At 46.8% G+C, this 71,569-nt stretch overlaps 1 protein-coding gene across 2 annotated transcripts; it reads right to left on the reverse strand.

Moving 5' to 3' along the window:
* Positions 1 to 20,783: 20,783 nt before the first annotated feature.
* ATP1A1 (ATPase Na+/K+ transporting subunit alpha 1) lies at positions 20,784 to 50,126 on the reverse strand. Of its 2 annotated transcripts, none has more exons than XM_036113355.2 (23): positions 49,866 to 50,126; positions 39,855 to 39,959; positions 39,116 to 39,175; positions 37,134 to 37,337; positions 36,005 to 36,118; positions 35,585 to 35,719; positions 35,363 to 35,480; positions 34,670 to 34,938; positions 33,921 to 34,119; positions 33,549 to 33,658; positions 31,548 to 31,682; positions 30,851 to 31,043; positions 29,325 to 29,500; positions 28,195 to 28,331; positions 27,223 to 27,373; positions 26,464 to 26,632; positions 26,197 to 26,351; positions 25,744 to 25,867; positions 24,416 to 24,561; positions 24,170 to 24,300; positions 23,782 to 23,883; positions 21,781 to 21,872; positions 20,784 to 21,143 (listed from the first exon to the last, which is right to left on the reverse strand). In XM_036113355.2, exons 1-23 carry the CDS (start codon positions 49,875 to 49,877, stop codon positions 21,115 to 21,117), a joined length of 3,066 nt encoding a protein of 1,021 aa, XP_035969248.1. In that variant the 5' UTR covers positions 49,878 to 50,126; the 3' UTR covers positions 20,784 to 21,114. The 2 variants fall into 2 exon arrangements, with proteins under 2 accessions (XP_035969248.1, XP_035969249.1); XM_036113356.2 differs by lacking the exon at positions 49,866 to 50,126 and adding an exon at positions 49,127 to 49,272.
* Positions 50,127 to 71,569: the final 21,443 nt, after the last annotated feature.

The following is a 71,569-nucleotide window of genomic DNA, read 5'->3' on the forward strand; positions in this document are numbered from 1 at the left end:
ACCACAGAGCCATAAATCCGCCTATTTTGAGTTATGGCTTATCCCCTATTATTGCTTGATAATGTTTATTACACAAGGGACCTAGAGAGTAGCAAGCGAGTATTTCATATGGGATTGAGGTCACAGGTTGGATTCCCCCAGATGACAGAGATTTCTATGCAGGTCATTTATTCCGGAGTGCTTTTGGGATCAACACCTTTAGAAGGGAAGGGAAGTGAGAAAGATGTTTTGGGCAGAGAGAGAAGTTGGTTTGCAAAGCAGTCTCAACAAAGGCTTCAGCTAATCTTCTGGGGAGCTTTGAAACTGGGGTGACCAGCTTTTATACTCATGCTGACCAGTCATTGGATGCCCCGGAGAAGGGGGTGTGACCTTGGTGAGGCCTCTCACTACCCAGAGGGACTGATAGCCTAGGGCTATCCGCAGCAGCTGGGAAGAAGTCCATTACTTCTGGAGGGGAATTGGGGTGGTGCCTCACAATGCCCCCTACAATTGGACTGAGGACTCTAGTGTGGGATGGTTATCAGTGAACTGGAAGAGACTCTCCAAGGCTTGGGTGTAGGGGAGGGTCCCGGAATAGGGAGAGTGTATGTAGGAAGAGATGTAGGGATTTGCCCAGCCAGGCAGAGTCGATTCAGAAGGGATGTTTCTCAATTGCCTTTCTGCACCCTTATCCCTGCGAGAACCTTAGGCTCCCTGCCCACTGAGGGCCAGCTTGTCTGCTAGTCACCTCCAGCTCCACTGGAAATGACAGATAGAACAAGTGGTGGTGATAATTGGTCTGAAGATTCTGGACAGTGAGTAGATTTATACAGAGTAAACAAGAAGCTGGCCTGGGCTTTGGCTTGATTTCTCACTCCAGAAACCCACACACTGACAGCAGAGTCAACTCAGCGATATTTCTGTGCCTTGGCAGCTGGTGCACATGGTGGCTGTTTGGGAGCATTATCCCAGGATCGCAGGTTATTACTCTTTGTTACCTTGTCATCTGTAAGAGGAGGGATATGGTTATTGATAGTGTGTGGATTTTTGAATTATTTCACTTCTCCTAGAGTGAACTGTTTCTCCTGTAGGCCTTGTGACTCTTGGCCTCCGTTAGAACTCTCTGCAGTGGCTGGGAGTCAAGATTAACCTTAGGCATAGGCGGGATAGGAGGTCACCCACTCAAGGTCACCAGAAAAACTCTCCTACCCCCAAAGAATTTGCCAAACTTGCCTTTGGATGCCTGAAGGCCCACCATTAGGCTTTTTGATTTCAAGCTCTAGTGCTGGGTTAAGTGTAGATGCTCTCAGAAAGGGTAACAACATCTCAATGGAAGTACATTTTAGAAGTTTTCCTGAAAGAAAATCCTGGAATGTAAGTGGTAGCATTCCAAGTGCCAAAGGCTCCCATGTAAAGCCATTTGGCAATAATACTGAGAGCCCTTACAAACGTTCATACCCTTTGACCTAGTAATTCTACTACTCTGCATTTAACCTAAAGAAACTGGTCTAAATACTGAGAGGACTTTGTACACAAGAACGTTTATCTGGAATAATTTATAATGATGTAACTTTGGGAATGTTAACTTTAAAAGTCAGTTATTTTACCAGCAAAAATGGACTTGTTCAGGAATAAGAGAGAATTGCAATTCAGGACATGCATGCTATGACAAAACCATAGGCAAGCCCAACAAAGCAAAGGAACAGTTATTTTATGGAGAAGAAGGAGGAGGTTGGGAGGGGTTGTTTTGAAGGAAAGCCCACTGGAGGAAGCCCAAGTCCAGGGTGATGACAGTGTCTCATTGGCTGAGTTTCAGGGTAGTCCAACTCTTGTGGGAGATGCAACCTACACCTTTCCCTGTTGGAACCTGTAATTGATGACTCTTTACTGCAGAGGATTCTTCTGTGGGAGTTTATAATTGACAAGTCTTCCTGTAATTGACCTGAATGGTCCCAGCTCTCCCCGCTTGTGCTCTCTCTCTCTCACTGACAAATAAATAAAAATCTTAAAAAATAATAATAAAGTGGAGTGGGGAGGGCAGAAGGGGAAGCTAGAAGGGGGAGTGGCAGGCAGAGAGAGAGAAGCAGGGTCCCGGCTGAGCAGGACAGTGAGTAGCCCAATCCCAGGACCCTGGGATCATGACCCGAGCCAAAGGCACACGCTTAACGGACTGAGCAACCCAGGGGCCCCTCCCCACTCCACTTTAATGAAGTTTCCTTTCATTCAATTTCATAGGAACCACTTGAATGTTGAACATTTGAAAATGCTCTGGTAAATACTAGCATATATACCCAATGAAAAAATAGCCTGTCATTAGAAATGATAGGGAGTCTGTAATAACATGAAGGAAATACTTGTGTTATAAAAGTGAAAATGACCCTGCATTCACATTTGTATGTGCATTTTATCACAGCTATGTAAAAATAAATCCGTATACATACAAAAGGAATGAAACCAAATATATGCAAATAGCAACAGTGATTTGCTTGGTGGTGAAACTAGAGGAGTTCTTAAAATCACTTTATCATCCTCAGGATTTTCAAAACGTGTGGCGGCTCTGTAATACTTCGGTAAGGCGCTGGGATTTTATTAAGCACCGTGCATGCAGGTGGCCTGAACTCTCGGCACCTGCGCCATCCCAGCAAGACTACCGGGCCCGGGCCCGAGACTCTTTAGCTTTAGGACCGGAGACCACGGCCTGGTGGCGGACCCGAGTGCCCGGAGCAGAGACTGCTCCCTCCACCCGGAAGATCCCTGGCTTTCCCTGAATCCGGAGGCTTGCGTTGATCTGAAGGCCTGGCTAGGCTTCCCGCCGCCGCAGCAGCCCGAGCACCCGCCGCGAAGCGCCTGGCTCTGCGGTAGGACCCTCCGCGGCCGCCGTAGCGCGGAGCCGAAGGCGCGCGTTCCCGTGCGCGGCGCGAGCTGCGCGGTGGCATCCACGCGAGGCGCTCGCGAGCGTCCTGAGAGCCTCACCTGTAAGACGGGCTCCTGGCCCAGGGGGCGCGTGAGGCCCGAATGAGGTGTCCGTATGCAGTGATAGAGTGCTTCTCACGGTGCGCAGTCCCGGTGTGGGCAGCCAGCCCGAGGAGGCGTTCTTAGCTGTATGGTGGGAATTAAGTGAGACAGTAACCCCAGAGAACCTGCACTTAACTGGGACTTGGGAAGCGGTAGCCATGCCTTCTCAACTACGACGCTCGAGCAGCTGCGCCTTCGGAAACACACACCCTTAGCGCCTGCTGCTTCTGAGGGCAGGTGGGCAGGGAGAAGGCGTTTGCATGATCCCACACCCGGGCTCTGAGGCCACGAGCACAAGTACGGCTCGTCCCGACCGAGCAAAGCGAGTGCAGCACACACTCCTAGCAGTAACCCTAACAGCCAGCAGGTGAAGGCCCTGCAACCTCCAGGTGAGTGAGGCGCTCCGAGGTAGCTGCTTGCAAAATGGCCAGGTCAGGGGCCTGCCTAGGTCCGTGCGCCCCCCGCTCTCCGGTTAACCAGGCCCTCTACAGCACTACAGAAAAGCCAGTTGACGTGGCTTTATTCCGTCGTTCAAATGAAGGTGTGTTTCAACTTGCCCTGGAAGTGAATTGTACCAGCTGCGTTTAGGCTTTTCTCTTTACACCCATTGTACTAAATGCTCTGTAATCTCACTTAATCCGGGCAGCCAACCTCACAGCGTTCTGTCCACTTTACATTTTGGAAAGCCAAGACTCAAAAGTTTGAGAGGCATGTTGAAGGTCACAGCTAGAAAGTAGCAGAGCCAGAATGTGAATCTGGGCTGATCTTGACTCTAAACCGTGTGCTCTTAACAGCTCCACTGCTCTAGATATCCACCCGTATTTTCTGCTTTAAATAAAATGCTTTCTGAATCTTAATTTTCAGGGCCTGTAATGAAGCATTTTTCAGAGCACGTTTTCTAGGTTCTCCTCCCCTCCCCACTCCCAACCAGGCTTCCTTCACTAACCTTTTATTCATTGCAAGCACATAATAAATGTGGGCTGAATTTGTGAGTTCAGCACTGGGCTTAGCAGACTTGACTTACGGAATTCAGCTGCAAGCCACTTGCTGCCCAGCCAGACCCTCAGAGCGAAATCCAGGGGTGCAAGGACCTTGGCTCTGCAGTGGCAGTTGCACGATGATAGGGCCTCCTTGGGTCCTGCCTCAGAGGCCTTTCGATCCACCTGTTCTAAGGAATGCACTTGCCCTTCCCCACAAGTTCTTGGGGACAAAACGTCCTATGCTTTCACCTTTATGTGGCTTCAGATGTTGGATTTAATTAATAAAAATTTTGCAGCCGAACTGTGGTTATGAGTCAGGGATGTGTACGTGTGTGCTTGCCTGTGTGTGAAGCCAGTCCCTCAGCACCAGCTAAAAATGTGAAGCTGCCTGTTAGTGCCGGGAATCGAGGACACCATATGCTTGCATTTCTAGGTCTTCCTAAGAGTTATATAACTGCCCCCAAAGCCAGGGGGCAGGAGCAGGGCCAGCCGTGGGAGATGTTTCCAAAGAGGAATGCTGAGGAAGGACTGACCTTGAGAAGACAGGGAGTTCGCCAGGCCATGGAATGTTCCCAGCCTCGGGGCTCAAACAAAAACTGTATTCAGAGAGTGAGCGCTCTGTTGAGAACAAGCCCTGTCTGTCTCCCTGCTTTGTCTTGGGGGTTTATCAAGGTGAGCCCTTACTCTGTGGGCCACTGGCTATTGAACTTAGAGCTGGGCACAGCTGCCAGACCAGGGCCCTGGTAATCCTCCCAGCCATCTCTAATTAGCAGGCTTTGGGGCCCGAGCATCTTGAGGGCCAGGCAGAGGTGAGATAAGAGCTCTAGCCTCATCTGTTCACAGAATATGGCTCCAGAAAGGCATGGTTGGGAGAGGAGAGCTGTGGGAAGGGACAGCCAGTCAGCAAGAGCTTATCAGAGGCTCATTCTGTGGTCATCTTTGGGGGAGGGAGGTATCTGATTGGCCCCTTCCCTTGTAGAGAACTCTCCTCACCACCCTCCCTTCCCCCTGTCTTGCTTGACTAGAGCTTATTTTTCTTTCAGGCTTCAGTTCTGAGGGCTGAGACCTAGAGCAGCATTTTTCAGACTCTGGGTCATGACCATTAGTTGCTTGTGTCATCAACGTAGTGGCTCACACCCTGCATTAAAAAAAAAAATGAACAATAGAGTAGGCTATCCAAGCACATCAGACATAATAAAGGTCTGTGTTATTTCAGTTATATATATGAAATTAATTCTTACTGCTGATGGTAGTAAAAAAAAAAAGGAAAGCCTCTGGTTTAGAAGCTATCTCTGTCCATATCCTTCTTACTACAACATCAGAAACTCTTGCTCAATCTAGTTGAGACAAGAGGGCGTTTATTATACCACTTAAAAGGAAGTTTAGAGATGGAGCAGGCCCCAGGGTCATTCATACAGCCTCCACCATGTGACCAAGGATGCCAAGCCTTCATGGTGGGTTTTAGCCTCAGGCTGGTAGCAAGATGGTTGCAGAAGCTCCATGTCTGGCTGTCCTTGTGTTTCTGAAGAGTGAGGACATCCTTCCTGGAAGCCCTTTGGCTGCCTTCTCTCTGTCAGTGGAGAATCAGTCACAACTCTGGGCTTAGACCCATCACCGGCAAGGAGGGTATGACTCCCATGAATAGATAAGCCTGAGCAGGATGCCCCCTGGATCCGGAACTGGGAGGGAAGGGGGCATATCTGATCAGAAAGAGGGTTCTGACCATGCACTAGAAGGCAGAATGGGAGAAGATGCTTTCAGTATCTAAAACTGACACGTGACTGATGGCTAGAATACACAAGAAATTCCTCCAAGTCAGGAAAAAGAGAGCAATCCCAGGAGAAAAATAGGCAAAAGATAGGCAATTTTCATAGAAGAGTTAACCCTAAAAGGTAACAAACATGAAAAGATACCCAGTCATTATTAATCACCAAAGAAATATGTATTTAAATGAGGTTGTACACCCATTAGATTAACAGTTAGAAAGCTGGGTAATTCCAGTTGTTGGCAACCCACAATTCCAGTTGTTGGAGTGTGGACAGATGCAGCCATTCTGGAGGGCAGTCTGGTCTTCTTGTCAAGTGATGTAAGTGTGTATACTACATGACCAGCGATTCTGCTCCCAGGGAAATGACGATGTTCCCTGGCGCTTCATCTGTGGTGGAGGGGACTTGTCCACAATTCTGCTGTCCATCACTGAGAAAGAAAAGGTCAGATGTGGTGGGTACACGAACAAGTCACTATACATCACTTGGGATGATAGATTAGAAGTACCCATGGCAACATGGATGGATCTTAAACACGAAGTGGTTTTTTTAAAAAAGAATCTACTTGGTTATGAATTTTTTAAAGGTCATTTTTTGTTGTTGGAGACATGTACTGGAGTATTTCTGGGTGAAATGACATGATGTCTGGAATTTGTGTTAAAATACTCCTGAAAGAAAAAAGTGAGCCTGGGGAAGGGAGATTAGAGGAAACAAAACTGATGAATGTTGGTAGTTGTTCAGGCCTGGTGATGGCTACATAGAGCTTTGCTGTATTGTCTCTACTTTTGTCTACCTCAGAGATTTTTCATGACAAAAGCTTAAGACAACACTCTAAGGGCAGTGCGTGTGTTGCAAGAACACATTGAAATAAAAAGCTGCACCTTAAAACGGTACCCGTAGTGCAGAAGAATGCAATGGAAGGTGGTTATGGCAAATAAAAGGGAAAAGAAAATAGAGAAAATCTTTGGTGTTCCATCGGAAAGGCTGAGAAGACTCAGGATGGCTGCCTGCCTCCCTTGGAGCATGGGCTGGGGAAGGACATGGTGTGGGACAGGGAAGGACGCAGCATTTGTAGGCCAGTGAGATCTGCCCAATGCCCACCTTTATTTTCTCCAGGAGCCTCCTCCTAACCCCCGAAGCTTGGTTAGGCTCCTGTGGGTGTCTGCCGCACTGGGGGGCTCTCCTATTCTGGCATCGACTCTGCAGCAAAACTACCCCATCTTCCCCAGCAGGTGCGCGTAACAGGGCCTGGGACTTGTGTTTTACTCAACGGTCCACCCCCAGGATGTGGCACAGGCTCCACCACGTAGGCTGCGCTCTGTAAAATCAGTTTAACAAGAGCCAAGGCTTGTCGGGCATGGTCTCATTTTATTCTCACAACTCTGCGAGGTCGGAAATCGTACTTTCCCTTTGCGATCAACAAGGAAATGGAGGCTCAGAGAGGTTAAGAAACGTGCTCAGAGTCACGCAGTTAAAGCAGGGCAGAGCCAGGATCCAGTCGGACCTTCTGCCATGAGAACTGATATTCTCCATCACTGTACTCTACTGTCCCGAGGGAGGGATCGCAGCCCCTGATGTTGAGAGGAGGAGCTAACTCAACCTGAAGCACTTTGAGAGCCCCAGCAGGTACTCCCAAACCAAGAGCCGAAGCTGGTGGTACAGGCCCTGGTCTCAAAGGCGTGGTTGGGAAGGAAATGGTGTGATCAGGGAGACGTGAAGCATAGGAGGAGAGCTTGCTACAGACCGCTGCAGGAGGCAGCATGTGATTGAATCCGAGAGCACTTTTTCTGAATTGTGCAGGGCTGAAACTGGAGGCTGAGATCCAGCCCTCCCTGACGGTGTGGCTTCCTTCTAATAGTTCTTAGTCAGTGGTTCTCACCGGGGGGTGGGTTTGGCATCAATGGTCATTTGGCAATGTCCGGAGAGAGAAGGGGTAATTAACGGCATCTAATGGGTAGAGGCAAAGGGTGCTGCTAAACATGCTACAATGGACAGGACAGCCCTCCCCCCCCAAACAAAGAATTATCCAGCCCCAAATGTCAACAGTGCCAAGAATGAGAAACCCTGCTTTAAGCCTGTAAATTGCTCTTTACCTGTGAGATAGTTCTGACCATTCACCCCTTTTGCTTCCTCCAGTCCTCTCTCAGCTTCCAGAATCACTGAATACAAGGACTTGGCAAAGACAGGGCATTGTCAGGAGAAGCCTGAATGCTGGCAGGGCCTAGGGAGTTTCACGTGTTGGAGGCATCATCTCTGATGGTTCATCACAGTCCAGGACCATTGTACCATGCTACCTTCCCACTCTCTGATACTTGGTCCTGGTTAGTGTTTAACAACCAGCTCTGGGAAAACAAGCCTGGTTTCAGTGTTTGATAACTTCTGTGTTGTACATATTCCAACCTTGGCCAATTTCAGGCTATCTGTGTGAAGTTGGCTGGCTTGCAAAGGACCTGAAAATTGAACAATCAGACGAGCTGGTAGGAGCTAGCTCTCACACACCACTGCTTAGACCCACCTTCTGATCTTCCATATTCTCTCTTCAGCCACATAAACACCTCCTGAGCCAATGGCTTAACAAAAGTTTATAACTCACTCTCCCAACATGGGTATTTCTGATACAGCTCTCCTATGTGGCCCTCTTCCAGGCAGCTCGGGACCCAAGCTCCTTCTGTCTTGCAGCTTACCTTCCTTCAGAGCAGCAGCTCTCAGCCTGAGAGCTGGAGAGACAATTCCCCAGGGCCCTGATTCAGCAGCTGGGGGGCCTGGGAATGGGCATTTTCTTACAAGTCCCCAAGTGATGCTGCTGGACAGGGCACACGTGTTGAGAACCACGTTGGAATCATCTGGAGAGCTTTAGCAGGGTTCCACATCCTGACATCCCTATCTAATTGGTCTGGGAGGCAGCCCAGGCGTGGAGATAGATAGGAAGGTTTCTGGGTGATTTCAGTGTGCAGCCAAGGATGAGGGCCTTACTTGTCTGCTTTAAAGGCCTTACTATGTCTTTTTTCATTCAGCAGATGGATATAGAAAGAGAATGAGAACTTTTGGGGAAGGGCTTATGGGCCAGGCCGGGAGGTGATCCGTGTAGCAGTCAGCTCAGATCTCTTTGCATGGCTGCATCTCACAGGGGAGGCCAGGAAATGTGGTCTTACTGGGCACTCGGTGGAAAGGGGGCACAGTCTGTGTTGAACAACTAGCGAGTTGCTGCCATACTGTCCTCTAACTGCTACTTTGGAACAGTTGTACCCAGAGGGATGCCCGTGTGTGTGTGGACCCACAAGTATCGGGGAGTCTGTGTGTGTGTGGGAGCTCCTGGCTTTAGGGTATGTTGAGATGAAAAACTACCAGTGGCAACATAGGGTGTGTTTGAGTCCCTAGAGGGAGGCAGCTTGATGAAATAAGCATTAAGCTGCAAAGACAGTGCTGTAGGCACATAGTACAGGATCCACAAATGTCTGTTCCCTTTCCCTTAGAAGGTACTGTCCCATTGGCACCAGAGCTCAGGGCACTGGGGCAAATGACCTGCAAAGACTCTGGGCTTCTCTCCCAGCGCACGCGTGAAGAGCTGAGTGTGCTGGCGAAGGGCTAGCTGGCTTTCAGGGTTCTGCTCTCTGTTCTTTGGGAAGAGGAGGAACCCACACACAGCAGACTCTCATTGTAGCAAAGGATGAAACTATGTTTCTGGGACGATGTTTAGTTGGCATGAACATCCTCCGATGTCTGTCATTTTAGGAAAACTTTAAGACCTTGCAGCCGGTTTTAAATGGAGCAATGATCTATACTACAGGAAGATTCTTTACGTTACTGAACTACTTCTTTAAATAGTTCTGCTTTCCAACGCACAAATTACACTAAGGCAGTCCTGCCTGCGGGAAGGGAGGGGATCCTTGCTCCCTATAGAAGGCAGGGCCAGGAAGGACAGCTTTGGAACCACTGGCCACTGAAGAGCCAGCATTAACGCCGAGGCTGCAGGAGGTAAGGGACTTGCCACCCTCCAGCTCACAGCCCTGCCACTGCCTGGGAAGCAGATCTGCCACCGCAGAGCTGGCCTGGGATGAGAACCGCCTGCCCTCACGCTTCCCAGTTATGCAAGCTGCAGCTCGGTCACCCAGCAGTGCCCGGGGGCAAATCCCTTTGAGTAACTGTTCAGTGGCATGTGCTTAATTTCCAAGAAACTTCCGTGATCTTATGTTTTAACACCAACTCTACCCTTCCCTGTTCTTTTTCATAAAACCGCTGCCCTTCTCTGGTCCTCGGCCCCAGCACCAGCCTTCCACTAATGCCGACGCTTGCCTAGCACTTGCTTACAAGTACCAGCTGCAAAGTCTTAGGAGCCTGGACTCTGAGCTCAACTGTCTCGGTCCGAGGCAGACTCACCCACTTCTGGCACTTACTAGCTGTGTGACTTCAGGCAAGTCACCCCACTTGTCTGAGGCTCACTTTTCTCGTTTGTAAATGGTTGTGGTTTAGGACATTGCGTGGCATTAAGTCGCTGTTTCTGTGACTGGGGAACACCGAGCAGCCTCTCCTAGGTTTATCTTCGGGGGACGCTTGAGCACAGCTGCGGTGGAGTGTGCGTAGGGACGGGGGTAGGAAGTAGGTCACCCGTTAATGAACCCTTTTGAAGAGCTGGTGCTGTGCCAAATCCTTTCCACATTTTGCTTCACCTTATTCTTCACAGCACCCCGTAAGGGAGGTATGGCAGTCTCCTCCATTTTGTAGACAGAGAGGCTCGGAGAACGTAAATGCCTTGCCCAGATTGCCTTCCTATTAAACTGAGAAAGCAGGCTTCCCCAACCACTGCTGAGACCACTGCTCTCTAGGCACACAGGGTGAGGGGCACGGGGAGTGGAAATGGAACCCCGTGCATGAAACAAGCAAGCCTGAGCCCAGCCAGGAGGCTCTCCACCCTACAAGCCTCTGAAGTTCTGCACACAGCGGGTCGGCCTCCAGGAGGGCAGGAAACCAGAGCCCACCAGCAGAGCCTTGCCTTCGGAAGCCACGTGAGGTTGTGGACAAGTCCCTGTGCCTCGTTTCCCTTCTCTTTATGTTTTTATACGTCAAATGATTTTATTGTCATTTTTTATTGAGGTATAATTGAAATCCATACTAGTTTAAAGTGTACAGCATTTGTATATATTTCAAAATGATCACAAGAAGTCTAGTTGACCTCTGTCACCATACATAGTTACACATCTTTTTCTGATGAGAACTTTTAAGATTTATTCTCTGATCCTCTTTCAAATACGCAATACAGTATTATTAACTATAGTCACCATGCTGTACATTCTAGCCCCAGGGCTTGCATCGTATAATCTACCGTTGCTTCCTTCTAAAGTATTTTTCATTTCGGTTGTTGTATTCTTCAACTCTGATTGGTTCTTTTTTATATTCTTTATCTCTTTCTTGATGTTCTGAGTTCATCCACTCTTTTCTCCAGTCTGGTGAGCATCTTTATGACTATTACTTTGAACTTTATGAGATAGATTGGTTATCTCCATTTCATTTAGTTCTTTTTCTGAGGTTTTGTCTTGTTCTTTCATTTGGAGCATAGTCCTCTGTCTCCTCATTTTGCTTGACTTTCTGTGTTTGTTTCTATGAATTAGGTGGAACCGCTACTTCTTCTAAATTTGAGGCAATGCTCCTGTGTGTGGTCATCCCCCGTATAAACTGGGTGTGCCTGGTGACTTGGGCTGGGCGGCTGGTTGGAGATGTGGCTGGCATGGGCTGAGGGTCCTGGGGCACTCCATGCTGGAGTTGCCCTGGTGGGATGGCTAGAGCTGAAGTAGGCGTGGGCCAGGGAAGTTTCAGGGCTCTCTGTGCAGAGGGCACCCTGGTAGAATAGCTGGAGCTGAAGTGAGTGCAAGCTAGGGGGCCCTAGGGCACTCCACACAGGGGCACACTGGTAGGGCAGTTGGATCTGAGGCAGGTGGGAGCCAAGATTTATTGAGGCACTCTGTGCTGGGGGTGCTCTGGCAAGTCATCTGGAGCTGAAGTGGTGCAGGCTTAGAGTGTTCCAGGGTGCTTTGTGCCTGTGTCACCTGGAGGAGACAGCTGGGGCTGTAGTGAGCACTGACCAGGGATATCCTGGTGTCTCCTGCACTGGGAACACCTTGGTGGGACACCTGGGGCTTGTGTGGGCTGCGGGCTGGGGCTCACTAAAGTGGCAAGCCTGGGGCACCTGGGTGGCTCAGTCGTTAGGCATCTGCCTTCGGCTCAGGTCATGGACTCAGGGTCCTGGGATCGAGCCCCACATCGGGCTCCCTGCTCAGCGGGAAGCCTGCTCCTCCCTCTGCCTCTGCTGCTCCCCCTGCTTGTGCTCTCTTGTTCTTTTTCTCTCTGTCAAATAAATAAAATCTTAAAAAAAAAAAAAAAAGTGGCAGGCCAGCTAAGATGCCCGGATCCTGCTCCTTTTCATGTTATCAAGGTGGAAGGGGAATATACCCCGGGGTGTTTGCTAGCCCCTCTGACCCAGAGGGAGTTCCAGCAGCAGCCCTGCCATTTTGTGGGGTTCTCAGCTAGTTTCTTTATATTCTAGTTGCACTTTTAAACAATGGCTTTTTTCTGTGCCCCAAAGTAGACAAATCTGCTCATGGTCCCTCAGTGTTATCCCTCCTACTACAATTCACGGTGCTGGGGCTAGAAGTTCCTTTTGTTACCATGTCTCCATCTCTCTTGCCATTCTCTATATGGTCTCTCAATTGTTGTGCAGAAGCTGCTTGGTCATCCCTCAGTTCTTCTTCAGGGGGATTTGCTCTGTAAGTAGGTGTAAATATGGTGTGTCTGTGGAGGGGGTGACTTCTGGGTCTTCTATGTCACCATCTTGGACCGGAACCAGTCTTGTTTCTTTTTCTTACCTAATTGCTCTGGCCAGGACTTCCAATACTATGTTGAATAAAAGTGGTGAGAGTGGGAATCCTTATCTTGTTCCTGATCTTAGAGCAGAAACTTTCAGCTTTTCACCACTGAGTGTGATGTTCGCTGTGGGTTTGTCATATATGGCCTTTATTATGCTGAGGTACGTTATCTCTGTATCCACTCTGTTGAGAGTTTTTTTTTTTTTAAATCATAAGTGGATGTTGAATTTTGTCAAATGCTTTTCTGCATCTATTGAGATGGTCATATGATTTTTATCTTTTATTTTGTTAATGTGGTGTATGTGTTGACTGATTAGTAGGTGTTAAACCAGCTTTGTATCCCTGGAATAAATCCCATTTGATCATGGTGTTTGATCCTTTAATGTATTTAATGTAATATATCATATTTAATGTATGTAATATATATTAATTTATTGTTAATATTTTGTTGAGGATTTTTACATCTATGTTAATCAGGAATATTGACTTGTAAATCTTTCTTGTGGCATCCCTGTCTGGTTTAGTTATCAGGGTATTGCTGGCCTCATAAAATACATTTGGAAGTGTTCCCTCCCTTTCTATTTTTTGGAAAAGTTTAAGAAGGATTAATGTTAATTCTTCTTTCAGTGTTTGGTGGAGTTCATCAGTGAAGCCATCGGGCCCTGGACTTTGTTATTTGGGAGATTTTTGATAACTGATTCAATCTCCTTACTAGTAATTGGTCTGTTCCGCTTTTCTATTTCTTCATGATTCAATCTTGGTAGTTTGTATGTTTCTAGGAATTTATCCATTTCTTCTACATTGTCAAATTTATTGGCATATAATTGTTCATAGTAATCTCTTAGGATCTCATCTATTTCTGTGGTATCAGTTGTAATGTCCCTTCTTTCATTTCAGATTTTATTTGAGACCTCTCTCTCTCTCTTCTTGGTGAGTATAGGTAAAGTTTTGTCAATTTTGTTTATCGTTTCAAAGAACCAGCTGTTGGTTTCATTGATCTTTTATATTGTCTTTTTTATTTCTGCTCTGATCTTTGTCATTTCCTTCCTTCTACTAACTTTGAATTTTGTCCCTGGAGGTGTAAAGTTAGGTTGTTTGAAATTTTTTGTTTGTTTCTTGAGGTAGGTATTTATCGCTACGAACTTCCTTCTTAGAACTGCTTATGGAACATCATAAGTTTTGGTATGTTGTATTTCCATTCTTATTTGTCTCAAGGTAACTTTTTTCATTTATTAAGTTTTTAATCTTAATTCCACTATAGTTGACATATAGTGCTTTATTAGTTTCAGATGTACAATATAGTGATTCAACCATTCTGTACATTACTCAGTGCTCATTGTGATAAGTGCAAGGTACTTTTTGATTTCTCCTGATACCTTTTTTTGATGTTTTAAGTAGCATGTTGTTTAATCTCCACATATTTGTGATATTTCCCGCTTTCTTCTTCTACTTAATTTCTAGTTTCATACCATTTTGGTCAGAAAAGATGCTTGATGTGACTTCAGTCTTTAATTTATTAAGACTTGTTTTGTGGCCTAACATATGATCTGTCCTGGAGAATGTTCCATGTGCACTTGAGAAGAATATGTATTCTGCTGCTTTTGGATGGTATATTGTCTAGATCATATGAATTTTAACAGATACATAATGTGCCATATAGGGCTGATGTTTCCTTATTGAATATCCCTATACTGTTACTAAATTACTGTCTGTGTCTCCCTTTAGGTCTGTTAATATTTGCTTTATATATTTAGGTGCTCCAACACTGGGTGCATAAATATTTACAACTGTTAAATCATCTTGTTGGATTGACCCCTTACCATTATATAATGCCCTTCTTTGTCTCTTACTACAGTCTTTGTTTCAAAGTCAGCTATGAATATAGCACACCAGCTTTCTTTTGGTTTCCATTTGCATGGAATATCAGATATCTTCCCATCCTTTCACTTTCGGTCTATCTGTGTCCTTTTGTTTGAAATGAGTCTCTTGTAGGCAGCAATAGATGGGTCTTTTTTTTTTTTTTTAATTGTTTCAGCCACTCTGTCTTCCAATTGGAGAAGCTAGTCCATTTACATTTAAAGTAATTATTGGTAGGTATATACTTACTGCCATTTTGTTAATTGTTTTCTGGCTGTTTTGTTTTTGCTGTTTTCTTTTGTGATCTGATGAGTCTCTTTAGTGGTATGCTTGGATTTCTTGCCTTGGTGTATCTTCTTTTTTTTTTTAATTTTATTTTATTATGTTATGGTAGTCACCATACGTTACATCATTAGTTTTTGATGTAGTGTTCCATGATTCATTGTTTGCGTATAACACCCAGTGCTCCATGCAATACGTGCCCTCCTTAATACCCATCACGGGGCTGACCCTCCCCCCACCACCTCCCCTCTAAAACCCTCAGTTTGTTTCTCAGAGTGCATAGTCTCTCTTGGTTCGTCTCCCCACTTTGGTGTATCTTCTATAAGTTTTTGCTTTGTGGCAACCATGAGGCTTACGTATAACAATTGGTATTTATAACAGTATATTTTAAGTTGATAACAGCTTAAGTTTGAATGCATTCGAAGGCTCTACATTTTTACTCCCCTCCCCACCCCCACGTTTTAGGTTTTTAATGTCACGTTCTACATCTGTTTATCTTGTGTGTCTGTTAACCGTTTGGTCTTTTAACCTCCATGCTATCTTTAAATTGATTGGTCCACCATCTTTACATTAGATTATTCTAAATTGTACTATATATTTACCTTTACTAGTGAGATTTATATTTTTATATTTGGTACTTTCTTATATTTTCTGTCTCCTTTGTGAAGTTCTCACTGTGTTCATTCTTTTCCTGAGTTTGATGAGCACTTTTGACCATTATTTTGAACTTTTTATCAAATAAATAATTTTTTTCTGTTTCATGAAATACTTTTTCAAGGTTTTATCTTGTTCTTTCATTTGGAACATATTCCGTTTTCTTCATTTTCCTTGGCTTCCTGTGTTGGTTTCTATGCATTAGATAAAACAACCCCTCTTCCCATCTTTAAGGAGCAGCCTCATGGAGGAAATAAACCTTAGAGTTCAACCCTGCCCGAGCTTTTGGTTATCCCAAACCTTTGTGATTGTCCCAGCATTATTTTTGGTGGCTCGCAGTAATTGAGGGTGGGCCAAGATCTGCCAGTGTCCGAAAGGGGAGGAGCTCAATCAGCACCTAGGTTCAGGCTGATTGGAAGCTAGACCCTTAGGCAGCAACTTTTAAAGAATGCAAATACATACAGTTCTGTGGGACTGCAAGCTTAAGTCCTCCTGGACACCAGAGCCAGGTAATCTTGAGGTGTCCTCTGGGTAGTAGCCCCAGACATCAGGGTGCCAGACAAATGTATGAGTTCCTTTCTGGGAGATACTGGCAGCCTGGAGCAAGGCAGAGGGACAGTACAAAGATGGTGTCTACCGGCCTCCATTCCCACAGTGCATCTTAGTAGGGCCCTAGATATGTACTAAGCCAGAAGTCTGCCCCTCAGGCTGAAACTCCTGAACAAGGAAATAGGTCTGTCACAGAGAGACTTGGTGTGTCTTTGAGTCTGCTGTCTCTGCAGTGCGCTGGTGGTGACAGCCAATCAAGAACCATCCCCTGAATTGTTATCGTCCCATGGGATCCAGGAATACACACCCTGCTGGTCACCGAGTGCTCGGTGATCGAGGGCCATCCCCTGGGTGACAGCCGTAAAAGCTGGGGCTCCAGACACATGGACAAACTCCTCCCCAGGAGATACTGGCACTCTGCAGTGTGACAGAGGGAAAGAAAGGTAGCACCCGCCTGCTGAGGTCTCTGGAAAGGATGATCATAGGGCCTTAACTGTGTGCTGAATTAGATATCGGCCCCTCAGGCTGATGCTTTAAGATCAGGAGATAAGCCTCTTGCACCGAAAGCCCGGGTGCTTCTCAATCGGCTGCTTCTGTGCTCATCCCTGGGTCGAGTAAGTCTGTGCACAGGCTTTTTAAGAGCAGTTTTTCAGTTTGCTGTATAGCCCTAAGGGTCTTATGGACAGAAACCCCATTGGTTTTCAGTGCTGAATGTTTTGGGGGCTTGTGGCTCAGGTGAAGGTCTTAAAAGCTGGAGTGCCCAATGTAGAATACAAGACCTTTGCTTCTCAGGGAAAAGCTCCGGGTTTTGAGTTCCCTTCAGTTGCGGGCACTCATGCCAGGGGTGGACTTAATGGCAAGATTGTGTTTCAGCCTCGCATACCTGCTTCAGTGTGGGTTTTTTCTTGTTTGCCTGATGTGTAGGCATCAATCTAGTTTTGAGGGTTTTTTTCCAGAGGAAACCGTTCCATACGCAGCTGTAGATTTCATATGTCTGTGGAAGGAGGTGAGTTCAGGATCTTCCTGTGACACCATCTTGAACTGAAACCTGCCTTTCTCCTTAAATAGGGAATGCTGAATGCCAACTTCTCTTTTTAAGGCGCTGAGCATGAGGTTATGATAAAACAGAAAAGACAGGCTCCTGGACCTCACAGAACTTACAGGTTAGCAGGGGAAAGTGGATATGAAATTAATAATTACATAATTGAATAACAGCATTGTGAGTTCTGTGAAAGAGTGGAGTACTAATCAATTATCTAATAGGAGATAACAACCTAGTTGGGGTGAGAGCTGGGGAGAGTTTATGAGATCATTTGAGGCCCAAGACAGGGATTCAAAAGCTGAGACCCAGGCATGTCCAAGGACCTGTGTTCCTCTTGGTGTCTCTCGTAGATCTCTTTGCCTCCTACCATCACTGGTCATGCTCTCCCACTGAACTTCTTGACATCCTAATTCCATGCATGGCTCCTTCTGAATCCTCTCTAATTTCCAGTTTTAAAGTTAGGAGAGAGGCAGAGGCCCTAACTCACAGATTGCTGGTAGACCTGGGCATGGATTCCTCTTGGGTGAAGTGTCAGCCTTGATTTAAGAAACTGAGATTCAAGGTCAGGGCGAGATGTTAAGAATATAGGAAAAAGAAAAAGTCTGGTAATGAGCATTCATTCATTCAACAAGTACTGAATGTGCCAGATGTTGGGGAGGGTATGGCCTGGAATACATGCTCATGAACTTGTAGTTCACCAGGGAACACACTAAAAAAAACAGGCGTAAGTGCTAGGTGTGCAAAAAACAAGGGCCCACTGAGCCTTTCCCAAGAAGGAATTAGGCCTGAACGGTATCCAGAAAATTGAGTCGATTTGCCAGAATGCAGGTTGGGCCAACCCGAGGGGTGGGGGGTGGGGGGGGGCTGGGGGAGGGGATGCCGAGGGGATTTGCAGGATGGCGGGACAGCAGTGTGTAGCACAGGAAGGACTTCCCAGGAGCCTGAATGGAAGAGCAAAGATGTGCATATGTGCTAGAGTCAAGGGTGAAGACATGGATGGTGGGAGAGGCAGCCAAGTGGAGCTTGGAAGGTGGGACAGAGCCATGGTTCTCAGATTTTGGCATGCATCAGAATCACCTAGAGGGTTTATTAAAACAGATTGCTGCATCCCACCTCCAGTTTCGGAGTCTGTCTGTATGAGAAGGTGCATTTCCATCAGGTTCCTGGGTGATTCTGGTGATTCAGAGACACCCCTTAGAGCTGCACTGGGTTAGAGGAAGGCTGAGAGTAAGGGGACCGGCCAGGAGTGAAAGGCGGTGCTGGGAGAAAGGGATTTATCATGCTTGTCTCTTTACATACAATCGCAGTCATTTCAACAATTCTGAAATATCATCCTTATTCTAGAGTAAAGGAAGCACAGAGAAGCAAAAATCTATGCCCATGGCCAGTTAGTTAAGTGACTACGTCTAGCCTAAGACACAAAGCCTGTTCTCAGCCACACTGGAATAGACAGTGAGTGGTGATTGATGGCATGGTGGTGGGGGCCAGAGCAAGTAAGGGAGACAGAAACTTCATGGGACTTCCGGCTTTCTGATTTGGGCAACAGGGTGCTGGATGTGATTGCCTAGAGCGGGTTCATTTTGAGAGACCTCAAACTTGGGTTTGTCTTTGGGGTTAAGACTAGCGTGTTGTGCTTTCTGAACAGATACAGATGTCCAATAGACAAGTGGATTCAAGAGTCTGGGGGCTCAGGAGAGAGGACCAGACTGAGGGGTTGGAAAGCACCATGTGGGTGATGTTGTGTTATGAAACCCCAGGAATATGAGGCAGGCAGGGGAAGGGAATGGGGACCTCCCTGAGGAAATGAACAGCCAAGGAGCAGGTGAAGAGGAGGCTGAAAGCTAAGGATTGGGCAGGGATGATGATGATGATGGTGGAAAGACAGGGGGTCTGGTTTCAGGAAGTGTGTGATGGGAGCATCAGTGCTGTAGAGGCCAAGTAAGGACTGGGATGGGCTGCTGGATCTAACAAGCAGGTCAGTGGTGACCCCAAGCAGGACAATTTCAGTGGACTGGTTTTAATGGGAGCCAGGAGGTGGCGGAGGGATGATTAGGAGGTGAGCAAGTCGAGGGAAAAGGCTGGTCGGGATGGTTCCATTGCAGATTTGTAGGGGTGGACAGTATCTGGGGTCAGTATTCAGGAGCTGTTTCTGTCATTTTTCTGGAGCCTATCTTAGCTACTACGAACGGGGCTTAAGGGAGAATCCGAGTGCGAAGTAGGAATGAGCCCAGTCATTTAGTCTTGCCTTTAGAAAGCTTAGATCTGGCCTGGTTTGGGTACCAGTTTTACCCATCACTTAGCTGCTTACTCTAGAGCAAACTTTTGGCTCTAAAACTTTATTCAGAGGATTGTCAGAAGGTAGAAGTGTTCTGGTGGGAAGGGGACGGGAGGTTCAGAGCCTAGGCTCTGAACCTCCCCTGGTCCTGCTCCACCCTCCCTCTGGGGGTCTCGAAGCCTAGGGCTGCTTAGAGCAGTAAGAAGCCCTGGCCTGGAGGCCACCTGGGGTCACCCCGGTGTCGACCGTCGTCAGGCCACTGACCGTCATCATAGTGGTGTGTGTGTTCACTGGTCAGTTCTCTGGGGGTGCCAGAAAGCAGACCCGCGGGGAGTAGGGGCGGGGTCGGCCAATCTGCCAGGGCTGTGCGGGTTTAAGCACATGGCAGGGGCCTCAGGCCACCATGACAGCAGTGAAGCCCAGCATGTCCTCCAGCAGCCAGTTACCACCTGTCTCGTGGTCCAGGAATCCTGACAACTTTCTCTTAAGCTTCCTCCTGGTTTCCTTATGTCGGGCTGAGCAGATGGCTCTCTTTAAAGATGACTGGCTTACAAGTGCAGAGCTCATCCTGGGGGAAAGTGCCCCGAGAAAGGAAGAACGGCGGGGTTAAACTAAGGGCAGACCACCCAGCCCTCCGGCTGGAGGAGGTAGGGACAGTGACAGCCAGTATGTGGGAATTACCGGTCTCCCTTCCCGTCCCGCCTGCACAGCTTGGAAGTGAGTGGCAGGCAAGAGGCATGAGCAATGAATTAAACTTCCAGAGGAGAAAAAGTACTTGAACTCGTTCTCTGATCACCTGCAGACCACGCTCTCTGGTGCCAGCAGTAAGGACCCTGGATCGTTAGCTGCTTGAAGCAAGGACAGCCTCTGCGCGTGCTCGTTCACAGCCCTCAGGCTGCAGTCCGGAGCCAGGACACGAGGGGGGCGTCTCACGCTCACTCTGAAAGCAGGCCTTCTCAGACTTGACCCTGAAGTGAGATCTCCTTACCTTTTTTTCTTAAGTGCCTTCTGGCACATAAGCACTTTCTGAAATGGAGCCATTTGCCGCTGCATTAGGACCAAGCTCTGTGAAAGGGAAGCGCTTTGTGAGACCCACACCGGCCACGAGACGGTGCACACGCGGGTTTCTGCCGCTCACGCGCACCCAGGCTGGCAAGTGTTACTCCAGCAAGCGACTTAATCTTTCACAGGACGTGTCTTTCCGCCAAGCAGCAGAGGATCGGTGGCAGGTGGAGTTACGGCTCCACGCCGCCCCCCCCCCTGAGGTGGCCCACAGGAGAATGCGTCAGGTAAGTCCATCTCAGAATCAGAGAGCCTGGGCACACAGTTTTCTCTGAACACTGGGACTCCCAATCGCCTAGCGAGCCGATGAAGCCAGACGGCCGGTTAGCTCTGGTTCCGGGGGTCTGGGGGTCGCCCTGCTCGCCAGTCCCTGGTTGGCGCCCGTGCAGCTGCCGGTACCCGGCTGTGCGCTGGGACCCGCACTCACACATCCGGGCCTCAAAAGGGATGAGGGCACGAGACAGATTCCATTATAATAGCCATCTTTATTTGTAAAAATCCAGATATAAAATGTATTCTTTCAGTCTTTCCAAGTTTTCCTTTTTACAAAAACAAAAAGGCACATAAAAACCATCCCCGCGGTCATTCCCATAGACGATGTTTGTCAGGCAGCCCTCCCCCCTCCCCCCCATATAGCTACATGCTTCATTCCGGGACGTCTTGCTTCCCCCACATGCTTCGGTGCTTTCCTACCAGGGTAGAGTTCCGAATTCCAAGACTGAAGTACACAAAGAGGGGGTGGGGGGTGGGTGCGAAGTGTGTGGCGTGATGCTCCACGGCGTGCAGGACACGGGGTCTAGTAGTAGGTTTCTTTCTCTACCCAGCCTGGAGGCAGCAAAGAGAGACAGACACACGGCAGTGAGGCCTCCTGGCTCTAGTACACAGGGGGAACGACAGTGACAAGGAGCGACCCGGGGGGGGGGGGGGTGGCAAAGCCCGGGACGGGGGGAAGTCACCCAAATTCAATACTGGACCTCAACTGTTTTTATTCAAATGTTTTTATTTTTTTTTTTTTTATTTTTTTTTTTTAAAGATTTTATTTATTTATTTGAGACAGAGAGAATGAGAGAGAGAGAGCACATGAGAGGGGAGAGGGTCAGAGGGAGAAGCAGGCTCCTTGCTGAGCAGGGAGCCTGATGCGGGACTCGATCCAGGGACTCCAGGATCATGACCTGAGCCGAAGGCAGTCGCTTAACCAACTGAGCCACCCAGGCGCCCCTCAAATGTTTTTAGAAAGGACATGTTAACTGGGAAGATGGCTCCGATTTCTGACCAACTTTCCACCGTATCATACTGGGTTTTAGTGAAGTCTAAAATAGGATTGGTTCTGAAACCCTCTGGGGATGGGACGGTGGCTGTAGGCAGTCCAGGGGCCTTAGCCAACCAGACTGATCAGAGGAAACAAGCCACAGAACCATGGCCTCCCCCACACCCCTGCTGAAGCTAAAAGGTTTGTACTTACCGCCAGGGCGTCGCCTGATGATGAGTTTTCGGACTTCGTCGTACACGAAGATGAGGAGAGAGTAGGGGAAGGCACAGAACCACCAGGTAGGTCTGGAAAAGAGAAGCAGGTACCAATTTACACGTGAACACAATTCAAAGGAAAGAGAAATTGTATCATCAGCGACAGTGGAAGAGCCTGGAAGGAGGAGCCAAATACGGTCATGACTAAGCACTGAGCCTTTAGCATGGACCACACAGCAGGGTCCTGAGAACAGAATGCTGCTCCCTATGCCCAGGGCCTAGAGGGGCAGAGGAAAGCAGACTGCAGACTTTCTGAACGAATCCCCTTCCCACCTTCAGTGTGCTTTTTTTAATTTGGTTTGCAGGGGGGAGTTGAGATTTTTTGGTTGACCATCCCACAGCAAAGGGACATTTTCTTTCTTCCCTTTCTCAAGTTTAAGCAGCTGGAGTGTGAGCTGTGTCTACGTCCTGGCATCTGCTGATCAAGAACCGCCAGTGTGGCTCAAAACCAGTCTCTCTAGCCCTTGCATACAGTCAGCTGTGTGTTGAATCCCAGTGCGGGGGAATGAAAACAGCCGAGCCCTAAGAGACAGCAGAGGCCTTTGGGAGCCTGGCGGGCTGCTGCCACAGTCCCCAGCCTGGGGACAGGCGCCTGGCGCAGCCTCGTCGCAGGCCTGTGCTTCCCTGACGACCAACTTCTGTGGTCAACGTGTGAGGGAGGCTGTCCCAGGACAGAGGCCTGGCACTCTCCTCTTCTTCCTGGTGCTAGGCGTCCTCCTCCACAGCTAAAAGAGGACCTCCTTTGACTCGGCCACACAGAGTAACTAAGCCACCTTCCAAATTGGGTAGAACCTGTTCAGGAACAAGCTCTCCAGTCAGGATAAAACATGGCCTGAGGCACTACTCCATTTCAGGGTGACTCTCCATCTCAGCCTTTTAGAGAGCTGGGTTCTCCTACCCTCCTCTTGACAAACTGGCTCAAGCTGATAGAATTCAACTTGGACAAGGCTTGCCCCTGGTGTATGCCAGCTCTGTATAAGGTGCCAGGGATACAAAGTCAAAAAAGATCCTATAGCCCATGCTTTAAAGATTACAACCTAGTGGGGAGCAGAAACGACAAGTAATAGCAAAGAAGGGGTGTGACTGCACATGTCCAGGAGGGCGAGATCACACAGGGCAAGCTCCAGGGAAATCGGCCCTGAAGGACTCTCTGGCCTGATGGGGTGGGAGGGAGCAGCCTTACCAAGGACATATGCTGGGAGAGAGAGTATGGAATTCATCTGACAAGCTTGGATGGCTACAAGAGAAAGCTGAAAAGACAGCTCGGGCAATAGCAGACAGACCCTAGATGCCAGGCTACCCTTCCACAGAGAGAATGTCTGTACCGACCCAACAAGACGCCAGTGAGGCCCACAGGGATTGGCTACTTCAGGGACGGGGTCAGGCTACTGGAATTTGCACTTCTGATGATAAACCTGCATTTTTCACATAAAGGGTTTACCACAAAGTCCTTCACTGTGTTTAAAAAGGCGCGCTGGTTCGGAGCAAAGTTAGTGGTGGGCTTCCTTTGGTCTATTCTACCCATGACCCACCTCAAGCCTGCTTCTCCCACCTCCTTTGGGAGCAGAGGATTCAGAGGCCCACAGAGGTGGGGGCCTGTATGGGACACACAAGGGCTAGGTAAGTAAATCAAGATTTGAACCCGGTCCCCTAAGCCCCAGGATACCAATGACGACCGACTGTTGCCATGGGGGACCCGAACATGGCACCCAAACACTCAACGCAGTTAGCTGGTGAGCCACCCCAAGGTACCAGAGCCTGTCTGGCCTGATCTTAGCCAAGTCCTAAGCACCCTGGTCAGTCCTTCCTGATTTCCAGACCAGAGAAATTCTTGTACATGCCACCCCTAATCCCTAAAAATAATAGCTACTAGCGCACGTCACAAGAGAAGGTCCACTTCTATTTCATGCTTTATGGAGCTGGATAAGGAGTGACTTACTTGAGGGGGTACATCCTCAGGGCAACACCCATTCCAGGGCAGTAGGAAAGGAAAGCAGCAAGGGCCGTCTCTTCAAAGAGGCCAAATATTAAGATCTTGTTCCTAAAATCAAGGGGAGAAAAAGCTTAAGAACACAAACAGGAGTTTATCTTTTAATGCTATGTGTTCAATGGCAGATCAATGTCTTTACGTGTTAGTGTTAGTTGTACTTAGGAACTTGAGGGCAGATTGAAAAAAAGAAAACAAACGCTGGAGAATTACAGTTTGCTTCCTAAATCTGTGCCAAAGGGGAGATTCCAGAAACTGCCATGTGCCGGGGGCCAGGATTTTGCAAAGAGCTGAGAGACCAGGAGCCCTGGTCTGAGGGCCCCAACTGTCCTCTACTCACTTCATCCCCTGTTGGAAGACAGAGTTCCTCCTGGTCTTACAGATGACCAGATCAGCCCACTGCACCACCACGATGCTGACAAAGAAGGCTGTATGGCAAGTGAACTCCACGATCTTCCTCTGTTCGTAGGTCTGGAACACGGAAGGCAGACAGATGAGCCCGGCACTTGGCCTGCGCGGCCGGCAGCCAAGTAGCCACCGTCCTCAGAGGTCTGAGGAGCGCCCCACTGGTCAGGCCCTCGCTCACCCACTGCTGCCCGTAGCTGTCCTCCACATCGTTGATCCAGCGGTCATCCCAGTCCACTCGGATGCCCAGCAGGTGGGTCGGGAGGAAGCCGTTCTCAGCCAGAATCACAAAGTATGTGAAGAAGCCCCCCAGGGCCTGGATCATACCTGCAAGTGTGCACAAACAGTTCTCACCTGGTTCCAGGACATCTCTGCACACCCTTCATCTGACTGCCACAGCAGGCCCCGGAGGGTACTCTGGGGCAGTCTTCAGCACTGGCTGAGAGATGATTGGGAGGATGGGAGGACCCCAGGGGCACAGCCCTCACACGGCACCCTCTTCTCTTTTTTGAGTCACTTTTTAGAGCTTTCTTTAAAAGGGGAAGACACACAGGCTTTGCTCTGAAATACCCACTGCTATCGTATGATCATGTGTCTCTACCAGGGCAGAGCCTTTTTAGGGGAAAAATGCTTCCCTATTTTTTTAATCTCTGCTACAATGTGACTTCTTTCCCATCTCAGTTTTCACACATTCCAAATAGTGAATGTGGCACCTTCCAACCCCCTCCCCTCGCCCCCCCGCACCTGATCCCACCACACCACCCTGAGTTCCTCAGGGCAGGATTTCATCCTATGCTCTGGCCCTAAGCCTCCTCCTTAGAGTCAGGTCTTCCTGGCCATTAGCCAACTCCTTGTCAGCAACTGTTAACCAGTCTGCCATATTTCCACAATGTACTCATCTGTTCCATTCTACCCAAGTGTTCACAGTGATGCAACCCATTAATCCAAAGGCCTGGGCTGCTCCTGGTGGCCTCACTGGGTTCTCCTGAAGGCCACTAGGCAGAGCATTTAGGATCCCAGGGCATTTTCACTGCCCACTACCTAGAGACCATCTGTTAGCTGGTCAAGCTCCACTGGTAGAGCGGGAATCAAGCCCTGGGGGTGGGGAGAGTGGGGGTGCAGGGCTATCACTGGGTGGTGACCCGCCAGCCAAACCTTCAAGCTCATGTGGTTTCTTCAAAGCCTAACTCTCTATCCAAATTAGTGCCCGACACTCTATATCCCCAGGGGACACTGCCTCTGAAGGAACTCTGCCTGGCGTTCCGAGGGGCAGCGCCCGTTCTTAGGCAGCCAAGCCCCGTCTCAAGAACTCCAGTCTCCACAAGGGAGTAACTGGGCAGACAACAAAAGATTTCTTCTCGTTCAGGAGAATCTTGTACAAAACTCCCCTGCGTCTCACCCTATGCTCTGCCTCCTGCTAGATCTGAAGCCTGAGAAACCAAGCCTGGCTGAGCCCCGCTCCCCCCCACAGACGCTTCCCGCTAAGTGCCAGGGACCTCGGCGGCTCACCGATCTGCCCGTAGGCCATGCTGATCAGCCGCTCGTTCACAAGCTTGTCCGTTTTGGGGTTTCTGGGCTGTCTCTTCATGATGTCGCTCTCAGCTTGCTCGTAAGCCAGGGAGATGGCAGGAACCTGGGGAAGAGAAGCGAGAGAGAAGAGCGTAAAAGTTGTCAGATACCAAGAAACTGACAGCATGACGCTTTGTTATAAAGTCCTTGCCCCCTCCCCTTTAAAACTGGTTTTCATACCATGAGATGCTGTTACCAGGCCTATTTAAAAAAAATAATAATAATGTTGCTATCTGATAAGTGGTATCGGCTGCCCGGAGGACAGGGAACACAGCTTCCTGGGGGCTGAGGCCGTGACGCACGGTGAGTATCACTTACGCCCAGCCTGACTGGGCGACGCAGCGGCGGGTGAGCGAGGGGGGCCCAAAGCTGCTGTGCCAGTCACTTACTTACCATGTCCGTGCCCAGGTCAATGCAGAGGATGGTGACAGTCCCCAGGGGTAGTGGAATGTTTGCAATAATAAATATCAGGAAGGGGGTGATCTCTGGAATGTTACTGGTCAGGGTGTAGGCAATGGATTTCTTCAAGTTATCAAAGATCAGACGACCTGGGAAAAGCAAGAGGTTGGTTTTGTTTTGGCTTTTTACTATAGAGCTTAAAGAGATGGGCAGTACCGGGATGAGTTTCTGGTGAACACTTTAAACACAGTGCTCGCTCACCTTCTTCTACTCCAGTTACAATTGACGCAAAGTTGTCATCCAGAAGAATCATGTCTGCAGCTTGCTTAGACACGTCGGAGCCAGCAATCCCCATAGCAACCCCAATGTCTGCCTTCTTCAAGGCTGGAGAGTCGTTCACGCCATCGCCAGTTACAGCTACAATAGCCCCCTGCCAGAAGAAGGGAGTGGGTCTGTTAAGAGCCACACGGTCCAGGGCAGGAGGCACACGGGGCACACGCCTCAACTTGCCTCTCCTCACTACAGACCCTGCCCCTTTCCTAGGAGACTCTCAGCGGGCGCAGAACTGGCTCAGCCAAGAAGCCACCCAGCCACAAGCTGACCACAGATCGAGGAGTGATGACAAATGTATCCCCTCCCCTTACTAACAAGGGCTCCTCAAAGCCAGGACTTCCGTGAGTGTACCTCTGGAAAATCCAATTCCTTTAAGGTCTTTTCAAGGTATGGGACGAGAGTCTCCTGGCTACTCACATCCCCCGTGTAGACATGAGGAGCCTGGACTGCTATTCCAGGCCAAGTGTGGAGCCTCAGACTCTGGGCCACGGTGAAGACGCGTGTGGTCCAGTGTGTGGCTCTGCTGAGCCGTTATCCGGTTCCCCTTTTCTCTGGAGCCATGCCTGGAGCTTTTTACCAGCACACAGGCAGTGAGTCTAAGAGACGTCGGGCTGTGGTTCCAGCCCTGGAGCTGTGACCACAGAGGTCAGCAGTGCCCGAAAGAGCCAGCCCTGGCTGCCCGCTAACCTGTCTCTGGCAGCCTTCCACGATGATAAGCTTCTGCTGAGGAGAGGTCCTGGCAAACACGATCTCCGTGTGGTACTTCAGAATGTCATCCAGCTGCTCAGCGGTCATGTCCTTCAGGTCGCTTCCATGTACCACGCAGGCCTTGGCATCTCTAGGATCAGGGTGGGAAGAAAGATCCCCCATTGCTTCCCCTGCGTGATGCTCCTCACCAAGGGGGGACGGGATGTTCAACTATGCAGAACGCTTTGTACAGCAGCCCACGGCCAGAGGGGATCTTCCCCATCACGTAAGAGCTATTATCTGGGCAGGGGTCCACAGGTTACAAAGCACGTTCATACATATTAGATCTGGTTCAAGACGCACAACCACCTGCGGGGCAGCCTGCCTTCACCTTCCTTTCCCAATCTTTACAGAGGACACACTGAAATGGTATGACCAAGTTCTAGACAGTAGATCAAACCCTCTCATAGCCCCAGGCTGGGTGAGGGGGCCCCATACTTAACAACACACCAGCACAATACTGCTTTGTCTCTGTTACCTTCTGTACTTTACTGCCCAAATTCCTTTCTGGCCTGAACTACCTGGACAAGTTAGTGTGGCCCCGGAAACAGACTTGGTGCTAGGTGTTAGGTCATATGCTCTGTGATTAATAGCATGAAATCAGAGCTCGACTGCAGAGTATACCGTATGATGAAGCTTCAGCTTCCCTGCTCTGCAAAGTGGGACTAACACCTGTCTTCATAGGTTACCGCTTAAGTGCTGAGAATATGTAAGCACCACCTAAGTGTTAGCTATAATGACTTGCTCTCACTGAAAGCCTCCCCTGGAAGGACCAGATTGCCTTCTGGAACTGTAGGGGCCTTCCCTATTCAGAGCAAGCCTAGAAGCAAACCATCATGCAACCAAGCTGATGATTCCCAACAACCACCATTTGTACATTTAAGGTAGACCAGGCTGAGCTTCCTGCCTTACCTGGGGTTCACCTGGCTCACTGGGATGTTGAGGCGGGCAGCGATGTCTTCCACGGTCTCATTGCCTTCTGAGATGATGCCCACACCTTTGGCAATGGCTTTGGCTGTGATTGGATGGTCTCCAGTGACCATGATGACCTGCAACAAGAAACAGGGCAATACTGAATGCAGCTGCCTAAGTAGGCAAGAATAAATATTAAGGATGCTTCATCTTGGACTATCAAAAGGACAGGAATGCAAACCTAAAACTCATAAACATTAACCAAAAATACAAACATACACCTGTTTATGGAAAACACAAAGCAACATCCAGATCTTATCTTGGCATATGATCATATAAGATACGTAACGTCTGTTTTTCCTTTTACACAGTCATGTAAGAAAACTCAAATTTACTAAAACTGGCAAAAAAAAAAAAAAAAAAAAGGTAAAAATGTGATGCTGATCGGACTACAGGGCAAAGGTGCCACACACGGCTGGTCAGCATCCCCAAAGTGGCCCAATTTGGGAGACAGCATAAATATGTAAAAAGAATTCAAAACCTTGTTACTGCTTTTCTGACCCGATGATTATATTCAGAAGACCACACTTAAGAATATAGTCAAAGTGTTTGGGGAATCATTTTTACAAAGCTTTTCAGGGCGGTATTACCAACGAGCACGAGAGAGTGGAAACAAATCAGACAGCCAGCACCAAGGCAGGCTAAACAAACCGCCCCGTTATCAGTGCACTTGAACAATGTTCCGTGACTTAAAAAGACAGATACAGAGGACACCAAACATTCATTAAAAAACCAGTTAACTGAAAACAGAGAAGACCAGCTATTCCCAGCATGAAGTAGATCAATTGAGAATGTATTTCAAATGTAAAACCTTACACCAAGTCTTTTTGCTCTTTTCAGTGATTTTTAAGCTTCCATTTCTTTCCCCCCAAATGTGTTGTTTTTTTCTTTTGAATCTCTCATCTGCTGTCTACACCAACATCTTAATACCATTTGGCCTTTTCTGGTGGTAACCAAAGCTTTGGAGATAAGAAACTCATCCTCCTGGTGAGAAAACTGAGCTGGTCCCACATGGCTCCCGTGGGGCCACGTGACTAAGCAGGGTGCCCCGAGGCACACTGCACACCTACCTTAATACCAGCGCTGCGACACTTGCCCACGGCATCAGGGACGGCGGCCCGCGGAGGGTCAATCATGGAGATGAGCCCCACAAAGCAGAGGTTTTCAATGGGGAAATTCACCTCATCCGTGTCAAACTGGAACCCTTCAGGAAACTGTTCGTCGGGCAGAAAGAGGTGGCAGAAACCTGCGAGGGGGGGTGGTGGTGGGGGGGGTGGTCTGTGAGGACCTCACCGATGGAGGTGGCCCAGGAAAGAAGCCGCTGGTCATTCAGACGGCCTCCCTCTGGCTCCAGGTTGAGTTTGGAATATTGTTTCAAGGTCTAGTTTTAAAACCATGAGGTTTTATTTAACATGTACGGATGCTATGGGGTCAGAAAAACCATGCAGATGACAAGAGTCCATCACCAAGCCTTAAAGGAAGCGCCCTGTCCAGCATGGAGAAGACAGAATGAGGACAGGACTTCTGAGCACTGGGGCTTCAGGGTTCGCAACCTGCCCACTCAGGTGCTTAGAGTTGGCAAATCACATAATTATTTGTCTCTGCTTCTTTCCTTAGAAAAATTGAGCCCCCGTCTCTGCTCACTCTTCATCTAACCAAAATACATGACTGCTCACCAGTGAGGGCCAGCCTGCAAGCTATTTTGAGGTTAAGCACAAAGCAGACACACATTCTGCCCAAGGCGCTTATCACATAGTATCATTACTACAGGATCATGACATTCCAGGGGTTGTTGCAAGGTGGTATGAAGGTTACAATGTTCCTTAGAGTGGTAGGAGGTGGCATGTGGGTTCATGGAAGAGAGAATGCTTCTACTTTGGGCCTGGAGACATGGGGAAACGACACTTGACCGTTGATTTTTCAGTCGAGAGAGACACGAGAGAGACACCTCAAATCAGATGAGGGAGCGGGTATGAACCAGAGCATGGGCCCGGGCAATCAGTTCTGAGTTACTCAGCTAAGCGGAACAGGAAGAATTACACCAATGATGGCTTTTTATCTGTCCGCCTCCAAAATAGAGCCAAGGCTGCTTTCTCAATTACATTATACAGTGAGCATCATGTACTTCTCATCTGCCCTGGCTGACATACTCCAAGGACAGGTAGCTCCCTAGATGGCAAGTTTACTGCCAATGTAATTTGTGAGCTGACGCATAAGCTCCGGTGTAAATTCACAACTGTTGTGCCAGTCAGGAAATGGTTTTACTCTGGGAATTAATTTTAATTTCATTAAGTTTGTAGGTCATAGTCCTAGCAACAAAGGTTTGATAATAAAGCTCTCCCCTTTTTTTTTTTTTTCAGGCAAACAGAACTGACCAGCATGAGACCAAAGGTCTAAGTACGAATCAGAAGCAAACCAATAAGATTTTGTTGCTCAGAGGCCCCAACACACCAAACATCTCTCCAGCCCTTCCTGTTTTCAGAATAGGGGAACAGATCAAGGAGGAGGAGGAATCCTCCGGAGAGGCTTCAGGGAGGTCAGGACCCTGTGCAGATGTGTACCAGACTGACGGCCGTGCTGCTGGCCGTCCACGTACCTAGCACTCGCTCTCCAAGGCCGCCCAGCTCCAGGTAGGCGTTCTGAAAGGCATCCTTCAGCTCCTCATCCAGGGGCTGCTCCTTGCCGTGCAGGAGGATGGAGCTGCAGCGGTCCAAGATCCTTTCTGGGGCACCCTTCATCACCAGCAGGTGTCGGGGCTCAGACGTGTTGAGGTTCTTGTGGATGGACAGCTGTAAAGGACGGTGGACATATGAACGCTGGTGGCTGCGTGTGGCGGTCGGGGCGGGGAGCGCAGCTCGCTCACTTCTTAGTTATGTGTCAAGACAACCACCAAGGTCTCCTATTTCTGAACTCTGGTGTCCCATGCCTTGCAGCATACTTTGAATGCTACCCAAAAAACCAGCACAGTGATGTCGTCCTAAATCCCTGGCACGTGTTCATACGTAAACCTTTCCTGAAGGCAAACTGGGAACAAAGGGATGGGCACATGCGTGGACACCTCGCCCCCTCGCCGCACCCCCACTCCAAACCGGAAGTAAGAATTCCAGAGGGCCCCAACACTCAAACGACTTAGGATTTTCTATACCTAGTCCAGGGCAAAATCTAAGAGCTTGCATAAAGTTGGGAGAATTCATTTTTTGAAAGCACTTAAGCTTGTAACATTTCAAATGGGAAAACAGCTCCCCTTCCAGCTTCCATTCCTCCCCGCCTGCCCCTCGCCACCACTAGGCCACCTGGTACTTGTTGGTGGAGTTGAAGGGGATCTCCACGATCTTGGCGTATCGCTCTCTCATCTCCTTCACTGAGCCACAGCACACCTCGATACATTTCAAGAGCGCGGACTCCGAGGCGTCACCTGCAACTGCCCGCTGCAAAGCAGAGACAACATGTGTGGGTCAGCCTGAAACGCTTCCCCCGGGCACCACTGAACACCTGGGAAGTCACCCGGGTGTACTCCGACCTGGTCAGAAGTGGAGGACAGGGCAGGCCAGGGGAAGCAGCACTGTGCAGCGACTGGCCTCCCTCTGCTCAGACACACACCCCAGCCGCCTCCTCCTGTCTGCCCTCCTTCCCCACCCCAATTCCAGCTTTTGTTAGAAGAGGGGCGCCTGAAGGGGTCACCCACCCTTGGGAGGAGCACAACACACTCTTCTAACGTACTTTAGCCTATTTTTTTTTTTTTTTTTTAATCTTCCCCTGTTGCAAAGTCTCAAAGCCAACACTATTCCCAAGGACGTATTTCTGGTTACGAATCTGAAAATACCAAGTGAGAATCCAAATATTTACAGCACGTACAATTTAAAAGAAAATCCCTTCGGTTCCCAGGACTGGGGGCAAACTGTGTCAAGGGCAAAATAGAGGGCTTTAAACATAATTGTGCAAAATTATCTGGGCCTGAGTGGTGTGAACTGAAAGCTATTATTAGCTCCAACAGTCATATAATCAGCTAACGTTTTAAGTTAAAGCCCACACTTGAGGTAACACATACTTCTCTTTGGTGTGATATACTGGGACACACTAAGAACATTTTCAGCTGTAGCCAACTTTTATATGAACACCTGAGAACTCTGACTGCTTTAGGACTGCACAGACAGAAAATTAATGCTCGCAAATCCAATAGCCCTGTTTAATAAGAAAGATGGCCAGGTTTGGGAAGAAATGTGAAATTAGTGGGATCGTTTTAAACAAAGACCAGTTATTAAAGCAGAATAGAGCTGCATGCCTTTTGTGGGGGGGAAGGGCAGTAATAATGCCATTGACACAGCCCCACCCCCTGAAATACTCAGAAATACAGCCCATGCTCCCTTTCTGGTACTTTTCAGTGGGGAAAGATCTGATACCTATTGAGTCCTATGCTGAAAGCCTAGAAGATTTCCACTTTGAGGTAAGGAAATACATGAAAGCAGGCATCTCAAGTTTTATCCCAGGATAAACAATATCCTCCTCCAATCAACATTAATTCAATGCCAAGAACACCTCCTTCAAAGGATACAGGGGTCCCATCTTCATAGGAGAAGCCCCCTCAGTTCCATCTAAGTGAGCCTTCTTTCTCTTTGACGGCCCGGTTTCTACCCAGAACCACCCCCGGCAGCCTTGCTGAGAACAAGCGAGCCCAGAGGGCCTCCTCACACACGTCTTCTGCATCCTAAACAACCCCGTGCGACTATGACCTTTCCGAGACTGTCTCCACCGGGCAGCACAGTGAAACCTCAGTCATTTCACATTTCACATGAATTCCATGAGGCTGAGCTTATTTTTGCATCATTAGTAAGCAAGCGGAGAACAAATAAGATAAGAGAAATAGCTGAGCTATTTTAAGAAAATAAATGGCTTAAGGGATTTACTGGAATCTACTGTATCCTAATATGCAAATACGATTACCGAGTCACAAAAGCAGCCCTCACTGTCTGCTAGGTTAGCGGGTTATCATACACTCAGAGTGGCAAAAGCAGGTTTTATGCATTTGGTTTCTCACGGTAAAGATTGCTTCCCACCTCTGGTCAGTTTTTACTGTAGAGTCCCTCTTCTCAAACCTATGCAGACCACAGGGTAACCCTAAGTGCTTTGGGATCCCTAGGCAACACGTCACACGGAGGGTGTCCTACAGGGAGCGGTTCCCTAACAGGACGCAGAGGGCACATGCTCTTTAAAGAGAACACTCGGGTGGCGGTTCTTGTGGGGTACTTAGAACCCCGCATGGCGGCCTAACAGCTAACAGGAACTCCTGAGCATACCTTAAGGATAGGTAGGTTTTCCTGGTTCGCCTGAAACACCGCCCTATTACAGAGACCCGCAATTCTGGACAGAGAGAGCCAGGTGGCTGAACTCTTGTCAAATGAGACACCTGATGGAGGCAAGAAAAAAAAGATAAGAAAATAATGCATTTCCTTTATATTAATGTCCCATAAAAAGTGAAACAATACATCTCATTTCCCGACTAATGAAACTAATCAGGTCTCAGGGCAAAATCGAGAGAAATCTAAAACCCATTCCCTTAACTCCTCACCAGATGATAAAAACAAAAACCAAAACCAGCTTAAAAAAAAAAAAAAAAGGAAGCCCCGTGAGCAGGTAAGGCTACGGTGTGGGGTGGGCCCGGGCCTCACCACTCTGATTCTCCGTTGTGTCGGCTTCATGGATTTGATTGTCGAACCACATGTGGGCCACTGTCATCCGGTTCTGAGTCAGAGTTCCAGTTTTATCCGAGCAGATGGTGGACGTGGACCCCAAGGTCTCCACGGCTTCTAAGTTCTTCACTAAGCAGTTTTTCCTTGCCATGCGTTTGGCAGTAAGGGTCAGACATACCTAAAAACCATTGGGAATCAGATTATTTCAATCTCAGCCAGGATGGGATTCTATAGACTCCAGCTCCATCCTAATGTGGAAGATGCTGGTCTAAAATTAAACCTCTCCGGCCATCCTCTGAAGTCTGAACCCTGATGGGAACATGTACAGAGGGCCTTCCCTCCTCCCATAAAGCAACAGATTAAGAAAAGTGAAAACAGCCAGGATTTACCATATTGTAGTTCTCCTGCTCAGCCCCCCCCTCCAATTCTTCTCCTTTGTTACACTACTGTGGAGCATGTGATAAGATCAGATCAAGATTTAGGCCTCTTTAGGCTATGGGGTTTCTATCTTCCACGTAAAAAAAAAAAAAAAAACACGCCAAGCCTCCTCGCTCTCTGACCCTACCACACGGCTCTGAAGAGAAACTGCACACAAGCGTGTGCGATCAACCCTGAGTCCGGGGCGGCCGCTGGGGGGCTGGGGGGTAGGAGGGGTGGGAGGGTGGGGGGGCGGAGTCACATGTGCAGGCTGATCTAAGAGCGAGCGCTGTCGTCCCCCAGTCACTAACCGTGACAGTGGCCAGCAGGCCTTCCGGCACGTTGGCGACAATGATGCCGATAAGAAAGATGACGGCCTCGAGCCAGGTGTACTCCAGGATCAGAGACAGGATGAAGAAGGACACACCCAGGAACACGGCCACACCCGTGATGAGATGGATAAAATGCTCAATTTCGGCAGCGATGGGAGTCTGGCCTCCTTCCAGCCCAGAAGCAAGTGTGGCGATTCTTCCCATCACCGTTCGGTCCCCGGTGTACACGACAATGCCACGAGCAGTACCTTAAGGGGGGGGTCGTACCACGTCTCATCAGAGAAGTCACAGATTTTGCAGTTACCTGGCACGGCTCAAAAAGAGACCAAACTACACGTTTTCAAGGGCCAGCTCTTTGGTGGGATAAACACGGTTTTACACCACGGAGACTCTGGTGAAGGGCTTTCTATCCAGGAGCAGGACAGCAGCTCCAGAGGCCATGGCCAGGTGGGCACGGCCAACAGAAGAGGTGTGCTGGAGGTGGGAAGAGAGGACAGACCGACAGCCCGCCCCCAGCTTCCAGAGCCTTCCTGCCAGCGAGTGGACCGCAGCTGCTGTGCTTGACTACAGTAGGCAGACAAGGAGCCAATAAAACCAGGACAGAAATGATAAGTCTCTGGTTTTGTTGCTGTTGTTAATGCCCAAGATAAACAGCATGTTAAAATGGTCTACCTTCCACACAGTTGGTTGAAAAGAAGGCAATGTTCCTCGTTTCCAGGGGGTTTTCATTTGTGAAGTCTGGAGACCTAGTCTGGGGCTCTGATTCACCAGTGAGTGAGGAGTTGTCCACCTGTCCGTGAGACAAGCAAAAGGGCTGTGTGAGCGCACACCGGGCCGCCCTGCGCTCTCCACCTGAGCCCCGGCGGTGGGGGTGGGGGGGCCCGCTGAACCCACCTTGCAGCCATTGGCAGAGATGATCCTGAGGTCAGCAGGGATTCGGTCTCCTCCTTTCACTTCCACCAGATCCCCGACCACAACTTCCTCTGCATTGATGCTCATTTTTTCACCATTTCGAATCACAAGGGCTTGCTTGAGGAGCAGAAAACAGTTTATACACCATTCAATCAGAGAAAAGCAGCTGCCAACAAGGACCGCGTAGTGTTCAAACGAGAAGACCAAATTCCAAAGGGATCTCTAATGTGAATTACCCGAGGGCATGACAAGGAGATTATTAATCTATTTACACAAGGTAACAAAAGCTTGTTGGGAGTTACTGCGAGGTGGCCCTCTTGTTCCCATCCACTCGGAAACCTTAGCTTCACACTAGCTCACATCCCCGGGGCTCTCAATGGAGAAAGGCAAAGCAATAGGTACCTGGGGAACCATGTTTTTGAAGGATTCCATGATCTTGGAACTTTTAGCTTCTTGATAGTAGGAGAAACAACCAGTTATGATGACGACAGCTGACAGTACCACCCCAAGATAGAGCTGGAAGGAACAAACAAGTTAGAGCCGCAGGCTCGCAGTAAGGAGTTGGGAACATTCAGTTAATTTTTGACTGAACAAAAACCAAAGTTTTAACAGGTCAAGGCTTCAGAAATAAATACAGAACTCGCGTCTTCGTATTTATCTTCCGAGAGACTGTGTACAGGAGGGTCAGAAATGGGGTCCCAGAGACACTTGGTCACTACACCTTGACAGACTTTTGGAAGTGTTCCACATCAATCAGTTTCTCCCACTTTATTAAAACAAAGGTATTTTCAAAACAACTTGTGACTTCTGAAGAGTGGCTACCAGACATTTCTGGATGTGCCTTATGGGCCAACATGAGAAGCTGTGCTCTGCTGTCTGGGTGGCCGCTGGCCCCGGGCCAGGACCTGCGCAGAGCTGCCTGTTCACCGCGGCATGCTGGGTGGACATCCAGCTTGGAAGAGCATCTAGAAGGTGGGACATGGAGAGAGAAACCCGAAACGAAGAAGGAAGGATGGATGGGGCCTTGAAGGCAACAGTTGCTAACACTGCTTTCCCTCGTGTTTACTTTTAAAGACTTATTTATTTGAGAGAGGGAGAGAGAGAATCCCAAGCAGACTCCTGGTTGAGCATGGAGCCCAAGGCAGGGCTTGATCTCAAGACCCTGAGATCATGACCCGAGCGGAAATCAAGAGCCGGACACTCAACCAACTGAGCCACCCAGGTGCCCCTTTCCCTCCTGTTTAAAACCATCAGCTAGGGCTCCTGGGTGGCTCATTTGGTTAAGCGTCTGGCTTTGGTTCAGGTCATGATCCTGGGGTCCTGGGATTGAGCCCCACAACGGGCTCCCTGCTCCTTGGGGAGACTGCTTCTCCCTCTGCCTCTCTCTCTCTCTCTCATGAATAAATCTTAAAAAAAATAAATAAAACCATCAGCTAACCAGTGGTAACCAGTGGAAAACAAGTGGGTGGCAAAGACCAGGAGGATACCTTACACATACTTAGTAATCTAAATTAGGAGCTATAGAACTCACGTTATCATTTTGAGGTTCCTCTTCCGTGGCAGCTTGGATGCCGTAAGCTAAGAAACAAAGAATCGCTCCAATCCACAGTAACATCGAGAAACCCCCAAACAGCTGCCGACAGAACTTGACCCATTCGGGAGTGGTGGGAGGCGGGGTGAGAGCATTGGGGCCGTCTCGAGCCAGGATCTCAGCAGCTCGAGCAGTTGTTAAGCCCTGAGAAGCAGAGGAATGTAAGTAAGACATACTGCCCCCAGAACATACAAGCGAATATACCCACCTGATAGCTGGAAGGCCCCATTAACGGGTTTAGGAGGAAACAAAATGCCCCAAGCTAACGAGCCTATAAAACCTGGCAAGTTCTGATGAGGACCCTCTCCTGGTCCGGGCACATAGCTGCCCAAACTTTCTGAGGAGCCCACAACACCAGACTGAAATTCGTTTTAAATCGATCCATGGACAGATCTGAATCCAGTCTAAGTTTAGGTAAGTGACTCGGGCCACATTGCATTTTTACCAAAAAGATAGCAATGTTAAGTCATCGATTCACTTTTGCAAATTAAGAGCTTTGAGTTCTTTTGCATACTGAATCTGTCAGGGAGGAGAAGAAAGAAACCCTCTATAAACATCAAAAAAGGAAGAAAAACTTCTCTGTAGGAATCCAACCTGTGAATGGTTTAATAGCCAAGTTTTCAGTATAGAAGTCTAGCCTGTGGATGGTAACTCAAAGGACAGTCTGGCTGGGAGGGTTCCCACAGGTGCACATTCCAGCCCACCCCCAGGAACCTGCCAACTTCAAAGAATTAGGGAAAAAAATCCACTGTACTAAAGCCTGGCGCTTCTCTAAATGGGCCTTAAAACCAAGATACATGGATGGCACACAGTAGATACAAGGGGGAAAATGTGATTACTTTCATATTATCAGAATACCCGAGGGGGAGCGGGGGGAGAGACAAAACCAATTTTTGCCCAAAGTATCTGTTAATATGTAGTTCGTATTCACGTTATTTTAAATATTTGAGTTACCTAGGGAGTATGAGGAACAGGGAGAAGAAAGCCAGGCAGTGAAGGGGAAATGAGGACTCGGCTGGGACCCCCCTCAAGTTCCTGATGTAACCCAGGGCAGAGTACCTGACACCCACCATCTGAGCACTCTCTGCTCGCCAGGGAGAGTCTGGTGCTTTACAGGAGCTACGTGCATTCTCAAGACAACCCTCTTCTAGGTATTACTACAAGGGAGAGCATGTGCTCAGGCCGCCCAACGGGGAGTGTCAGCTCCGTCTGACTCAGGCCTCCCCTCGGAGCCCAGGGCATCCATACCAGCAATGCTGCTTACCACTTCTTGAGCATTTATTGAAATAATGGCTACATGTTGGCTGCCACTCACGTCAGTCCCCAGAGTTTTTACTTTTTGCACAGAAGTGACAAAATGCACCCTCACCCGACGGTTTACTTTTATATTGCTCGTGTGGCAAATTTAATACCCAAATCCTCCAGGTAACAAGAATACACAACACATGCTTTACGGAAAGATTTCTTCAAGTGGTGTAAAAAATCAAGTGTCAAATAAATGCCAGACTAATCAGGGTTCTGGAGCAATGGAGCTGGATGGCAAAAGTGCAAAAACTGAAGTGTTGAAGATTCAACTCACTGAAATATTCAACTCCATTTCATGAACGCAGAAGAATAAAAGACAAAGATTTATAATCGAAAGGTCAGGGAATGAGCAGGGCTATGGAGCCATTCCATTTTAAATCCTCGTGCTTCCCTTACTGGATCTCACCTATTATAAAATGGGGAAAAGGACATCTACTTTCAAAGTGTCAGGGGCCAACAAAATACCAAAGAAGCACCCAAAAGCCCCAGGTTCACGTGCGGCACCGTGTACTCCGACGGCGCCTGTCATCATTCTCTTCCTCTGAGGTCTGCGCCGCGGGGAGACGCCCTAGGGAACCAGGATTTGGATTCAGTACAGGTGTGAAGTGACAACATACTCGACTCAGGTCTGTTCCATATTTGCGATGAAGTTCGTCAAGGCTAAGTTTATGGTCATCCTAAGGGGAAACAAACAGAAGAATTAAACACTGTACCACGAAACAAGATGAGGAGAAAGCAGTAATGTCCCTCGTCGCTAGCACTAACCAGGCTCAGCGAACAGGCTTTCCTTCCGGGCAGAAGGCGGTAGCTGGCTCGGCAACCACCCAGCCCTGTGCTGAGACTCCCTCCCCGGAGGCTGGTGAAAGCTGTGGGATGAGGCCCCTTGCCGCCTGCCAGGACTTCAGGAAAGCCCAGCAGGCTCAGAGCTCGAGCGAAACCTTGTTTGCCTTCTCTGATGACCAGCAGGTTCTAGGTAGGCCGTGTCTGTGGAAGCCTCCACAGCTGGAGGGGCTCGAGGCTCCCCTTATATTTGGTATAATCCAGAAGCAGAGAAAAGTGAAGGCCCCTGATATCAACCACAGTTCCTTCTATGGACCTTTGGTTATTATGCCGGGCGGTGGGGCAGGGGATAACTTTCCCAACCTGCCAACAGCCTGGAAAATGAAAATTTTCCAGACTGATCCCTAGGGTTTGGTAAGGTCTGTAAAAACAACCACAATGACTGTTTTACTTTTAAAATAAAGCAGGTCTCTGACTGAAGGACTGGGGGTGGGGAGGGGAGAATCCAACACCCAACAGATAGGATACAATGAACTTATAAGGAGAACAGAAAGCAACCTGCCTCCTAATACCTACCATAGAAACTTCTTTCTTCAGTTCATCCATATCCCGCTCTTTCTTGGCCTTCTTTTTGTCGCCATGCTCTGAAACGGCTGCAGGTTCATATTTATCACGTCCAACCTACAGGAGAATGTGGGAGAGGTGAGGTTGTGTATTATGAACACACAGGAGATTCTGGAGCAGGGGATGTTAGCAGTTTTTAGGATAGGCAACATTTCGAATAGTCAACAGGACAGCAATCGTGGAAATGCATGGGAATGCATGTGCATACACCACAAACTAAACAAAAGCAACGACTATTGCAACTATCATGAGCCCAAGACATGCCACGTGCACCCGAAGGCATTAAGACCAGGGGAGAAGTCACGGCAAACACAGAAGGGTCCCCCTAGTCACTTCCATTAGGGGTGAACAGGGAAAGGGTTGTGCTGTCAAAATCTCTATACCGCCACCTTCCATCTTCCCCCCGGAGAGAATGAAATCATCTTTACGTCAGTAACTGAGAGCAGAGCGCCGATGCCTTTGCATTTGGAACCAGACAAGTCTGAGTTAGACCCCTGCACTCTACCACTTGTCAGCTCTGTGTCCTTGGGTAAGTCCCGGACTCTTAAAGCTTCAACTTCTTCTTCGCTGGTGTGGAGAGAATAGTTGTGCCTACCTCCATGTAGCGTTTTCTGGGAGAACCAATTACACAGAACCCTTAGATGCAAATTACTTCTATTATTATGTTTAAATTCTTAGCTTTGCAAAGAAGCCATTAAGGATCAAATTTAAGTATTTTTAGGGCTTACATAAGAACAGTGACCTGTTTCATCTTTTCTTATATAAAAACAGTTAGCCTAAGAATACTTAAAATCATTTAAATAAAAGACAAAAAAAAAGTCCTCTCCCCAGTCTACAGCCTGAAAATAAACCCCCCAAAGGAAAAGTCACTGGAAATGTTTTGACATAAGCAGAGTGTAGGAAAAGCATGTGCATTATCACACAATTCACAGGATCCACCTACACCTCTTGAAAACTGGAACAATTTTTAGAGAAAATGTTGATTCTATAGTTTAAATTTAGATTGTTCCGCATGCCCCTCCCCCCCCACTGTTGAAAATGCCTGCGCTTATCTACACAAAGCCTGAACTTGGTGCTCCAGAGCTTGGTCGGCGGCGAAGAGGCCTTCACTCCAGACACCCCCACCACCCCCCAAACTGCCTCCCACAACCACTACCACCTGAGAGGGGCAGGGAAAGGAGAGTAGCATTTTTCTTAAAACGGATGATCTGTAGTGCTATTACTACATTATCTTGTATTGTAGCTCTCCCTTACTCACTTCTAACTTTCAGAAGTACACTGCCAGGGTATTAAAGCAGTTGAGAACCTGTGTCCAGATCAAAATTTTACTGTGCTAAAAATCAAATTAAAAAAAAAAAAAAAATCAAAGGAGATGGGTGTATTTCAGTCACAGCTAAGATGGTTGCAAATAAATACAATATTCAGTTGAATTTGAAAACACCTTCTCTTAAGACTCTAAAGAGAAATCCTGCCCCAAATGAGCTGGTGTTGCCCACAAGCAGAGACATTTATATTATTCATGTTGTTCAACTCCTGTGGTGACTTCTGCAGTGTTCCTTGACTAACTTCTCCCAACAGAGTGGAGTTCTTTTGTTTCTATCTTATCTGTTAAGAATGAAGCAGGTCTAAAGATAGTCGACATTCTTGAAATTCTCTCCACTGTGGAGCAACCACATTTCTAAGTGCCTCTTTGCATAGAGCCCTTGGTGCTAGTGTTAAAATGGAAAATAATCACACACTGAAAGCAAACACACAAATAAAACAAAAAGGAAGGACAGGGCTTCCACCAGACAAGAACCACAGTCTGAAGTGGGATTTCTTTCACATCTTTAATGGGAAAGCACATCACTTAAAAATCATTGTAGAGGCAATGACTAGGGAATCTCTAGAAGACTATGTGGTCAGTTTGTATTGATTTTTTAAAAATACAGTTCACAATTTCTCTTTTAAGCAATGTATCATTAACGCAAGTTTAATTTAAAGATACGAAAATCAGATTTAAAAATCTCTCTGCCTCACCACCTATATGCTTTATTCTCAGACTTTCAGTATTTTCCACTCCAAAAAAGGGGGAGAGAATGATAAGAGAGCTAGGCCCTGGACAGGTTCCAAAGTTGTATCCCCATTTACAGAAAAGTATCTTGCCTCCAGCCTCACAGTTATCAATGGTTAAGTTGGCTTGGAGTTTGATTTCCTAATAGCCCCCACCCTCCTTTCCTCATCAATTCATGCTACGGAAGGCATAGTTTTACATGAGGACATTTGTGAAAGAGACATGGGAAGTATTAACATGTGGAATTTCTTCTCCTTCAAGATTTTAATTTTTCAATAGGCAATGTTTGTCTAGAAGACCAGATGGCTTTTACAATTCAGTTCTTCCCTACAAGTAAAACAGTGATTTAATATTCGCTTACTGTGACAGGAACTAAATATTCCTTAAGTCCCTATAGGTCTCGATTATCAAAAATTCGAAGCAGAAAAAAATTGTGTGTGTGTGTGTTTGGGGTTGAGGGAGTGTAGGGAGGGATAGGCACTGGGCACACATTTGGGAAAAACAAGAGAAACATGGTTTCCCTTAGAAGTGAGTAAGGGAGAGCTACAATACAAGATAATGTAGTAATAGCACTACAGATCATCCATTTTAAGATGGATGAGACAGCATTTTCTTTATTATTTCTTTTAAAAACATTTAGAAAAACAAGAGAAACATGGTTTCCCCAATCGACTACAGGAACCTTCCCATTCCTCTGAGCACTGGGCACACATTCCTACTTCTTCAATTAGAAAACTTGGATCACTTCTCCCACACTCACCATGCTCCCTGCAGTGGCGCCCCTCGGACACCCCGAGGTCTCTGAGCTCAAGGTTCCCATGAGGCCCTTCACTAATGGGACACTGACTGGTGAAAATGATGAAGTAAGTTCGGTTCTGGTTTGCGTTTTTTTTTTTTCCATTGCTAATTTAGGAAGTGGGAGGTCACAAGGAGGGCAGGGGCTTGCCCAGTGTGACACTGCTGAAAATGGGTCATTACTTCATCCTGTGCTTCCCAGGGATTCCATCCTCTCAAAGACGCCCTAAGGAGTTTTGCCACCGTTGGATCTGGGCAGAGGGAAGGGTGCCCAGAGAGATGGGGAGAGAAAACTCTTGACAGGAGAAACCAAGGTTAACACAAGTAATGAGGTTCACTCATTTAAAAACATGGACCACCCCCCAGACCGTGCCCCTTCCTCTCCGTCAGTAATTAACCACCTAAAGGGGGGACCCATTCCCACCACAGTAACAGATGGCCCTGGAGGCAGCGGGGGGCTCGGCATGGTTCAGACTTCTAGAACTGCTGAAGAAGGCTCTGGGGTACTGGGAAGCTCCGATGTCCATGCCCTTCGGACGGGAATGCTGATGTGCTTCAGGTAAGCCCCCAGCCATCCTGGCTGGCTGCGGGACCCTGAACAGTCAGCCTCGGCTGCCTGTCCCTACGATGGCAAAAGCATTTGGTGTGACGACTGAAAGAGTCTAGAAGGCATTCTGATTGTCTGATTCATCAAGGGGCTGCCGTCAAGTCTGAAAACAAAACACCTAAAACCCCGCGCCGTTCTTAAAACCCACACACAAGCAAAAGGTCTGGGACTAGCAAGAGGGGCCAGAAGGAGGCTATACACCTTCCCTCAAATGGGGGGAAAAAGGGGGGAGAGGGGCTTTTCCCATCTTCCTGGGATCGTGTATTATTAAATCATTCTCAAACACAACTGTGTATGTAAAGGTACTCTGCAAAGCACTGCGCCACGGTTATTACTATAACTGGGTTTTAATTAACATATAAATTACTGCCATTCCTCACTTACTATGAAAACCCCTTTCAACCTTAAAAAAACAACCCATTTGGGGTATTCATCTCATCAGGTAAAACTTAACAGAAAATATCAGAAATGATCAAGCCCAGTTCATTACAGCCTCCAGTTGCGCCTAAATGACTAAGTGGTTTAGTTGACGTGCGAGGAATTCTCTAGCCAGGGATCTGAGGGCCCCGAGACAGCTGAGGTTGAGGGAGGACACGCGCTGTCTTAATACCGCAGCGCTCTGCGGCCTGGAGCAGCATTTAGGGCAGTTAAGGAACGAATCGCTTTCCTCTGCAGAGGAGGTGACCCACGGGACCACCATGTCTTCATATTCCTTGTCACTCACCCGAACGTGCAGCAGGCTGGAGAAGGTCATGTAGCAAAGCCAGAGCGATGGGCCCCTTTGTGAGGCCAGCTCACCACCTCCATACTTGGGCTGTAGCCCACCCAGCCAGCAGGCGGGGGGAGGCGGCGCAGAAAGACCAGCTCCGGCTCTAGCCAGCAGGCTCCCTCAGCCCCAAACAAACTAGGCTTAACCTTCCACTCAATCTGCTGGTAAGGAAATTCTTAAGGAGCCTGCCAGCCCGCCCTACCTGCAGGGTACACAAAAAATTCTAGAATGTCTAAACAATCAATATACTTTAGATTTACTACCTCTTTTGAAAACATTCTTTGTTTTTCCAGTGATTCAAAACAAAACCCAAGCCTGTTTTCTCATTGGGGTTAACGCTACCTCTATCATTAGGCACCCGGGTTATGAAGAGTCAAAACTTTCTGCCTGTTCCTTCCATCCGTTGCCCCCCTCACCCCTTTTCTCGTTTTACCAGACCACTCTTTGGCTAGTGCTACTCAAAAGATGTCGTCAGTCTGAGAGACGAAGGATTCCTAACTGACACCAGTGTTGCAAGGGGACTGAATAAATTCCCAGTTCTCATGGCTCCTCAGTTGGTACCCCGAGGCGTAGGGTACGAAGTAAACCAGCTGGCAGGCTGAAGAGGACAAAGGCAGCCCAAGGCCCCAGACACAGGTCACTTGAACTGAAACAATAAAACAAATATGGCCCCATGGAAACATCATGTGGAAGATAAAAGAAAAACACAAAAGGATAGCGCCCAAAGTGCCCGGGGGCCCTGGCCATGATGACAGCCTGGAAAGATAAATCTGACACCAAGACCCACTGGTCCCCACACCTGACACTCTTCACTATCGGGCCCCCAAACAGTACAAGCCCCAAAGACAAAGCACGAGCCACCAAGAATCACCTCTTTGGTTCACTACCAGAAAATACCTAACAGTTGTTACTAAGTAGAGTTTGGATAAAACCAGATACAGAGATAATTAATGTTCAGATACGATTCATTGTAGAGTCACAAAGGAACTAAGGAATGAGGTGTACTGGCCCCAATTCCCGCGGCTCCGAATGCAAATGAAACCCGAGAGAAAAACTGCAGGGTGGGTGGGTGGGTAGGTGGGTGGACAGGGGCTCTATTCTCACCAATAGAATTTGCTAACCAAACATCAGTCAAATAAATGTGAAGAACTTCTTGTGGATTCCTGACAACAGATTTCAGCACAACTAATGAGGTGAGTCATATGCAAAGAACGGTCTCTCTGAGATTCCAGCCAAAGAATACACTTCCTCTCATACACTCAATTCATAGCAATGTGAGAAAGTTCAAACCTGACTTGGTTACGTTTCCTTTTCCAAAAATATAGATACGAAGGAGAATGTAAAAAAAAAAAAAAAAAAGCCAGTGGGCTTTCGAATTCTCTTTACTTCCCATTATTGCTCACTGGCCATGTATTCTCAGAGCAACCCAGAACTGGACAGCTCTGGCAGGCATGGGGAGACATTCTGCCCAGCGTCATGCTGTCCAAACGCAGCCACTCTGATTACCGTGAGCCCATCTGATCTGACACTCGCGTTTCTTCTTCTGGCCTGCTGGCTGGCAGAGAGCCCTGGGCAGCTAGAAGACACGGCGGCACGAATGTTCACACTCCCTCCCATCACACAGCGCTGAAAAGCAACCCCCCCCACCTCCTTTTTTTTTTTTTGGTAAGACTTGTACAAATACTTAAACAAAAGTCAAGTCCCTTGCTTGAAAAGTGAAAGCAGATGAAAACTCTAAGATGCTATTAAGTTAGGTCAGCAATGTCAAGGGGGATACTTCCACTTGGCTTTCTAATAGTAGTTCCTATTATTTTCAATCCTTAATATGTTTCTCAGGTGAAAGAAAAATTCTTCTCTGGTTTTGAAGGGCTTAAGACTAACCGATGAACAGGAAACCTATAGTTGATAAAGATCGGATCTTCCCTCAGCGCCAAATCCTTGGTTCGCCTGACCACAGCCATGGTGTTTGCTTGCACTGCACTCACTTTGGATAGAACAGAGAGGACTTCACTTGGTCCCCGGGGCCACTAGTCTACCTAAGGGCCAGTTGAGAACCTGAAGCTTCAGGGCTTGAAACAATTTTTTTTTTTTTTTACCTTTTTGTTTTTAAATGAACAAACTAATTTTACTTACTGTTGCATACAAAATCCTTCAAATAGTTAAAGCCTTTTTCTCATTCTTAAGTTTGGATATCTTTAAGACAACACAGCCTGATTTGAACAGAAAGTCACTTAACTGTTAATTTGTTGCTAAAATAATCAGGAAACAAGGATGGGATGGAGCACGTTTGGGTACCAAGTCTATTGTGCTTTATAATTCTGAGTTCACCTTTTATTTTTAAATGCAACTTAGGGGTAACACTTCCAGAGAGCTGTATGTTTTCGGTTTTAGCTCTCACCTGGATGAACATTTACCAAATTTTAAAAAAATCCCCCTGGGGGGGTGGAGGAGGGAGGGTTGCAAGGGTTAGCCTCCTCTCAGCCTTCTCAGATTTATGATGCAGACCTCCCCCCGCCTTCCCTACCCTCCCACCCAAAGGTGAGTCACTAGAGTGTTACAAACTTACTGGCGGAGAACACTACAAATTAACAAACAGTAAGTTACCAAAAGAGGATACACCCTCAGAAGAGGGTACAGAAAGAACCCTGAGCGGGGGAACTGTGACACTCACACACTGAACACTTCAGAGACAAAAAGGGTGTGATGCAATCCCGGCCCTCTGGTCTGGCCCCAGTGCCGGTCAAGTTCCTCCTGTAACAGCTTCACTCGCTCCTGGCCAGGCCCGGGCAACTTTCCACTCTGAGGACTCTGCCTTCCGATGTTTTCAGTCTAAAGTACTAGCTTTATAGCAGCCAGAGGAGATTTAGTCACACTTTCAAGTTGAGCTCCAAAAGGGCAGCTGATAATGTTACCGAACGACCAGGATTTCTGCTGACATGCGTATCCCTTGTGCAACCTTCACCTGAGTCTTCTTCCCCTGCTCCTCTTGAAACCACCACCCGTAAGCCAGGATTTATTTTCTAGGTAACTTAAGTTAATATTCAAACAATGGGGAAGCACACGGAAGGACCTGGTGACATTTCCCCCCTCCCCCCAGCTCCTGTAAACTTGAGAAAAAGAGCAAGCTTTTTTGTGTACCTTTGGTGAGCTAGTTGTGGGTGGCCGGCCTGGCTGTGGCTGTAAGCCAAGTCACTGGCAACAACACCCAATATGAAAAAAAGGGACAAAATCCTATTTCATCCAGGAATGATTCAGCAGGAGCTGTTCTTTCGTTTTCTTACCAAAAGCTTAGGAAACTAGATTTTTAAGGAGAAAGAAAATCACCTGAAATATCATCAAAACCTAGGCCCCCAAGCAGTGGGAAGAAGCGGGGAAGAAATTAACAGTGACCTTAAAAATTAGCTGCGAGCACAGGCTTCCTGGTTAACCAATTATCAGCAGGGCTTTAGTCACCACTCCACCCACATTTTAATCCCCATGTGGAAAAATCCCAACATTTCAGCATAAAATATCCTTCTGAACATTGGACTATCACAGTAAGTCACTGGGGACAAAAGGGGTAACTTTACTCCAGGAGAATCACCACCAACACACATCTCCCCCCTTAATGTTCAATTTACCAGTGCCCCCCCCCCCCAAACGCTAACTACCACCCAGCAGATAAGCAGCCTATCATCCTGTGAACCAGCTGCAATTCAATTGTGTGTTTGCCAGCCACGGGCTTTTTATGAAGAACCCTAAGACATCCTGGTTGAACCTTCACAACCCAGGTGTGTGGTCTTCACCACTGTTGTGCATGGGTTCAGTTACGAAAGACACATACAGATCCGTGGATAGAACTCAGTTACTCAAACATCTCTGGGATCCATTAATTTTTAATGTGATTTTTTAAATCACAAATACCCCACTTTCATCTGAAGAATAATGCTGGAGTTCTGCATGTAAGGCAACGTCCAGTGAGTGAGTGTTCAGGCTGGGGAGACCACAGGCTGTTCGGGAATCAGGGAGGGCTGGTGTGTCACTAACCAACCATTTGACCTTGAACAAGTCACTTCACCTTCCTAGGCCTCGGGTACATATTCCCGATCACTACACCCCCCCTCCCAAAAGCAGGAATGTCCAGCTCAGGATATCAACTTTTTTCTTTTTTGAGGGAAGAGAACCAAAGGGGTGCACTTTAAGGGCTTGTTTATGGGAATGACCCAGGGTTTGATTTTTTGTGGTACAAGCCCAGGCCACTAACCCACTTTTATATCGTGGGGAGTATACTCAGCTCTTTGCCTTCGGCTCTGGAACCTGGGTCAGCCCTCCACATTCTGTGCTTCTAAAAGATACCAGTCGTGCATGCCACTTCTCCCTACTCTCCCTACCAGGTCCAAGGCTTTCTAATTACCTCCCTCAAAATCCAAAATTAAGAATCCCCAAAGAACGCATGCTGCCTCTTCCCCCAGCACTCACGCCACACTGCGGAGCCCTGAAAACCTCCAAAGACCTACTAGATGCCCGCACCGTGCAAGCCCCGGAGATAACTCAGCGGCTGCTCTCCTACCCCGTGTTCTCACGACCTGGTCATTCTCTCCCATGAATTGATACTTTGGGGGGAGGTTATCCCGTATAAACTTTTCTCGACTTGGCTTTGGCTCCGTTAGGGTCTGAGACTCGGTCTTCTGCTGTGGCTACGGGCATTCCCAGCGCTCCGTGCACTCTCCTCCCCTACCCCGGAGACCCCCCCCCATTCCTTCGGAAACTGCTCTCTCCCGCGGCTCGGCGCTCCTGCCACCGCGTCCTGCCCGCCGCCTGCAAGTCCTTTTTCGGGTTTATTGTACCCAGAGGCCCTGGTGAGCCAGCCGGTCCTCCTTCCAGGCTCATCCCTCAAAAAAAAAAAAAAAAAAACCCCACCTCTACACACCCCTCCCCACCAGGGAAATGACCACTCCAGCCGCCCCAGGGCGCATCCAGTGTTTAGGGAAAGCGTCCCATTAAAGCTCTCGAAAGTATACCTTAAAGGCCATCTTAGGGCGGTGAAGACACACCCTTTCTGGCACCAGCCAGCACGACCGGCTCCGCAGTGAAGGGAAGCCCGTTGTTTTTTTTTCTCTCTCTCTCTTTAGGGGAGGGCGGCCGCCTCTGCGGGGAACTGGCTAAGCCCCAGCGCCTGCGAGAGTGGGAGCCTCACCCCCTCAGGGCCGCCCCCGCGTCGGAAGCCCCCGCCGGCGCCGGGACCCCGGCCGCGGTGGGAAGGCAGCCCGGGAGGGGCCCCGGCGGCGCGCCCCAGGGGAAGGGGAGGAGCACGCCTTTCCTCTGGGCACGGAGGGCGGAAGGAAAAGGGAAGGCAAGAGATGGGAGGTGAGGGCGGGCGGAGGGAGGGGAGGGGAGCCGGCTTCGGGGATGCCGCGGCGGCCAGCTCCTTCCCGGGGCCGCCCCGCGGCGTCCGCCCTCCTCCTCCCGGCCCCGCGGCTCCCGAGCGCCGCCTCCAGGAGCCCCCGGCCCGCAGCGCGCTGGGACTCAGGGGTCCGCGGCCCGCCCCGCGCTGCCGCCCGCCCTCCCGGCCCCCACTGCCGCGCTCCCTCCATTTCCAGAGTGCGTCGTCTTTTAAGCCTGGCCGCCCAGCCTGCCCGTTCCACGCCGCGCCGCTTCCTCCTCCGCCGCCTCCCGCTGGCCGCGGTAGCCCTCCTGACTTCCTCCTCCTCCTCCCGCCCGGCGCCCCGCGCCCCCTCGCCGGGCTCGCCGCACACTCACCCCTTTCCCCATGTTGGCGGAGGTCTGTGCGCGGCGCCGGGTCCTGTCGCTCAAGAATCAGGAAAGAAGAGAGCAGCTCCTGGCCGAGCTAGCGCGGCCGGGGGAGCGGAGAGGAGGGAGCTAGGGCTGCCGCGGGGCGGGAGGGAGGGAGACCGGCCGGCGGCTCGGGCCGATGCCGCCGCTGGGGCTGCTACCGCTGCTGCTGCTGCCACGTGTCCGCCTCCTCCCGCCGCTGCTCCGCGCCCCAGACCCCGCCGCAGCTCAAGCCCGCGCCTCCTCCTCACTTCCTAAAATATGCAACCTGCGTGTTTGCCCCGCCCACGCCGCGGCACGTCACCGTTACCGGAGCAACCTGACACCGGCCGCGGGCCTGGCTCCGCCCCCGCCCCAAGCCCCGCCCCAGGGCCCGGGCTGGCCGGCTGCGGCCAGTCGGGGCTCCAGGCAGGAGGGCGCCGGGGCCCGGGGCGCGCGTGCCCAAGTCCCGGGAGGCCGCGGCCGCGCCACTACGGGGCGCGCCGGCTGGCTGGGCCGCGGGGACTCTGCGGCCGTGCGGCTCCCGCGCCCCTCCTCCGCCGCCCTGCGTGACCGGCCTGCTTTGTAGGACACGCGAGGTCCGTAGTGGGTGCTGGCACGCATTCGGAACTGGGCTCCCCGAATCTAAGCCGACCGGGGGCAGAAACCGCGGAGGGGCCTTTCCAGTGTATCTATCAGGGAGCTCCTCTGAGACAGGGACGCGCCGGGGTGGGGGTGGGGGGTAGGGTGTGATTGCAGCCCGCGCCCGCCTGAGGGACTCCGCCTCCCTGCGCAGTCCCAGCCCCGCGCCCACCTGCAGATGGCCTCCCCAGTCTCTCGGTGCCCTCCCAGATGCCTCCTCTGCTGTGGGACCCGCGTGATCCACTTCCCGCTCGACCCCAGGAAGAATGGGTCTGGGCTGGCCTTGCAAAAGGTCCCAAGCGCCCTCCCCCTACTTCTCTTCAGGACCCCAGTGACCACTCAAAGGGCTTCCCATGAATTTATTCACGCTACTGTGTGAAAGAAACCCGCTTGCCGGGTTTGGGGAGTCGCTTTTTAGGGAAGAAACAAGCCTAAAGGAATGCCTGTCTTTAGCAAAAGGGGCTGACTTGATGGGGAGATGTCCGAGGACCTGTCTGGAGGCTCTTCGTGCCTCCCACCCGGCAGGGGCAGCGCCCCTGCTTGCGCGGCCTTGGATGCCGTGAGGGACTCTGGGCCTGGTGTGTGATGATAAGCCCAGGAACCTCCAGAGAGCCCGGGCCTGGCTGTGCTGTGGGACTTTCCTCCCATCAGAGCTTCTTAGTAGCAGCTGCTGTGGTTGAAGGCCTCCAGCATTTAGAAAGCAAAGTATTATTATTAACAATACTTTCAGGAAGTCAGATATACTCTGGGAAAGCACAAGATTCGCAGGAGAAAGTATGCGTCTCTGGGAATTCCTACAAGAAACAAGGAAAATACTAACTTCCTAAGCAAGTTAAAGCTGACCCTGTGAACCCTAAGTATTAATTTAACATGAACAAATAAAGATACGAAGCTTGAAAGAAATAGGGAAGGAAGGAAGGGAAAAAGGAAAAACTAGCGACTGTATTATCAGTTCCAACAATAGGGTAATTTTTATTACTTCTTAAAAGATACTGTTTCTTACAGGAGTCTCTTCCTCCTGCCCAAGAATGCATTGTTAAAGCCTGGCGCCTCTTCTAGCGATCTTCAGGCTTGGTGACATCATTCCAGACCATGAAAAGCAGAGGAATTTGTAACCTGGATTCAAATTCAAGACTGCTGGGGAAAGAGCCCTCAAGTCCAGAACAGAGTTCCCTATACTGCTAATCCAAAGACAGTTACAGAGTGTTATCAGGGCTCTGCTCCAGGGGTCTAGAAAATGGTTCATTCACGAGCCCTTATAGCCTCCATGACTGCTAACCCCTAGAAAGCCTTTGCTTGCTAAACATCTCTTAAGTTGTTTAAGATTAATCATCCCTTGGGCCCTGGTCTGAATGGAAAAAGTGCAGCAAGAACAGCAACAAAATGTAGAAAGGAAAAGTCTGAACAATGTAGATTTTTCCTGCCAGCTGATCTCCTTTTTCTCCCTTCCTAAGTAAAATTATCTTTCTTTTTTCATTGAAGAATATAACCTCGATAGATCAACGCATTTCCCTTTGTCTCTAGAGCTGTTTATTTGGCCACTGGAAGATTGCTGAAGGTCCTTCCAGGAGGATCTCAAAGTTCTAGCTGTATTCCAGCATGGGGGAAAAGGGCATAAAAACATGAGAAATGTTAACTAAAATCTGTATGTTGCCTTGCCTTCGCAAAGCACTTTTCCCAATAAAAGCCCCTTGGATCCTCACAAGTCTGGAGGGTAAAGGGTTTTAGCTGCATTTTACAGAGTGGGAAACTGGAGCCCCAGGGACTTCCTTCTCACAAAGCCATTCAGTTAGTGTCTGGGGGAGCCTGGCTCAAAATTGCAGAATGGGAGCCATTCTCCTACTTCTAAAGTTTGGTCTCTGAGCATAGCACCAAGGAAGTGCTGGTGGGGGAAGATCAATTGCTTCCAACACTGCTGTCCTCACACTTTCTACATGCCTCTCCTCTTAAAACCAAGAAGACCTCCACTAGAGCCTTTTTCTCCCCTGGCCTCGCTTTTCTATGGTCTGCTGCACAGCATCTAAGGCAGAGAGCCATTATTTTGTAGAAATGCCCTACGTAGATCAACACACACTCCCTCCACCCCCCCCACCCCATTCTGACCCACCCCATCCCACCACCAGAGGCAAATCCCAATCCATTTTCAAGGTATTTGATAGTGTGTCATTTTCCATTGCAGTCTTGTTGAAAGAAACATAATTCAACGAAAAAATTTCAGAATATAAGGAAGGGCTTCACTATTACCCCTCTAAAGTTGATGCTTTCTCTCAACAACACCCCCCAAGTGCTATGGTCTAGGCACTTCTGGGCAGTCTTCAGGGGTGTTTTTAGGAGTAAAGGTTATTGCCAGGAGTCGATGGCTAATTTTAAGAGGTGAAAGGAAAAAGGAAGCAAGAGTGGCAAATGCCTAATGAGAAAGAGTGATGGAAAGAATACCGGCCTGGTTGTAATACGAAGCTCTGGATGGGCCTTTGGAATCAAGACAAAGGGATGGCATGGTGGGACAGATGTCTCAGATTTGAGAGAGGTACCTTAAAACATAGGTGACTAAAGGGGGAAAGGCCCTTTTCTTGGGAAAGCCTTCTTTCTTCCTCTTGGGAGAGGGTTCTGAATGGAACCTTAGAGATCGAACACTCTCCTCATTTTTTAATGAAGAACCCGAGGCCCAGGGAGCAATTGACGCTGGAGAGTCCCAGGAGATCGGCTGAGTTTTATGTACCTTTTCAAACTCCCAGAGCCATGCAGGGGATAAAGAATACTTCCAGAAGAGAGGGCGGGGCAAGTTCTGCCTCTCTATTCTATCTGCCTCTTGTCCTATCAGGTCTTTTTAAGCTCCTAGCTCAGGACACATTAAACTGATTGGCCCAGACTCAGCATTCACAGACCCAAGGCTGCCAAGTGTGCATGGCCTCGAGCAGGATTTGACACAACCATGGAGGCTTGGCCCAGCCATTGTGAACCGTCAGCAGATGTATGAAAAATATGATGCAAGTCAGTATTTTGAGCCAAGAATGCTAGCGCTTTGAACAAGCACTTGCTGAATTGAATAAACACACCATTGCAATTAAGGGCTTTAGAACATGAGTTGGAGCCTACACCAAGTTAGCATTTTCCATAGGGAGCAAAAATTGGGGGAGATCAATGAGCCAGGGATCTGGAAGGACAAGGTTCTTTGGCCCAGCTTGCGCCGTTGTGGAAACAATCGTAAGCGTGTATCTTTATCGTTCACTATTTCCTAGGTCCCCCAGAAAACCACCTAGCTACCACTGTCACTGTCACTGTCACTGCACTAAAGCCAACCCTTCTCACTGTCCCAAAATTCCTCCTAGACCGTGTCTATCCCACCACTGCAAATCCACTTTCCCCTGTCCAGCAGCAGACAGATTACCTCCTGCTTTTAAAGCACGGTTCTGGACACACCACCACCATCCGCAATCTGTCAGTTAAATAAATCTGACCCCCCCCCCCACCCCCGCAACTTTTCCTCCCAGCCTCCGTTTTCTGCTCATCTCTTCATTTCCTTTTAAGGCTCTTTAGTACTCTCTTGAACAGATTTTCTTCTGTTAATGATTTTTGAAGCCCTCAAGTTTTGCTTCTGGAAATTCAGAAAAGTCAGCATTTCCTTGGTGCTTGTCCTGGGAGTTATGATCAACCGCACAGCGTCAAATCCTCAGTCTGCCCCTCAGCCTCCCTTTCCTAAGACTGCCCCTTAAATCAGTTGTTCTTCTGAAGCAGTCTTTGTAAGTCAGATGCTAGCTGTTTGCCATGGCTTTGACACAGAATCCTGAAATTCAGAGCCAGAATGTGCTCTTCTCCTCCATCCACTCCCCACACACATCTATCCCCTCATTCCAATTCAGACCCTATCGAATGTCACAATATCCTGACAAAATCAAAGGCCACTGGGGCATTGCAAACAAAAATGGCAACAGCGAAAGGATCTAGAGCGGAAAATATTCTATTGCCTGAGACTCATCTGCAGTCCGACAGCAGAGACGTGGAGTCCGGCAGGCTCACAACCCAGTGTGGGCAAGCCCGCCCCAGAAGAGGCAGCAGGAGAGAACTGCTATGTGACCCGTCTTGTTCTCAGGGGAATACAGTCATGAGCACTAAGGAAATGAGTGCTACCATTGGGGTGGATCGATTTGCTATTCCTGGCCTTTAAATCTTCCATGGAAAAACATTGGTGGAAGATGGTTCTACGGAGAACAACCCTCTTCCATAGACGCTTTGGCACAGAGCTGGGTTTCAGGGACCGTGCAGATTTTCCTCACAGTAGAGTGAAAAGGAAAGAAGACAAAACCATCGAAAAGTGGTTTGGTTCATTTACAAAGACTCTCAGAGTTTTTCTACAGCAGTAGAAAGTAACCAAAAAGTAGGTCAGGTACAAAAATAGTAACCAGCTCAATTCATTTTTAACAGCTTAGGTTTTACTCTAGAGGCTGCCATTTTGGTTGATGGGTGACCTCCACGTGTGGACTCCTACAGATAAGCCCCTAAGGAAGGTTTCCTGTCTTTCCTCCCATCTCACCAAGACTCCTCTCCAGCCCCTGCCTCTGGCATGCCACATTGTTTACACTGTTTAATGAAGGAAAGAGCTAGTTCATGCCAAAAACAAAAACAAAAAAACCAATAACAACCTGAATAGCCCTTATTGGGCATCTACTTTGAGCCTAGCACTGTGCCTGGTGCTCGCGTCTAAAGATGACCAAGACACATTCTCTGCCCTCAAATAGTTCACCAACTGGCATAAAAGAAAGACACGCAGAGATATTAGTACCATGGTGAGAGGTACAGTAACTGTGTAGGGGAATCATGTAGCTCTCACGGGGGCATGAAGGAAGACGCGGTCAGGTCTGTCTGCAGAGGTGGAAAGCTGCTCTGGCTGGCTCTTGAAGATGGGTAGGAGTTGATGAAACGGAGCGGTATGTGTTGGGGTGCAGGGGTTGGATGTGGGAGGGTGATTGTAAGCAAACGCAGCAGCATAGGCAAACCCTTTGGGACATCAACTTTGTGTGTTGGAGGCCAGTCGTTTAAAATGGCTAGAGCGTGGGTAGTGAGGGAGAGAGCAGGGGGAGAGCAGCCTGGAGAGGTGAGCAGGGTCCAGATTGGGAAGCACTTGGATGCCAGTCTAAGGGCCCGGACTTTATCCTGTGGGCCGTGGGTAGACAGTGCCGGGTTTGGAGCAGGGAAGTGGCATGATCAGTTTTGTGCTTTGGAAAGATTTCTCTGGCAGTCTCAAAGCGCTGGGATAAGCCTTCACAATCAGGCCATTTATCAAAGCTCTTCTGATTAGATTATTGAATTCAGATTCCCAAGGCATCAACATCTCCCCATATATCTTTGAGATGGCACACTAATTTTATTTTCTTCCTTTTTTGTGCATACACATGCATGCTTCATGCCCATTATCATTCCCATTATCCACTGCTTCCCCCAAACAGAGGCTTTAAAATTGTTGGATATGATGAAAAACTGGGATTTGGACATAATTTTAACAATCTGTTAGCACACGCGACCTGATCCTGGAAGACAGCTCAGTTCACTGGGAAGGTGTGGGCATCTCATTCCGTTTTCCTAACAGTTTTTGTAAACCTAAACTCCACATAGGCTGAGGACTTGGTTGGTTTCCATTTCCATCATAGATCGGTCCTTGAGGTAATTCCCCAGACTAAAGAAAAGTTAAGTCACCTGGCGCCCAATTCCACATGTAAAGCCTGGGACAAGAGAGGATAAAGAGAACAGTGTAAAAGACCAAATTAGTGAAAACTTTAGCTTCAATTGTCCAGATAGTTCAAGTAAAAGATGCTCCTGTATGAACAAATCTCAGCTCTTTATATTTTGGGGGACAACCCTGTCCATTTGATATTTAGCGTCTGGTAGTGGACATAGCAGAAGGTCGGGGAGGAGGTGGGGGAAGAGGAAGGAGGTGGGGGGGGACTTGGCAATGATGATAGAGAGGGTGAACTCAAGACGGTTGATCAAACAACAGGACCCCAATCAGATACCTCTTTCAAGCAACAGCATTTTCCTTATTCACATGAAACTTTGGAATCTTTTTATCAGTAACTCTATCACCAGGCTGCCACCACCATCAAGTGACATGATACACTTGAATAATTAAAACATTGCTTGCCACATAGTAACTGTTCAAAACCCTCAGGAATTGCCCTGATTTCATATTCCTCCTCAGTCTGGGAGAAACAAGACCTAAAGAAGGAGGAAGGCATCCACAAAAATGCGTCTAGAGGAGGAGGGGCCCAGATTCTGAGCATAGCATCTACTGGATGCTGCCTTTGCTCTTCCCGCACCAACCTCCTTTACCCAACAGCAGGCCTGTCTGCTGACGCACAGCCAGCCCATGGCCGTAAGCAGAGTGCGGAGTGCAGAGTGGGGAGTGCAGAGCGCAGGGGTGGGGTGGGTGGGGGTCAGTCAGCTCTCCACCTGTCTAATCTGGTTATCCCCCGACCGCAGGTGGGGACCAGGCAAATGAGCCCACTAACGCATGGTGGCACCAGCCCAGCAAGGCCATTTTCACGGTCAGAATAAGAAGCCCGAATAACCGCATTCTGAGCTGCAGGGACCAATACAGCACAGTCTCCTTAGAAAAAAGAAGGCATTGTCTCCAAATGCAATTTCCTTGTCTGAGTTTTCTTTTTTACTTAAAACAAAACAAAACAGAACAAAACCCAAAAAGATACCATCTGCTAATGCAGTCATGAATGAGGGAGGGAGCGTTCTTACAGCCTCCTGAGAGCAGACCCAGGAGGAGACAGGGCTTAGGGACCATCACTCCTGTTCCTGGAATAAAGCAGCTGGGTCCGCCAGGCACTGTGCTGCAGGCCAGAGCTGCAGGGAGGTGGCAGAGGCCCGGGATCCACTGCCCTATCATGCCTCTAATCTCATCAGCCAGAAGTGCTCAGACTCAATGTATTTTCTCCCCCTCTCATTTTTCATAATAGAAAAAAAAAAGGCCACGTTAAAGCTTTGAATTAAGAAACAGTTGCCATCTGGGTAATCGAATCCTGCTTGCAGCAGGCCACCTGGTTCACATCAGCAACTCCTGACAGGTATAGAAGCGTCAGCTAAGGTCCTGTGTCGACTTCTAAACCCAGGCCCAGAGTCCATGTGCAGGGCGGACACATCGCTTTCTAAATAGTGCACGTCGTTGTCTATCGGGTTCCCTTAGTGCCTGGTGGATTTCTTAGGCTGCAGACCTTTGGAATGACAGCAGTAATGTTGGTCTTGTCCATCCCCAGCCACCTGCATGCTGCCTTAAAAAAACAAGAACTGAAAAGCCAGTTCCTTTTGGTTTCCTGTTTGGACATCCGTGTCATAGAAATATGTGTGACTGAAATCACCTTGTTCTAGAGGATTCAGGAGGCTGTTTCCAGCTCTTCCAACAGTGGAGAGAGGAGCATGCCGCCTGCCCAAGGTCTATCTATGGGCCGGACGCCACACCCTACCCTTCTCTGCAGCTTTCTCATTTGCTAGCACTCCTGTTCCCCAACTCCTGTTCCCCAGGACTCCATCAAGTTGCAGTCCTGTTCCCCAAACTCAGACACCCACATACCAAGAGAAAAGGAACCCGGAGCGTTGCACGCACCTCCCAGCCAGGGCCCAGTGCAACTTCCATTTATATGCATCTTCCATTTATATGCATAGACAGAGCTGGTGGCAAGGGGCAGCCCTGGCAAAGGCAAGATAGAGAAGAAACAAGCCCCCAGCCCCTTGACTTGCCACTGCACGGTGCTGTTTCCTTAGCCTAAGGACCACTAGAAAAAAATGTCAACTCCAAGAACAGAAAAGTTTTTCTTCCAAACAAAAAAAAAAAAAAAAAAAGAGGGTTATCCAAAACATGTAATTTAAAGGAACAGCTCTTTTAAAATAGAGCTTTCCATGATGCCCTGGCTACTCATATAGGTTCATCTTAAAAATCCGACTCGACCTCTTTTCATCCTTTTCTCAAGGGATCTGTATCTGAACACACACACACACACACACACACACACAAACACTCACAGACATATACACGCATGCATACACATAGACAAAACACACACACTCACACTACTGTTTGGAATTTCAGAGAATTCAAGGAAGCTTCTTCCTCTTTGCAAAATGGTGTCCAGGTAACATTAAATTAAGATCTCTTGCAGGGTTCTTAGCTCAGGAAGAGCCCCCTCTACTACTTTATGGGAAGCCTCTTCTTTCTCCAGTGACAGTCCCCTGGGCCCTGTGTCACACTTGTTTGGGGTCTCCTCAAGCTACCAGGTGATGTTGCCCAGGAACGCTTCATGGCCATCTTGTCTCCAACATCCTCACACTTTTCCCTCAGCCAGCTGCTGGAGGAGGACCATTCTGAAGAGAATATGGAGGCCAGTAGCTAGGGGCCAGGGCCTGAGTGTGGAGCTGGGGTAAGGTTCAGCAGATATTGGAGGCAGAGCGGGGGGTCTGAGGCGCCAAGGCAGCCTCAAGTAGCCCATTCCAACTCCCTGCAAGCTCACTTATGTGCCCTTGGCCTCAGATCTCTTTTCTTAATCCAATACGGTGGCACTTGCCTCCATTTGGAAAAGGTGCCACAAGATTATTTTATCCACGATATCCTGTCCTGAAGCAGTTAAGTTCACCAATTTCCTCTTCAAAACTAGTTTCTGAGAGGGCTTTTTTGATATCGATCTAGAATCATAAATAGTTTACAGCCCCTGAGGCATTATTGTCTTTTTACTCTCCCCTTTCTTGCCAAATGGACAATGTCTCAAATCTCCTCGTCCCTCCACCCACTCTCATTTCCCTCTCTGCTGCCACATCTCTGCCTGGACACAGAACAGCCTCTGCCCCTGCCCCTCTGAGAACGAGTCAGAAAAGACTCCGTCTCGCCGCATCTGGATCCACGCACGATGTGCAGACCCCCACACTGTGGAAGAGAAAGGGGTGGTGGAGAAGCACCGATTCTAGACCCGGTTGCGGGGAGGCTGGAGGGACCTGGGAGCGCCAGGGGGTGAGGGCTGCTGGCCGCAGCAGCAAAATTCTTCCCTTTCAACACAGGATCAGAGATTCCTTTGGTAACTGCATTTTCCTCTTACCATAAATCATATCCCACTGATAATAAAGGGTTGGGTTTTTGTCAGAGAGCTGCATCACGATTTTCCCTACATGTGGCCTACAGCCTCTGAAAACAGATCTGGTGAAATATTGAAAATGTTCTCTCTGAGCTTGGGAATGAGTGACTGACTGATGGATCACAGAAGTCCCATCCTGCTGGGTCAGCAGCTCAGCCCTTGCCCTCCGGTAACTTCCTCCTCCACACAGAGGTGGCCACTCCTGCAGGTCCCATGGGAGCCACACCCCCTCACCTCCTCAGGGTGAATCTCAGCCTTGGTGGTGGGGAAGGGGACCCTTTGACATTCCCAAGTATCTTCACTTATTCACTATCCCACTATCTCCCATGATCCAGAGGGAGTCGCTACTTTTGCTCTTTCTGTACCCCTTAGAGTCATCCTCGACCCTTTTAAATAGATATCCACCTTTTTCCTGGTTGTACTGGGTCACACATTTTCCTATTAAAATTTCCCTGTTCAAATGATTGGTCTGGTTCCTGACTCCTCACTGGACCCTAACTGATAAAAGACCTAAATAAATTCAGGAATAAAGAATGTTCATGGTTTGGAAGAGGCAATATTGCAAATAAGTCATTCTCCCTAGTTTGAGCTATAGATGTAAGGAAACAGGTTTCTCCTAGGTGCTTCTTTTGAGGGTACCGGACAAATATAAAGTATCCAACAATACTTGATTGTTGCTGCAGTCCAATTCTGGGAACCACATGGAAAGTCCTAAATCTGATCTTACCCGTGGGATCTGTGTTATAATTGGATGTTGCATTCTTGACCAAAGACTTGCCATCCAATAAATCAGAGATACTAAATATGTTGTAGAGTCAAAAATTCAGAGTTCAAATTAGTAGTTCTCAACCCTGGCTGAGCATTAGAATTATCAAAGGAGATTTAAAAAAAAAAAAAGAAATACCAGTGCCTGGACTCCACTGGGGATCAGTTGAAGCAAAATCTCTCTAGGTGAGCCCAGGCAATCAATTTTTTTTGTTTATCAAGAGCCATGGCCGAAAGAAAGAAATAGTTGTCATCTGGCACTTCAAAAAATTAAAAGATCCACTTGAAAGTAAATCACAAGATTTACTGACTTTCCAAATGGAAATTTAGAGCTCCCACATTGATGAATGAGTCATCCCACACGGTAATAAGATGTTGCACATTGCATACACTGTCCACCAGGCCTGAATTTGAATTAGTGCCCTCAAGGTACAATGTTCTAAGGCCAATGGTTAATGAGTTAATGAGTATTTAGAAAGATTACACGACAAGTGTCATGTTTCTGTATTGGGAATTTGGCTAGGAGCCTTTGGAAAAGAATAGACACAGTCTCTGTTCTTAAGTGCTCAAGGAGAGAAGAGCACAATGTATCTGAAGTTAGGCTTCCGGTAATTTAGGAACATGGAAATGTTGTTCTTTGCTGACAATAGCATTTGTATCTGAAGTGATCTCAATCAGATAGAGCCAGTTATTTGGAAATTGTGATAATCCAGAGATATGTTCCAGGATTCTTCCCTTCCCTTGGCAGAAGGCTGAAGAGAGCTGACCTGGGAGGGGAGCCTCAGCTCACTCTCTGGGTCTCCTCCAGGTTCAGTCAGTACGGGGAGGAAGGATGTCCCTGAAAGCTAGCCACCAAGAGGCTCGGAGAAGAGACCAGTCCTCTGCATTTCTCACCAGGTTTATGTGAGTGGGGCCAGGACCAAATCCAAGAGGTTGGTTTCTCTTTCAGATTCTAGTTCTTAGTCATGAATTATGTGATTTATGGCAGGGCACTTCATGGTGTCTTGGTAATCCACTATTAAAATAGAAAAATTGTGTCTATTTCCTATCAAAAGATACCTTCAAGACAAATTCTATCAAAAAGACATCTGAGTACTTTTACCATTTTTTGTCCTGGTTCTAAGAGTGGCATTTATTAAAGAGAATTTGGAAATTACAGAGAATAGTTACATAAGGAAGAAAATAAAACCAACCTATAATCCCATAATCATTATTTTAAACATTAAAAAACACAAATAAAGAACATTCTCTAGATGTGGTTTTTGTACCTTGTTTTTTTATATAAGATGATATAATAAACATTACCAGATATCTTAAGGTTCTTTAAAATATTATTTAATGGCTGCATAATATTCCATTTTATGGCAATATTTTGATTTGCTTATTCATGGTCAGATATGCAACAGGAGTATTTTTTAAATATAAGGGAAAGTTAATAATCCAAGAAATTTTGATCACTATTATTTATAACTGTACATTTAGAGATTTTAAAAATAGACAGATAACAGTTGGAAACCATCTCGGGAGCACAGAAAATGAGATTTAAAAAACAATCAAGAGCAATTTTATTTTTAAAGGTCAATTCACTTACAAGGGACACAGAGAACATGGCAATAATTGTCTGTAACTGCATTTCCATTGACTTCTGAGTGGTAATTTTATCTTTAACACCCCCTACTGGTTTGCCTTATGGTTTTAGTGTTACCATTTTCCTTAAAAAAAAAAAAAGAAAGAAAGAAAGAATTGTGATTTCATTAGAAATCTACCTTTCCAGCCCTATCCTCTTCGTTCTCACCCTCAAAAAAAAAAAATAAATAAAAATAAATAAATAAATAAATAAAGTGAGAGGAGTAGGAGCAAAAGAAAAACAGAACAATGGATTATTACTTTATATAAATTTACCCCCCAAGTCCACCCACTAGACACAATGAATAGAGGCTGGAAAAGCTCAAGAGAATAAGGAGGAGCTATCTTCAAACCTTCTTGTAAGAACTTTGTAACTTGTTGCATTACCCATTCATTCAAGACCATTGCCATAGGCTCTATATCTTAGGTTACTCAGTTTATCAGAAAGATAAACTCAGGAATGTGTGGATTCACTGGAACTGAGGGGTTAAGTCAGGTCAGGGGCAGTGTGGGTTCATCCTTCTAACTGTTAGAACTCCAGGCAGACCAATTGAAAGCACTCCTTGGGATGGCCCCTAACCGGTCAGTTATTTGCACCATCAAAGCACTTGAGAGCAAGTTCCAGCCAATGACTTGACTTCCTGCCACAAGGGCTGGCGGATGCGCATGTGTGTCATGAGGAAACCAGAGGAGCTATTACTCCATTTCTGATTGCTGTGGCTTCCCTTCATTCATTCAAAAAGCACTTATTGAGTGTTCCTTCTGTTCCTGGCACCAACCTAAGCACACAAACAAGACAGATATGTCCCCTGCTTCTGTGGAGTTTCTAGCCCAGTGGCAAAGGTGAACAATCACAAAGCGAAAACAGGGAGTCCTATTTGTTTCAACTATACTTTTACATACGTGCAACATTCGCATTTGAATACAGATAAGTCTAGGTACTATTTGGGATTCTGCTCCCCAGATTGCTATATAGTTCATTACAAATCCAATCAAAATCACAACAAGGATTTCTGGGCTTCTGATGAACTGATTTTAAATTTTATATGGGAGAACAAAGGCTCTTGAGTAACCAGGCAACTTTGAAAAAGAAGAACCAAGGGACAGAACCATTCTACTTGAAATTGACTCATTTGAGAAAGACATAGAAACGACAAGTATAAGGCTGATGTGCAGAATTTATATAAATTTACCCCCCAAGTCCACCCACTAGACACAATGAATAGAGGCTGGAAAAGCTCAAGAGAATAAGGAGGAGCTATCTTCAAACCTTCCTGTAAGAACTTTGTAACTTGTTGCATTACCCATTCATTCAAGACCATTGCCGATGGCCAATGGAAAGAATGAAGAGTCCCCAAATAAAACTATGCAGCTATGATAAGGACAGATTAATGAGCATATATAGTAAAAGGATAGATTACTTAGAAAATTTGGGAGAGGATGGTCTCACTCAAATGGAGAAAAATAAACTTGAATCCCTATCTTGATGCATTAAAAATACCTCAAAATGCAGTAATTTCAAAATGAGCAGGTAAAACTATAAAGCTAATCGAAGAAAACATTGGGGAATACTTATTTGCTGTTGGGCGATAGAGAAATTTTTAAGTAAAAACCTCATCAGCTCAAAATGCCGAGATAAATTGATGATTGACAATAATAAACATCGGGAGGCTTAGGGCCGATGAAGGACATTGTGAGGTTAATAGTGACAGGTGTCTGGTGACAGTCTAGAAAGTATTTGCAATACCTAAAACTTCAGGGTGTTAAGAGCCAGAACATATAGGCAAATTGTGCAAGTCAGCAATAAAACGATGGAAACGACAACAGAAAGAAAAGGACAATGGATATGTGCAGGCATTTCAACAGAAGGGGAATCCCGAGTGGCTGATAATCATGTGAGGAGACAGAAGTTCAGCCCAACCAGCAGTCAGAGAAGAGCCCAACAGAACCCCACTGAGACTGTATTTCACACCAGATTGGCAAAAACCGTGAAGTCTGACAATACCAAGTGCTGGTGAGGATGAGCTGAAACAAAATGTTGCATAACTGGTATGGGAAGGTCAGTGACTACAGCTCTCCTAGGGGGCAATCTGGCGATTTCTATTGAAATTATGTACTCATGATCCTATGACTCAGCGATCTCCCTCCTGGGTACATACCTCAGAGAAACTGTCTGTAGGGAGAAACTGCCCATGTCCTTCTAGGGACAGTTTCTCTGGCCAGCATAGAAAACAGTGTAAGTACAGAAAATTTACATGGAAGTTCACAGAAGTGCTTTGGTGGCACCTTGAGGGCTTGTCCTGAAATATACAGATAAGTACAGTTGGTATGTGCATTTGATAGAATGGTATGCAGCAGGCAGAAGTATGAAAACTAGATTTACACATAGCATATGGATATCTCTCAGAAACAAAGGTGGAGGATTAAAGAAATAAAACTTATAGCACAATATTATTTATGTAATTTTAAAACATAGACCTATAAACACTTTTTAATGGATGCACATTTCTCTGAACGTACAGGATGGACTGGTAGACTGGAAGGATGTACATTAGATACACCAGAGTGGATACTGGAGAAGGGATGGAAGCGGCGGGGGGAGGAGTGGTGAGCGTGAGGGTGATAGGGAGAAAAGAGAGCAAAGAGGGGCCCTGCGCAAACCAAGAAGGACATGCCGTGGACTGAGAAGAATGAGTAATTCCGTTCTGCAGAGAAACTTCAGAGGAGGGAAAAGATCCTCGTGGTTTGAGAAAACCCGAAAGATTTTTCAAGGGAGAGGTGGGATGTGAAGGGGTTCTGGGTACAGTAATTACCACATAAAGTGACAGTACATCATTTTCAGCATTTCCAGAAAATATTCCCACTGCGAGTATAATTAGAAAGACTCAAAATGTAATAGGATACCCTACATATGAAATGTTTGTGTTTCCATGACATTGTATATACTTTCCCTTCTCATCCATCTTATTTTTTTAAAGATTTTATTTCTTTATTTGAGAGAAAGACAGAGACAGAGAGAGCACACAAGCAAGGGGGAGTGGGAAAAGAAGCAGACTCCCCACTGAGCAGGGAACCCGATGCGGGGCTCCATCCCAGGACCCTGGGATCATGACCTGAGCCGAAGGCAGACGCTTAACCGACTGAGCCACCCAGGCGCCCCTCATCCATCTCATTTTTAAAACATATATTCATTAAAAGTAGCTGTTACTATGAAGCAGAGTTGAACAGCAGTACTTGCTTTTAACAACTTTTCACATACTAGAGCTATGTCCCTGTGTTGATTATGAAAAATAAAAATACGGAGTTTTGTAGGTCTCCTCCATTAGTTTTATTTTTGAGGTGCTTGGTTTGTTTTTTTTTTTTAAGCAAATCTCATGTATTGTAATTGAGGCTCCATGTTGCTTATGTAAATGTTTGAATTCATTTTGATTCCAAGAAAACAAAAACCATAATGGTTAAAAAAAAAATCTACCTTCTTGGATATTTTGACATCAAGATAGGGTTGCCAGGGAGGCGAAGTGAGGTGACAGACTTAAAGTATTATTTTTATAGGTGGCAATATTGGGTCTCAACTGACAAGTTAAAATTCAACATGGATAAACGTTAGCTCCAGCATTTAGGCTCAATAAAATCAATTGCCCAAATAGAGAATGGGAAAAACCGAGCTCTATAATAATCAATGAGAACAGGATCTGGGATAGTACCATGGACTGCAGGCTTAATTTGAGGCTACCGTGTAATGTGTCTGAGAAAAACGTTAGTCCAGCATTTTGCTGCATTAGTAAAAGTACAAAGTACAAATTGCAGGCAACCATGCTTACTGTACTCTATGCTGGTCAAATGTCAAATGGTTGATTATGTCCAGTACTAGATATTGAAATCTTCTAAAAAAATACCTTCATTTATTGTAAAAATGACACATGTTGCCAAAAATATATACAAATGACCAATATGAGCACTCATTGAGAAGGTGCTCGATATCATTAGTTATTAGGAAATGCAAATCAAAACCATAATGAAATACCACTTCACACCCACTAGAATAGCTATAAAAAAGATGATGACAGTAACAAGTGTTGGCAAGAATGTGGACAAATGGAAACATTCATAAATTGCTGGTGGAAATGTAAAGTGGTACAATTACTCTGGAAAAACAATTTGGCAGCTTCTTAAAATGTTAAACATAAACATCGTAGGACCCAGCAATTCCAGTCCTAGATATCTATCCAAGAGAAATGAAAATATATGTCCACACAAAAATTGGCTTACAGATACATATAATGATATCATTTACAATACGCAAAAGATAGAAACAGCCCAATGTCCATCAGGTGGTGAGTGGATTAAAGAAAGGGTAAGTATGTGAGTTGACAGATGTGCTAATTAACTTGATTGTGGTAATCATTTTATTGAGTATATGTGTGTCAAATCATCACGTTGTACACTTTAATTACATACCATTTTATGTGTTGATTATACCTTGATAAAGCTGAAAAAATTAATTTAAAAAACCTGATGCATGGGTAAAGAGTGTGCCATATACCCATACACTGGAATACGATTTGTCAATAAAAAGGACAAAAGTACCTGTACATGGTACAACATGGATGACCCTCAAGAACGTCGTGTTCAGTGAAAGAAGCTAGATGCCATATACCACATATTGTATGATTTAATTTATACAAATCATTTATAATATGAAAATATGAAGAGACAGAAAGTAGATTAGTGTTTGCATAGGGCTGAAGGTAGAAATGGGGAGTGACTATAAATGGGTTCAAAGTTTCTTTTCAGGACGAAGGAAATGTTCTGAAGTCAGATTGTTGTGATGGTTGTCCACTTCTGTCAATATCCTAAAATGCATTGAAGTATACGCTTGAAATGAGGAACTTCACAGTATATAAATGACATCTCAATAAAGCCGCCGAGAAAGACAAAAACAATAATACATGCTCATCATAAAAACTCAAGGGACATAAAAAGTTAAGAGAAGAAAACAAAAAACAATAACAAAAAATATAAACCAATAAAAATCCTGCAAATTCTGCACATTGACAATCGGAAGAAGATATAGACAAGTAATGGGAGAGAAATAATTTAGCACAATAGTATACCGTATGTGCTATTTTTATCAGTTCAATCGTTAAATCAGATTTTGCTTGACATTAGTGAAATAGGTGTGCTATTTTTCAGAGATGAGTAAGAAAGGAGGCTCCCGAATCAGATGACTTGTATTCATATTCTGGTTCACCACTTGCTGTTTACAAGACCCTGGCAAGTTCTTGCATCTCTCTACACCTCAGCCTTTCAATTACACCCAGTGCCAATAATAATATCAGTCTTGCAGGTTTGTTGTAAGGATTAATGAAACAATTCTGTAAGGAGGGCAGTGTAGCAGTTGACTGAGAGCAAGCATTCAATACGTATTTACTACTGGGGCACCTGGGTGGCTCAAATGGTTAAGCGTCTGCCTTTGGCTCAGGTCATGATGTCAGGGTCCTGGGATCGAGCCCCGCATCAGGCTCCTTGCTCAGCAGGAGCCTGCTTCTCCCTCTCCTCCCCGCTTGTGATCTCTCTCGCTCTCTCTGTCACTATCTCTCTCAAATAAATAAAATAAATAAATAAAACCTTTTAAAAAAATAAGTATTTACTACTGATCTACAGTGATTATTATCCCAACATCTTCAAGGCACACAGAGTGGGAAGCCCAGGATGATGAAAAATCCAATACCATGTCATTCAAAGAATGGTTAATGGTCACTGGAATGGTTCATCTGGAGAGAAGGATAAGGCAAAATAGCACGCATGACTCTCTATTTGGATGTCAAAAGTAAACCCAAAAGATATATCATGTGAACAGCTACATACATGGCAAAATTAATTTTGCAGATGTGATTAAGTAAAAGATCTTGAAATGAGGAGATTATCCTGGACTATCCAGGTTGGTCAAATAAAATCATAAGGGTCTTTATAACAGGGAAGCAAGAGAGGGAGAGGGAGAGAGAAAGGTTTGAAGATGTTGAAATCCTGACCATGAGGATGGGGGAAGGGGCAAAAGAATACGGACAGCCTTGAGACATTGGAAAAGGTGAGGAAATGGATCCTCCCTAGAGCTTCTAATAGGAATGCAGTCCTGCCAACTCTGGTTTTAGAACTTCTTATCCCCACATATGTAAGACGATAAATTTGTGTTGTTTAAGCCACTAATTTGGGGTAATTTGTTTAGAGAGGCAATAGGAAACTAACCCAAGAGATTATACTAATATCAGACAAAAGAGACTTCAAAACAAAAACATGTTACTAGGGATAAAGAGGGACATTTTAGGGGTGCCTGGGTGGCTCAGTCGTTAAGCGTTGCCTTCGGCTCAGGTCATGATCCCAGGGTCCTGGGATCAAGCCCCACATCAGGCTCCCTGCTCCACAGGGAGCCTGCTTCTCCCTCTCCCACTCCCCCTGTTTGTGTTCCCTCTCACTGTGTCTCTCTCTGTCAAATAAATGAATAAAATCTTTAAAAAAATTAAATCTTCAAAAAAAAAAAGGACATTTTATATTGAAAAAGACTCAGTTCATCAGGAAGATATAACAATCATATATATATATGTGTGTCTGTATGTGTATATATATATATATATATATATATATATATATATATATATATGTTTTATATATATAGCAACAGAGCCCCCAAATAAATGAAGGAAAAACTGACGGAATTGAAAGTGAAGAATAGTAGTCAGAAACTTTAATATCCCACTTTTAACAATGAATAGAACAACTAGGCAGACAGTCAACAGGAAACAGAAGACGTGAACAACATTATAAAACAACTAGACCTAACAGATCTCTAGAGAACTCTCTACTCAACAAGCACAGAATACACATTCTTCTCAAGTGTTCTGGAATATTCTACAGAATAGACCATATGCTAGACTATAAAATAAGCCATAAAGAATTTAAAAGAACTGAATCATACAAAGTGTGTTCTCCAGCCACAATGGAATGAAATTAGAAATCAATAACAGAGAGAAATTTGGGGGATTCACAAATATGTGGAAAGTAAACAACAAACCCCTAAATTGCCAGTGGGTCAACAAAGAAGTTACAAGGGAATTTAGAAAATACTTGGAAATGAATGAAAATGAAAACACAAGATACCCAAACTCATGCATGCAACTCACAGTGTTTATGTTTATTTTTTAAAAGATTTTATGTATTTATTAGAGAGAGAGAGCATGAACACGGGGAAAGGTAGAGGGAGAGGGAGAAGCAGACTCCCTGTTGAGGAGGGAGCCTGAGGTGGGACTCAATCCCAGGACCCTGAGATAATGACCTGAGCTGAAGGTAGACACTTAACCGGCTGAGTCACCCGGGTGACCCTCACGCAGTGTCTACAGGGAAACTTAGAAATGTAGAAAAGAAGAAAGACCTCAATTCAATAACTATCCTTTCACCTTAGAAACTAGAAAAAGAAGAGCAAACTAAGCCCCCAAAAAGCAAATAATAAAGGCTAGAGTGCAAAATAATGAAATAAAGGAAAGTATTAGAGAAAATAAACAAAACCAAAATTGTTTCTTTGAAAAAAATCAACAGAATTAGCAAAATTTAAGCTAGAGAAACCAGGGTGGGGAGGGGAAGAAAAGACTCAAATTACTAAAATGAGGAATGAAAGAGGGAATATCACTACCAACCTCTTATAAATATAAAGGATTATAAGGGAATACAATGAATAATTGTATGCCAAAAATTAGATAAGGTAGGTGAAATGAACAAATTCCTATAAAGACACAAACCACCAAACTGATGAAGAAATAGAAAATCTGAATAGACTTATAACAAGAGATTGAATCAGTTAAAAACCAAACAAAACAGAACAAAAAAAAAAAAAAAAGAAAGAAAGAAAAGAAAAAGAAAAACGCTAACAACTTCTTACAAAGAAAAACCCCCAGCCTAAATGGCTTCATTGGTGAATTATACCAAAGGTTTAAAGAAGAATTAATGTGAATCATTCATATACTCTTCCAAAATATAGGAGAGGAGAGGATACTTCCCAATTCATTCCATGAGGTCAGTACTACATTAATACCGAAACCAGACAAAGACAATGAAAAAAAATCTTGCAGATCAATGTATCTTATAAATATAGGAGCAAAAATCATCAACAAAGTATTAGCAAACCAAAACCGGCAACTTCAAAAGGATTCAACATCATTACCAGGTGGGATTTAATCCCAGGAATGCAAGCTTGATTAAACACAGGAAAGTCAATTAATTTCATACGCTATATTAATAGGATAAACCACAAAAGCTACATGATCATCTCAGTAGAAGCTGAAAAAGCTCTTGACAAAATCCAACACATTTCATGACAAAAGCACTTAACTAACTAGGAATAGAAGGGAACTTCCTCAACTTGTTAAAAAGTATCTATGAAACCAACAGCTAACATTATACTTAATAGCAAAAGCTGAAGGCTTTCCTTTCAGATTGGGAACGAGATAAGAATGTCTCTTGTCACCACTTCTATTCAACATTGCTGAACTTTGAAGATTTAAGCATGGACAATTAGGCAAGAAAAGGAATTAAAAGTTACCCAGATTGGAAGGAAGAAGCAAAACTATCCTGTTTACAGAAGTTACGATCTTGTACATAGAAAACCCAAGGAATCCACAAAAATACTATTGGAACTAATAAGTGATGTTGTAGCGGTAACATTGACATACAAAAATGAATTGTATTTCTATACAGCAACAATGAATAATCAAAAAATAAAATTAAATTAAAAAAATACTTCCATTTATAACAGCAACCAAAAAGAACAAAATACTTAGGAATAAATGTAACAAAAGAAGCATAAGACATAAATAAATGGAAAAGCATTCCAGGTTTCTGGATTGGAAGACTTAATACTGTTAAGATGACAATACTCCCAAAGTTGATCTACAGATTCAGCGTAATCCCACTCAAGATCCCAGATGCCCTTGCGGGTTTTTTTGTTTGTTTGTTTTGTTTTTGTCTTTGCAGCTATGGACAAACTAAACTTCATATGGAAATGGAAAAGCAAGAGACCAAGAAGAGCCAAAATGATCTTGAAAAAGAAGAACAAAGTTATAGCATTCACATTTCTGTATTTCAAAACTTACTACAGAACTACGGTAATCAACACAGTGTGGTACTGACATAAGGATAGACAGATAGATCAATGGAATAGAATTGAAAGTCTAGAGATAAACCTTCACATTTATGATCAGTTGATTTTTACCACGGATGCCGTGACAATTCAATGAGGGAAGCAATGGTTTTTTTCAAGAAATGGTACTGGGACAACTGGATATCCACAGGCAAAAAAAAAAATAAAGTTGGACCCCTACCTCACACCACATACTAACACTAACTCAAGTGGGTTATAGACCTAAATGTAAGAACTAAAATTATAAAACTCTTAGAAGAAAACATAGACATAAATCTTCATGGCTTTGAATCAGACAATGATTTCTTGGATATGACTCCAAAGAATAAATAACAAATGAACAAATAGAT

This window comes from Halichoerus grypus, chromosome 5, assembly GCF_964656455.1.
Source record: "Halichoerus grypus chromosome 5, mHalGry1.hap1.1, whole genome shotgun sequence".
NCBI classification, from domain to species: Eukaryota; Metazoa; Chordata; class Mammalia; order Carnivora; family Phocidae; genus Halichoerus; species Halichoerus grypus.

Coding starts and splice junctions, on each gene's coding strand:
- ATP1A1 (XM_036113355.2), bottom strand. Junction 39,176..39,854: donor TGAAGAAAGAAGTTTCTATG/GTAGGTATTAGG, acceptor GTTTCCCCTTAG/GATGACCATAAACTTAGCCT. Junction 31,044..31,547: donor ACTCCACCAACAAGTACCAG/GTGGCCTAGTGG, acceptor CGTCCTTTACAG/CTGTCCATCCACAAGAACCT.